The sequence below is a fragment of the Erigeron canadensis genome, chromosome 5 (assembly GCF_010389155.1).
Source record: "Erigeron canadensis isolate Cc75 chromosome 5, C_canadensis_v1, whole genome shotgun sequence".
NCBI lineage: Eukaryota > Viridiplantae > Streptophyta > Magnoliopsida > Asterales > Asteraceae > Erigeron > Erigeron canadensis.
In genome coordinates this window covers 4,481,521-4,553,609 of record NC_057765.1, presented here as the reverse complement: position 1 = coordinate 4,553,609, position 72,089 = coordinate 4,481,521, and the positions used below count along the sequence as shown (strand labels likewise).

Sequence of the window (72,089 nt, the reverse complement as noted above, 5' to 3'; positions counted from 1 at the left end):
CTTGCATATGCAATGCAATTGAGGACTTGAATTTCTCTTCCGGGTAACATTTAGTTATGCTACATTTGAGATAGTTATGTATGATTATCGATAAACACTCATATTTGTAGATGTATGATTATCGCAACTGAATTTCTACAAAAATGACTGTTGATTATGGTAACAAGTTTGTATAGCGGGAAATATTAGGAACCAATGTTGATGCAGTTGTAGTTAGTTAAGATGTTTACACTTTTAGTACAAGAAAAATAAAAATTATATATCTTTGCCCGCAATTAAGTTTATGTACCAATAGTACATTAGGTTACCGTTCAACCAAAACTTGATATAAAAGATGGCTTTTGCGTCATTTTGTATGTCCCCAATAAGATACACATACCCAAATTTTGTGCTATCCTTGTTAAATGGTACACAAAAGCGATAGTGGATCTAGAAAATTCAGTCGTAAAATCATACCGTCGTACATACAAAATTCCAGCAGAGAACCAAAACTGGATGGTAATCTTTCTTCGGCGGTGACACATCTCCATGATTTACATGTTGATCGGCCAGTGCAAAGAGTGTTTAGTGTAGATAAATTGTTTTAAACTTATGTATGAAAATTAGAGGTAGTATCAAAGTATATATTACAGGGACTAAATTGTTTAAAATCAAACTACTTGGACTGAAAAGTTTGAAATTAAATTACATGGACTAAGCTGTCAGAACTATTTTGCATTATAATTGGTGAATTAGATTAAAGATAAAACAAAAATGTAATCTTGATATGACTTTTGTTGTTTTCTTAAGATAATGTACTACTCTTGCTACATAGATTACAAATCAAATAGTAAAACACTGCATTGGCTTTATTTGTGACAAGGGAAGATGAGTATTAATGTTTGTTTTTGTATCTCTCTCTCTTTTTTTTTTTTTTTTTTTAATTTTTTTTTAATTTTTTTTGATACAAGAGGGCTCCATGGTTTCCATTTCTGAACTATATTTGTCTTACTCTTGGTATCCTGTGCAACTCATAATGTACCAATTACAATGTCTTCAAAATTGTTGGACTTCTGCATTCTCATATATTTTGATTTTGATTGAGGTCAGTTCATGTTTGTAGGTGTAAGAATTTAGTGTCGGTTCAACTCATTTGTTGATGATTTAGTTTAAGGTCAGTTTGATTATAAGCGAGTCATTTTAGTGTTGTATTTCGTAGCATCTTGCTAGTGTCGTCATTCTAGCTGCGGATTATTTCACACTTTGTAAGGTGATGTTCTTTTTCCTAAGATATCCGGCTTCTTGGCGTATTATTAGAATTTTAATAAAACTTGATGTTCAAAAGAATGTATATTGAATGTACAAGACCATTGTATCCTCAAATCTAATGATTTATTTTTTCAAGTGATTCATTATTATTGGTAAATGGTAATGTTTTAATTGTTGCAACCTAACTCAACTAAATATCAATATTAATATGTAAATCATTTAAATAAGAGTTGGATACTTCCATGTGATAGTATTATAAGTTTCTTTGTTGTCATCTTATTGATCAACTACATAGAGTAATTGACTGCTTTTAGCCAAACACGAGTTTAAGTAAAATGTGTCGGTGTGAGTTTCCTTATATGCATACACTAAATTGCACCGTTATCTATTTGATCTTCCTTCAGTCATTGATATTGGATTCTTACTAGCTAAATTATTGAACTTCAATCATTATCTCATTTGCAACAAGTCCTTGTCTTTGGAGACGGGATTGAATTTGAGTGTTATTTTAATCATTTTCTCATATCCCTCTCAACGGAAAGGATATGGCAGGTCATATTGTGGTTCCAACTTCCAAGTATAGTTAGTTACTTTTTTTTACCGACAAGTGTGAGATTTTATTGGTCCGAACCCCTGCAGTGACATCTAAAGTGGGTAGTATACTGGAAGTTGGAACTTGCGCAGTACTCTTGCAGAACATGACTGATAACACGTATGTTCACATGCTAAAGAGGTAAATATCTGAAACTACAAGGAATCTAGATTCGACCCCGAGCCTCCAAGCCAACATCTCCTCTGCCTGTTTCTTAAAGAGAGCCCCAGCTGGCGAGACCAAGTGGTTAAATATAGTTAGTTACTCTTGTTCCTTACTTCCTTTTCCTTGATAGGGCTTAAACAACAGCGATTTTATAATTTACTGTTTAGGACCTATATTTTTTACCAACCATCATAGATGGAATTGTGTTTTTGTAAAATTTGATCCTTAAAGAATTTGAGTTTAAATTTTATGAGCAAATTCCTCTTGGAATTGAAGATAGGGCTTTCTTAAAACGAATTTTTTTTAAAATTGAAGTTGAATATAGGGATGATAACTGACGAGAAAAAAAATAACCCGCAGATAACCATCCGTTATGGACGGTTAACTTCAAAAAAAAAAAAAACCTTGAATACATAACGGATATAAATATGTATCCGTTTACAGGAACTGATGCATTAATGGATTTATCATATCCATCATGGATATATCCGAATCCGTCATACCCATAAGTAAGGCCCACAAATATATTCATAATATAACCCATCAAACCCACAGATTATTTATTTATAATTATAAATATTGGTAAACTTTGTCCCTTCTAAAAGTTTGTTCCATTTATTATGTTAAGGATACATTTTTTCCAATTAGATTTATAATGAAAACCGTGGATCTACCTGCAAGCTTGTATAACCGCGGATGATGAACATAGATTAAATCCGTTTGTGAATACCCGTGAATTGGCTGGATAAGAAAAACCCGCAGGGATGATAATTAGAATAGGATATCTACACCCTTTACTCACGGATGTCATCCTTATTTGGGTATATAAATAAACAATAATGTTGCTGAATCCAGGTTTATAATATCTTTTAACATTAAACTCATGTTAATGATAAGTTTGGTAATATGGTACTAAAATAATTTATGTAAGTGAAAGAGAAAAATTAATAATCATAATTGCAAATATGAGACATGGTTTTAAATATCACACTTTTTTGTAAATGGCCCATTTGATATTCAATGGACTTAATGATTGGGTAGGTACATCTTATGTTCTTTTAAACGAGTAAAACGTATGTAATAGGAGTTTCAAACTTTTGATCATTTATTAACCTAAGAAACTTTTTTTATTTGAAAGGCTACCTAAGAAAAATGTTTAACATTCACAAGTTATAGACAATTGAAAAGATTGATGTGATTAAGGAAAGACTTAAGGCGGCCCAAGATCGACAAAAATCCTATGCGAACAAACAAAGAAGACCGATTGAGTTCGATGTGGGAGATCGTGTTTTGTTGAAAGTGTCTCCATGGAAAGGCGTCCTACGATTTCAAAAACGTGGAAAGTTGAGTCCCCGTTTTATCGGACCTTTCAAGATTCTTGCTAGAGTTGGCAAAGTTGCATATCGTTTAAAATTGCCCGATAAGCTTTCGGGAATTCATCCCACTTTTCATGTCTCACACCTTAGAAATTTCTCGCTGACGATGCATCATATGTACCTTTGGAGGAGATTGAAGTGGACAACAAATTGAATTATGTGGAAGAGCCTATCGCCATTGTGGAAGAAGAACTTAGGAGAGTTCAAAACAAGACGGTGAGAACATACAAGATTTTATGGAAGCATGGAAGGATGTCCGATTGTACATGGGAATCCGAACATGATGTTTTAGTGTACTATCCGTCTTTGCATATGGCTTGGATCACGAGGTCGTGATCCGTTTCAAGTGGGGGAGAGTTGTAACACCCCGATAATTTTAAGGTAATAAATTAACCCTTTTTGTAGTTTTTACATTAAAATAAGTTCCTAGTATTTTGTTTTTGAAAAGGGGGTTAATTTAGTTGGAACTTTGGCAAATAGCGGGTAAAATTTTTACCCAAAAGGAGGTATGGGGCGTGGCATCACCCAAGGATGCCAACCATTTTGTTTGTTGACTCACCTTATTCCATTACCACCCTTTTTCTCTTTTCTAAATGCATTCCATCAAAAATCAAATTTGTAATGTTTAATCCAAAGCTAAAATCAAAAATAATAATCATCAAGAACAATTTATCCCTTCATATTTCAAGATTAAAAAGTTAGGGTTTGGGTTAATTGGTTGTGGTGGTGGTCGATTTCATCAAGGGAAAAAGGGAAAGAAGAACTTAGTAATTTCAAGTATTAAATTTGTTTCGCATTCCTTGAGGTAATTAGTCCCTAACTTAATTTCTTTTTCTTACTAGAAATTAGGGTTCTTGAAAATAAGAATTGGGGGGTTTTTTTGCTAGTGTTGAGCCCAAGTATGAATTTTTCCCAAGTTATTGGGTATTATAAGTTAGTAATTGAGTTGCTTATGTTAATTTTGATTTAAATGAGAATGTTGGTAGAAAAGCTCCAACTATGAAAAATGGTGATTTTACTAGTAATTGAAATAATGATGATGATGATGAAATCTTGGAATTGATATGAAAAGATTTGTTAAATAAGCAACTCAATGACTTAGTGAAATGGGTTCTAGGTTAGAATGCTAGTGAAAGGTTTAATTTGCTATGTGAAATAGCAAGAAAAGTGAATGTTGCCTTATGTGTGCATTATGATATGTGATAGGTTGAAGGCTTGATTTGTGCCATTGTGGTTATCTTTGTTTATTGTTGTTTCGCGAAGGAGGTGAGTAAACTTGTATATATTGTATATTCGTCGGGTCAATTACCATTCATGTTGAGTGAGTCCATGGTGGTAATTGATTTGGCGTTAAGTCCCATGTTTATGGTTGAGTTTGATTACAGGCCTAATTGGTGGCCATAGGCTCATGTGGAGCATTTGTTATTGTTATATTTGATTGTGATTGTAATCATTTGCTTATATGGATCCATGTAATACCTAGCCCAAGGGTGAGTATTATGGATATGACACGACGGTGTCATAGTCCATATGCAACAGTCCCTTGAGCATTGCGCTCCTTCGTTTATATGATTATATGCAAGCATATTCACTAAGCATTTGCTTACCTTTCAGATGTTTACCATTTGATTATAGGTGGTTCCGGAAGAAGGAACTAGGTTTGCTTGTCTAGAAGAATAGAGATTAAAGTTGCTAGTGATTGTAGATACTTGGAAGGTATTTTGGCTATTCTCGGAAGAATGACATATTTTGGTTCGAAACCTAGTTGTCCCTCTTGACTTTGGCTCATGGTACATTTTGGTTGTTAGTTGTCATGTTTTGGTACATTTTGTAAATGGTCATGTTTATGTCTTTTGGGAGTTGACAAAGATGGTTGTTTGGTTGTAAAATGTCAAAATGGGTAATCGACCCATATGGCTGTGTAGTTGATCGTGGATCAAACGAATTTGACAAATATGAATATTTTCAGGTTAACTCTCTTGTTTTCAATTCTGGAATGTAATTTGCCTATTATTTGGTTTGAGGTTTGAAGGTTTTGGTTTAATCTTAAAGTGGGCAAATTTTGATGTTGCTGAACATTGGGCCACTGCGGCGCAGTGGAGGTGGTTTTTCCCACTGCGGTGCAGTGGAAACCCACGGCCAGGTTTTCTTTTCCTCCCATTGCGGTGCAGTGGGAGTGTGTCAAACCCACTGCGGCGCAGTGGGGTTCTTCCAGTCTTGGTCCGAGGTTTCCCACTGCGGCGCAATGGGAGTACTCGACCTCACTGCGACGCAGTGATGGCATATATATATAAAAACAACTTTCGTGTTTTCGAGTAAATCGAGTGATGTCGTTTCAAGTGGTATCAGAGCCAAGGTTTAACGGATTTAGGTATTCCCTCGCGTAGAGAGTGCCTAGACTTAAACCTTAGTTGAGATTCGACCTTAAGTGTTAGAAATTTTATATGGGACCCGAAATGTGTTTGATGATGTTAGCTTATAAAATTGCAAGTATTAAAGCACAATAAGAAGCCGGCCTTATTGTGATTGAAGTACTAACAAATTTATAAACCAACCGCATCAAACTTTGGAACGGTCTAGTATAAAGTTATAGGTTTTGGCTTATGACTCGTAGAAAGAGATAGGTTGTGTATTTAAATTGATTTATTTAATCTTATTATAGAATGACGGATCAACATCATGAAGAGGAAGAACACCATTGACACGACGAGGAGGAAGTTACCTTCCCGGAAAATAGCATGGATATTTCCGACCAAATTAGAAGGGCGTTGGAAAAATACACTCCACTTTTACTTAAAAAGCTAACCCAAACGATGGAAGGGGCTATGAATGATCATATAGCCCAAATGATTAGAGAGGAGGTGGCTTTAAATGTTCAACGGGAATTTGAAAAGAGAAATGGAAAGGGGAAGGGTAAGAAGGACAATGAAGAGGAGGAGGTGGAAGTAAAGGGAGAGAAGTTCCACAAGAAGAAGTTTTCTTTTAAGGATTTCGATGTGTGTCACCCTCCTGAATATCATGGTGACCGTAACCCCATTGTTTGTACTAGATGGGTGTCGGAGATTGAAAGGTCTTTTCGCACTAGTCAATGCCCTGAAGAACTTAAAGTGGTGTTTGTCGTGAGCATGTTGAGGGATAAAGCAAGGAGATGGTGGGAAAATTTATTGATGGTGAAGAAGGGAGCACTTGATAACGTGGATTGGTCTGAGTTCAAGGCCATGTTTTATAAAGAATTTAGATCAGAGGCGGAGGTGAATAGGTTAAGGAGTGAATTCCTCAATGATTCCCAAGGAACCCTTAGTTTGACGGAGTTTCGTGCCCAATTTCTTGATAAGGCACAATTCTATCCCGAGTTCTTAGAGAATGAGCAATTGACTAAGGAGCAGTTTTATATGAAGTTGAAGAAGAGTTTGAGGGAGAGGATTAGTTTACGTCAAATGGAGTCTTTCTCCATGTTGTGTGATGTGGCTTGAGATTATGAGATCGAGCAAACTAGAGTTGATGAGAATGAGGTGAAGAGAAAGTATGATAGGGATAATTCACCGAATAAAAGATTTAAACAAGATGGTGCTTCCGGTAGTAATGCCATTAGAAGAAATGCTCCCTTTTGCAAAACTTGCAAAAGAAATCATCATGGCTCGTGTAGGGAGAAAGCTTGTTACAACTGTGGGAAGACGGGCCATGTGAGTCGAGATTGTAAGTCAAAATCCCATAAGCCCCTCATTTGCTTCAAGTGTTTTGAAGAAGGACATATGAAGAGCTCGTGTCCTAAACTAACCGAAGAAGAGAGACAAGAAGAGCGGAGGAGAGAAGCAGAAAGAAGGAATGCATTGGCACATGGTAATCAACGGGGAAGGTCCTTTCAACTTACCGTGGAGCAAGCTAAGAACGCTGATGACGTTGTTACAGGTACCTTTCTTATGTATAATGTGCCTATGCGAATTCTTTTTGACTCCGGAGCGAATAGATCATTTGTTGCAACTAGGATGGTTCATGTTATTCCTATGTCTAAATCGAGTCTAGATTATATCTTAAAAGTTGAGGTCGGGAACGGGAGGACGAATATAGTAAGAGATGTGTATAAAAATTGTGAAATCAAAATTGTTACAAAATTTTTTCAAGCTAACTTAATTCCCTTCCCAATGGGAGAATTTGATGTAATTTTGGGAATGGATTGGTTGAGCTCTTGTAATGCCAAGATAGCGTGTGACGAAAAGCCGGTTTATTTGAAAACCTCTAAGGGTGAAGACTTGATAGTACATGGTGATAGAAATGGGTGTCCTATACCCATTTGTACTTTTGCTCGTGCCCAACGTTATTTGTCCCATGGATGTCATGCATATCTTGCTCACATCGTTGATGTCGAGAAGAAATCTCTATCTATTGAAGACATCCCTATAGTTCATGATTTTACCGATGTTTTTCCCGAAGACTTGCCGGGTATCCCTCCCGAACGACAAGTTGAGTTTTCTATTGAACTTATTCTGGGGGCTACCCCCATTGCTAAATCTCCTTATCGTTTGGCTCCAACAGAGATGCAAGAAATGATGAAGCAACTTCAAGAATTACTTGAAAAGGGGTTCATTCGCCCTAGTAATTCTCCTTGGGGTGCACCGGTTCTATTTGTTAAAAAGAAAGACGGAAGCATGCGCATGTGTATCGAAAACCGGGAGTTAAACAAGGTGACCATCAAGAATAAATATCCATTGCCAAGAATCGATGACTTATTTGATCAACTTCAAGGAGCTTCGTATTTTTCCAAAATAGATCTTCGTTCGGGTTATCATCAACTCAAGGTACGTGATGAAGATATACCGAAGACCACTTTTCGTACTCGTTATGGCCATTTTGAATTCGTGGTCATGCCTTTTGGTCTTACAAATGCTCCCGCGGCATTCATGTATCTCATGAACCGTGTCTGTCGTCCCATGCTTGATAAATTATTATTGTTTTCGTTGATGATATCCTTATCTATTCTAAGAGTCCATCAGAACATGAAATCCATTTGAGAGAGGTGTTGGAAACCTTGCGAAAAGAAAGACTCTATGCCAAGTTCTCCAAATGTGAATTTTGGCTAAGGGAGGTACAATTCCTTGGTCATATCGTTAGTAATGAAGGAATTATGGTGGATCCGGCCAAGATAAATGCGGTGATGAAGTGGGAACAACCAAAGAACCCATCGAAGATTAGAAGCTTTCTTGGTTTAGCGGGTTACTATCGCCGATTTACACAAGACTTCTCCAAAATAGCCTCGCCATTGACGAAGTTGACCCGAAAGAACATTAAATTTGAATGGGGAAGTGATCAAGAAGTTGCTTTTCAACAATTACGAGAGAAGTTGAGTCAAGCCCAGTACTTCTTCTACCCGATGGTATGGAGGATATGACGGTGTATTGTGATGCATCATCAAATGGGCTTGGGTGCGTGCTGATGCAAAGAGGAAAGGTCATTGCCTATGCCTCAAGGCAATTGAAGAAGCATGAGAAGCGTTAACCTACTCATGATTTGGAGTTGGCGGCGGTTGTTTTCGCTCTGAAGATTTGGCGCCATTATCTTTATGGAGTCAAATTTACCATCTATTCCGATCACAAAAGTCTTAAGTACTTCTTCGAACAAAGAGCCCTCAATAATCGACAACGAAGATGGCTTGATCTTTTGAAAGATTATGATTGTGAAATTTTGTATCATCCCAGAAAGGCAAATGTTGTGGCGGATGCTCTAAGCTGGAAAAGTTCACATCATTCTATCATCATCTCCCCATTATGGGTCTTAATTACTAATGATTTTATGGAGCAAATAAAAACGGCTCAAGAAAAGGCTTTACAACGGGATCCTAAGAAGGAAAGAATTCAAGGTCAAACGCAATATTTCACCAAGGATTCGCGTGGTCTTACCCTACGCTTTGGAAGAATTTGGATTCCTTTCTCTTGTAAGTTAAAACAAGTTTTACTTAATGAAGCTCACAAGTCCAAATATTCTATTCACCCCGGTGCGACCAAGATGTATCATGATCTAAAGGTTGATTATTGGTGGCCCAGAATGAAGAGGGATGTGGTGAAATGTGTTGAAGGGTGTCTAACTTGTGCTCAAGTCAAAGCGGAGCATCAGAAGCCATATGGTATGATGCAACCATTAGAAATCCCTAAGTGGAAATGGGAGGATTTCACCATGGATTTTGTCACCAAATTGCCCAAAACGCCTAGAAATCAATTCGACACGATTTGGGTGATTGTTGATAGGTTGAAGAAAAGTGCCTTGTTCCTCCCCATTCGCGAAGCATCATCATCCGAGGTTTTGGCAAAGATATATGTTAAAGTAGTGGCAAGGCATGGAGTTCCAATCTCCATTGTGTCGGATAGGGATACTCGTTTCACTTCTCACTTTTGGCGGAAATTTCAAGAAGAAATGGGAACAACTCTAAAGTTTAGTACCGCTTATCATCCCCAAACCGATGGCCAAAGTGAGAGAACTATCAAAACTCTTGAAGAGATGCTCCGGGCGTGCATCATCGACTTTGGTGGGACTTGGGATCTTTACTTACCATTGGTGGAGTTCTCCTACAACAATAGTTACCACTCAAGTATACAAATACCACCATATGAGATGTTGTATGATACGAAGTGTAGGTCTCCTATTTGTTGGGGAGAGGTGGGGCAAAGAGAAATTGGTGGTACGGAAGTGGTCTTGAAGACAATTGAAAAGATTGATGTGATTAAGGAAAGACTTAAACGCGGCCCGAGATCGAAAAAATCCTATGCGGACAAACAAAGAAGACCGATTGAGTTCTATGTGGGAGATCGTGTTTTGTTGAAAGTGTCTCCATGGAAAGGCGTCCTGCGATTTTGAAAACGTGGAAAGTTGAGTCCCCGTTTTATCGGACCTTTCAAGATTCTTGCTAGAGTTGGCAAAGTTGCATATCGTTTAGAATTGCCCGATGAGCTTTCGGGAATTCATCCCACTTTTCATGTCTCACACCTTAGAAAGTGTCTCGCCGATGATGCATCATATGTATCTTTGGAGGAGATTGAAGTGGACAACAAATTGAATTATGTGGAAGAGCCTATCGCCATTGTGGAAGAAGAACTTAGGAGAGTTCAAAACAAGACGGTGAGAACATACAAGATTTTTTGGAAGCATGGAAGGATGTCCGATTGTACATGGGAATCCGAACATGATGTTTTAGTGTACTATCCGTCTTTGCATATGGCTTGGATCACGAGGTTGTGATCTGTTCCAAGTGGGGGAGAGTTGTAACACCCCGATAATTTTAAGGTAATAAATTAACCCTTTTTGTAGTTTGACATTAAAATAAGTTCCTAGTATTTTGTTTTTGAAAAGGGGGTTAATTTGGTTGGAACTTTGGCGGATAGCGGGTAAATTTTACCCAAAAGGAGGTATGGGGCGTGGCATCACCCAATGATGCCAGCCATTTTGTTTGTTGACTCACCTTATTCCACTACCACCCTTATTCTCTTTTCTACATGCATTCCATCAAAAATCAAATTTGTAATGTTTAATCCAAAGCTAAAATCAAAAATAATAATCATCAAGAACAATTTATCCCTCCATCTTTCAAGATTAAAAAGTTAGGGTTTGGGTTATTTGGTTGTGGTGGTGGTCGATTTCATCAAGGGAAAAAGGGAAAGAAGAACTTAGTGATTTCAAGTATTAAATTTGTTTCGCATTCCTTGAGGTAATTATTCCCTAACTTAATTTCCTTTTCTTACTAGAAATTAGGGAAAAAGGGAAAGAAGAACTTAGTGATTTCAAGTGGAGGTTGTTTTTCCCACTGCGTCGCAGTGGAAACCCACGACCAGGTTTTCTTTTCCTCCCACTGCGGCGCAGTGGGAGTGTGTCAAACCCACTGCGGCGCAGTGGGGTTCTTCCAGTCTTGGTCCGAGGTTTCCCATTGCGGCGCAGTGGGAGTACTCGACCTCACTGCGGCGCAGTGGGGGCATATAAAAAAAAATTTCGTGTTTCGAGTAAATCGAGTGATGTCGTTTCATGAAGCCTTAGAAGACACAAAACCAGATGATATATTTGATGATGTTTGGAAGACGATGTAGAAGAAGTCTTCAAGTACAATCAGGTTTGCACTTGCTCCCGAAATTTAGTATAGTGTTTTGTTAGAGAACACACCGAAGGGTATTTGGGATAAGCTTGCGGAAATCTATGCTTCAAAGTCGTTGACGAATCGGCTATTTCTGAAGATGGATCTATATTCATTGAAACTCGAAGAGGGAGGTAATCTGCATGATCATATAAATTGTTTTAATCAGTTGGTTTGTCAGATGTTTAATGTCGATGAGGTGATGAAGGAGGAAGAGCAAGCCTTGTTATTATTGTCATCATTGCCGAAATCCTATAAGTCGTTTGTGCAGACTATGTTGACAGGGAGGACCACTTTGACACTTGAGGATGTGTTGAAAGCTTTACGGGATAACGAAAGAATGAGTAGAAGTGATAGTTTCTCAGGTGGAGAGAAAATATTAGTTATAGATGATCCCGATAGAGGAAGAAGTTCTAACCATGGTAGTTCAAGAGGGCGTTCAAAGTTTCGAGTGTGAGGAGATCGAGACATGAGTGCTATAGAGTGCTACTATTGTGGGGAGAAAAGCCATATGCAAATTTGTTGTCCTCAATTTCGTGAAGACTTGAAGAGTTTACGAGATTCAAAGGTAAAGAAAAAGGACAATGAAGAGGCGATTATGGTTGATGATTGTGATAGTGAGTTTATGTTGGCAGAAAACTCGGGTGGGGGAATATTGAAGGATGAAATACCAAAGTGGGTGTTTGATAATGCAACGTCAGTACACATGTGTAATGATCGGGCTATGTTCGATACATTTAACGGGAAAAAGCAGTTTGGTGATATCAAAGTGGGTAATAAGCAAAAGATGAAGGTTGAAGGTGTTGGGAGTGTACGCTTCAAACTTCATAATGGAGTTGTGAAGACCACTTTGAATGTGAAGTATGCTCCGGGTGCGTCGACGAATATACTTTCACTTGGAGTTTTGACATCCCGTGGGTACCGTTATGTTGGAAGAAGAAATACTTTGAAGGTATACATGAGAGATAGACTAGTTCTTTGAGGATGGAGACATTCGAAGAATCTATGCTACTTGGATGGCGAATCCCTATTAAGGAGGACTTGTTTCGAGAACAAGAAGATGAAGAAGACTGAGAGAAGAGTGCATTTCTCGAATAAAGATGAGATATTGGGGAATTTGGGTCAAGGGAGGAATTGATGGTATTTGACCCAAAGTCTTTGTCCTACATTAGTATGGAAAGAAAAATACCTTGGTAGGTTGCCTATATAAATAGGAGTTATTAGTTAAGTTTTAAGGACTTAATTCTTGTGTGAGAAATTCTTGGGAGGTGAGTTTCTTGTAAGAGTGAACTTTTGTGAGGGTTTATAGATTGTTGAGAGTGAGCGTCTCCATTCTTGTAATCCAACGTTTGTAGTATTATTTGTGGTAGTGGATTAGACTCTTTGAGTCGAACCAAGTAAATATTGTGTCGTTTTGCTTTTTCTTGTTTACTTTATTATTGGTTATTTGCATGTTGATTTCTTCGTTTGTGGTGATCGATCCCAACAATGCCTAGCATCAGCCTCCCTTGGAGAGTTTGAGTTTTTACTATGAGCACCGGGACTTGGAGTATTCTATCTACCAATCTGCCATGCGAATCAATTAGACTTAGATGGTCTCAAGTAGTTATTGATAGATTTATCTATTGGGTTGCTTTTGATATGCTTCTTGATTCCAAAGATGATCGATCTCAATCACCTTTTCTGATCATCTCATTTGATTTGATTGCCAAAGAATTTAAAGAGATAAATCTCGCAGATAGTTTAACCAACCGGCTTTGTAGTATTCAGTCTATATCTAAGCTACAAAAGTCTCTTGTTTTGCTTGAATACCATACAGAGTTTGAGGAAGGCGTACCAGTTTGTTGTCTATGGATGATGGAGGATCAAGGTGATAATAGATCCTTTACAAAGATATATAACATCAACGTGCCACATGCCACAGTAAAGACATTACTAGCTAGGATTTACGAAGATTGATGAACTTATACTAGTAACACAAAAACAAAAAGAATCTGCCAACCTTAAAATTTACGACCCCTTCTTAGAATCCGGTGATGATCTCGATGATCATTTTGATTTTTTTGGTGGAGACGATTATTCCTTCTTTGTATGTTCTTATATGGAAACGCTACTTTTGCTGGATCACTTGGATGGTTTTATATATTCGATATCTAATCCCAAATAATGGATCTTAATAAAAGATGTGGATGGATCAACCAAGTGATGTACCTACTACACCGAGGGAGCGCTTGTCATTAGTTCAGGTAGAATAAATTATTCTCGTCTTGTATAAGTGATTTCATTATTCACTTCATATTTTAGACTTGCTTAAAAGTTCTCATTTTGCATATGCTTGAATTATTAACACTTCGTTTCGTTCTGTTGGATGATCCAAAATGATTCCTTATGCTTCAAAAATTTGATGTGCCCGAATGACAGTTGTAGTGTTTTCCGTTTTGTGTGTGGGAACAGATAACTTTAGTTTCTTTGTGTGTAGTTTTATGATTTGATCAGGTTTTGTTGGTTGGTTTGCAAGCAAATGAAGTTTTGGAATGAAATATTGTTTACCTTACTGACGAACCACATGAGTGAAGTTAAAATGCAAAAAATCATCTTGTTTCACCTGTTTTTTTTAGAATATTCATACACATTAGTTGAAGTAGATGTTCTACTACCATGAATTATTAAAGGTGTAATATAGTACCCTAGACTTGGTTAACAAGGTTTTCTACTACCCTAGACTCACTAATACATCTTTTAAAGTTTTGTATGAATTAATTAACTAATATATGATGTTAAAATATATTTGACAAACCATAAGTAACTAAAGATACTAAAGTATATGTTATCTTTAACACGATTATAAAATTTTAAAGTACCGACTTTGAAAAAAATATACTTAAAAATTCTACAATAAATAGACATTAAAAGTATATTATTATTAAAACCCTGAAATTAAAAAAAAAAACGTAATTACTTTATTAATAAATAGGTAGTTCGTTACAATAAAATATTTGTACAAATTTATGTATAAACTAGTGGTCAGGCCTGTCCAATGGACGGGTAGTTTCAAAATATATTAATCAAAGCTAAAAAAATTGGAATTCAAATATATTAAATAGATATACCGAAATCAACTTGAAAATTTGCTAGCTGAATAGTCACTCCATCGGTCAAAATATTCCAAAAATTATCCGCCCAACGAAGAAACATACGAAAATTAACTCCATATAAATATTGATTTCAGTTTACCCCTTTTTTTTCAACTTTAGTTAAATAAAAAATTTACAGTTTCTTATATTTTAAAAGGCTAAATTATATATATAAAAGTATAATTAAATATAAATTAGGTTAAAGTGTAAATTGGTGATGGAAAATCAAAAAGTGTAAGTTAATTATTTTAAATTGAGTTAAAGTGTAAATTGATGATGAGAAACTAAAAAGTGTAAATTAATTGTTTTAGATTGGGGTTAAAGTGTAAATTGGTGATGGAAAACCAAAAAGTGTAAATTAATTTAGATTAATATTAAAAAAATTAGAGGATTAATAAGGAGAGAAGATTAGACTCAAGGAGGTGGATTAGGGGTGCCAAGTGTACCCCCAACCCCTTCTTTTAGTTATATTATAGATAATAATCTTCTTATTAAAATTTTTATTAATTTGTTTATAAAATAAAAATGAGTTAATAATGTGATTAATAAAGTTATAAAAAATTAACCTATAAAATACAATAATATGTTCTATATTTATTTCAAATTGTGATATAAATATTTAGTTTTAAAAATATTTGTTATGATAGTGTCAACATTTCTAATGTAATTATTTTTAAAATTACAAATTTGTACTTGAAAGTATTTTTTTTTTAAAATACCAATGTATATATTAACAACATAAATTAGATTAGTAATTGATGTTATATCTTTAAAAGATTAATTAGTGAGTATATGGTAGTAGAAAACCTTCTTAACCAAGTCTAGAGTACTATATTACACCTTAATAATTTAGGGTAGGGTATTAGAGCACCTAGTTTTGATGTCTGAAACTTCCTGGGTTAAGTGTATGAACGTGACAGTATCAGAAGCAAAATCAGTTATTGGGTCTTCACAATTATCCGGAGTATTTATATGTTGCTTTCAGGGGCGTTATCAGAGCTTACATGGCCTGATATCCTCAACAAGCAACATCTTTTTAGGTTTTCTTTTTATATCATATGAATTAGGAACAAATTCAAATCTGAGTTTTATCTTAGACCAATGTCTTGTACAATCAAATAAAAACACCATAAAAACAATACTTCATGGAATAAAGAAAACTACTCTGTTTATTAAACGTTGAATGAGGGATCTCTCCCTTAGACGACAGACAATGAGTATAACAATGAAAGAGAATCACTTTGTACATTAAAAGTTTCTTGGACATAAATATTAACAGTTGTAATTAATTAGCTTTTAACATTAGTGATGACTCGATTGCCCGACCCATAAAGCTCAATAATAGCAGTGTCACCATGCTTAAAATCAGTAGTTCCATTACCTTTCAGCATACTTAGGATCTTCAACTATGAGAGTGAGTGCCCTTCGAAGAGGTCTTACTCCTATCAAAACCTCGTTGGGTCACGGACAGGTTGGGTAACGATGTCAAAACAAATGGTTCTTTTTCTATGGGTCAAAAAGGGCCAAGTTGTTCATCTTTACAAGAACCATCGAAATATGGATGGAAAGTAACTCAATCAAAAGTCTTTATAAACTCCAGTTGAGTAACTCGTTACGGGTAAAAGGTTGTTGGGGGGAGTGTTGATATCTAAGTAAATAACCTGATGAAAAATTATGTAAACTGATGAAACTAACTGGCCAAATCTTTTAATGCCACTTAGTTGTTTTTGGTTGCTCGTAATGAGATGCCAATTAGCTCTGTTCTAGTATGCAGGGAAACCCGAAACTGAGGCAACAGTCTTTAACGAGCCCACTCCAACCTATTTTCCTCCCATTGCCGCAATATATATACTATCATAGAATTGATCAAACAGATTAAACTAAATCTGTGTCGAATCGATCAAACACAAAAACATAAAAAACTAACAAAATCTTGATAGGATTGGCTGGACAAATAAGAAAAGAAAACTGGAAGAAAGATGGCCAGCTGCATATGGAAAAGAATATTAAAACATGATGAATATCATGTAATAACTCAGACAAAACTCTATACCTGCGCTCTCAAGTGAACTGGACCCATCATTCCAACCTGGTATACGCTTGACCTCGTTGACTTTCCAATTATCCTTGAAGCCATTCAGTTTATCTAAGTATGAAACTTATTTTTATGAAATACTACTATCACTAGCTGTAAGCGTTTTCGCATCCCTCCTCTTGAATAGCTGGACCTAGAACCGTAAAAAAAATGAGAACAAGAAGTGATTCTTTCTAGACAACAGAATTCACGAGCCAACAACCCACCATTCCTGCCACTGCTCCATCCTCTTTTCCTCCCATTGCCGCAATATAACTATCAAAAAATCACGAACCAAAACCAGATCAAAGTGTTGGAACCACGTTAGTGTGACCGTCACTGATCATGTATCATTCCTGATATGATAATTGACGATAATGAAATCCCTATGTCTAGGTAAATATATGATGAGCGTATTTACTCTTAGAGATGTAGAATAAGGTTTCCCATTAGGTGATTGTAAATAAGAGGACTGATGGTATACACATTAAACACCACAGGGGTTGAATGTGTAATTACTAAAGGGTGATAAGTGTAATTACTCTCATTATAAACAGAGGGTAATTAACCCTAAGTTAAGGTTAATCACACACATATAATCCCACAAAAATTCGTGTGTTTACTCCTCTCTAATTCGTGCATAACATCACAGCCGAATTACCCATTTCATCCTAACTCAATCACCTTGTTTTAGGAACCCGAGATCAATGGCAAACATGTTTAATGCCTTTACAGGTTCCACAGGATCATCTGGTGAGTATTTTCCTTGAATCAAACCATGTTTATTCCAACATGTGGTATCAGAGCCGCGTTACGAAGTCCTGTTATGTTTTTGGTTCGTTTCGAGGGTTTTACGCGAACTTAAAAGCTGCAGAATGAAGAAACTCGTGCTGACATCATCACGAATTCGTGCTGACGTCATCACGAACTCAAAACTACTTTGTGCTGACGTCATCATAGTTTCTGCACCACTTTCGCGCTCATGTCTTCGCACGAAGTCAACTATCTTCACACGAACTCATTACTACTTCGTGCTGACGTCATTACACGAACCATACTGTCTTCATGCTGACGTCATCACGAACTTTGTGTAGACTTATGACTTCTTCATGCTGATGTCATTACACGAACCAGATTATCTTCACGCTGATGTCATCACGAACTTCGTGTAGACTTATGACTTCTTCGTGCTGACGTCATCACACGAACATCATGTTGACTTATGTTACCTTCGTGCTTACATCATCATGAACCTATGGTCTACTTCGTTCTTACTTATTCACGAGTTATAACTTATGTTCGTATTAAACTAAAGATGATTTTAGCTGATAAATGAACTCGTGCTTACTAATTTTACCTTATAATTTTGTGGCTAAATTTGTCTCTTATTTGTCTCTTATCCCAGCCAGGGGCTCTGCCCCTTGGACCCCGCTCCCAGGGGCGCTGCCCCCGGAACCCCGTAATGTGTGGGGGCTTCGCACTAAAGTACATGGTTTCATCATTTGTGCCCAAAGGTCAAATATGATTCTCATGGTGCGTTCTTTTCCTTTTGGATAATGAACACTAAGTATATTGATTCTGCCTAAAGGTGATTTAATACACTTTGTGTGCTAAAAGGAATATTTTTCATGCATAAGATACACGATTCTTAATTTTGTTCCCAAAGGTCAAAAGATAAGCGTTGTGCCGCATGACCTTAATGCTCATGTGTACTTAAATATTAGTTACTTCTGCCCAAAGGTGATGTAAATCTAAGTAGAGCCTTATGTCAACTTATTGTTTTGGTGTTTACAATAGGTTACCTATCACTGGCTTCATTAGTATAATGGTCTTAGTCTCATTACTTTTAGGAACATTACTTTAGCCTCTTACGCATTTAGGCATTACGTTAGTTCCATTACTTTTAGAGACATTACTTAATAAGCCTTGGATATCTAATTATGTTATTATAAGGAACATTATTATTAGCCCTTAGTTAAGTTTAGGCATTACTTTAGTTCCATTAGTTTTATAGATATTGCTTAGTCTGCTTTAGATAGCTAATTATGTCACTATAATCTAATTGCCCTTAGTTTTAGGCATTACTTTATTAATCTTCTATTACTTGTATCCTAAATCTATATCCTCCTTATTTCCACTGTAGCACCTACTCTTGGCATTCAGCCACTTACCGGTGCAAACTACACTGCTTGGAAAGATCAATTAGATCTTACTCTGGGGTACCTTGACCTTGACTATGCCATTCGTAATGATGAACCCGCTGCTATTACTGCGAACTCTACTGCATAACAGAAAACAGCATTTGAGAAGTGGGACAAGGCGAATCGGTTATCACTTATGACGGTCAAGAACTCTATTCCCCTTGGTCTTCGAGGAGCTATCCCTGAGTCTGACAAAGTCAAAGATTACCTCAAATCTGTTGAGGATTACTTCAAGGGATCTTCTGAAGCGCATGCAAGCAGCTTAATGCTAAAGATGCTTACTCTGAAATATGATGGAAGTAGCGGTGTCCGTGAACACATAATGAAAATGACTGACATGGCGAACAAGCTTAAGACTCTCGAAATGGAAGTCTCTGATAATTTTCTTGTGCATTTCATAATGACATCATTGCCTGCTCAATTTGATGCCTTCAAAATTAACTATAATGCTCAGATAGATAAATGGAAGATGAGTGAACTGATTGCAATGTGTCAACAAGAAGAGGATCGCCTTAAGCTCGAGAAACCTGAAGCTGTTCACTTTAGTACCACTGCTAATTCTAACAACAGTAACAAGACTGGAAAGAAAGCTTCAAAGATCAGTCCTGGTGCAGTTGCCTCTAGCTCTAATGTCTTGAACATCAAATGTAAGTTCTATCGTACTCAAGGGCATGTTCAGAAAGATTGCCCTAAGTTCAATACATGGTGGGGTGACTCTGGTTCTATGGTTCATGTGACTAACTCAATGCAGGGATTCCATACAATCCAGAAGCTACCAAAGGGCCAAAGAAAACTTAGAGTTGGAAGTGGTGATCTTTTAGATGTCGAAGCCATAGGAACTTATATTTTACATATGAGCACTGGAAAATGTATTAGACTAGTAGATACCTTATATGTACCGAGAATTACTCGGAACCTCGTATCTATTTCTAGACTAGACATTGAAGGTTTTGTAATAATTCATGGTTTCGGCAAGATTACTATTACTCTTAATAATGAATTGCTTGGTCATGGTTTCTTGGATGGATTGCTGTATAAATTAGAACTAGATCATAATTTCTCACAATCTTTGTTATCTTTTAATGTTGATGATATAACTAAAACAAGGACAAAATCACTTAAGCAACAAGAGAATTCCTCCATGTTGTGGCATAAACGTCTTAGTCATGTCTCACGAGATCACATGACACGACTTGTAAAGGATGGAATCTTACCATCTCTTGACTTCAGTGATTTTGAAACATGTATTCAATGCCTCAAAGGCAAAATGTCTAAAGGGAATAAGAAAGGAGCCACCAGAAGTTCCAACTTGTTGGAAATAATTCATACTGATATAAGTGGTCCCTATCCCGCTTCCATTATAGGACATACTTCATTTATTACATTTATTGATGATTATTCACGTTATATGCACCTTTATTTGATTAAGGAAAAGTCTGAATCCTTGCAAACTTTTATTGATTTTAAAACTTTGGTTGAAAACCAACTTGAACGTAAAATAAAAGTTGTAAGATCAGATAGAGGAGGTGAGTATTATGGTAGACATACTGACGTTGGTCAAGCCGCTGGTCCTTTCCATGACTTTTGTAAGGATCATGGCATAATTAAACAATACACTATGCCTGGTTCTCCTCAACAAAACGGTGTTGCTGAAAGAAGAAATAGAACCCTAATGGACATGGTGAGAAGTATGCTTGCTAACACTAACTTACCTACTTTCCTTTGGACTGAGGCCTTAAAAACAGCCATTCATATACTCAATAGAGTTCCTTCTAAATCTGTCCCTAAAACTCCTCATGAGATTTGGACAGGGAAGAAACCGAGCCTTAGATATATGAAAGTATGGGGTTGTCCTGCCGAAGCTAAATTCTATAACCCTAACTTAAAGAAACTTGATCCTAAGACTATTACATGTTTCTTTGTCGGTTATCCAGATAACTCAAAAGGTTATCGGTTTTACTGTCCTTCCCACACTACTCGCATCAGTGATACACAGCATGCCACGTTCCTAGAGAACTCAGAGATCAGTGGGAGCACGACAAATCATAACTTCGATTTGCAAGAAGTACAAGAAGCGGGGGGAAACGATTCGTCGGTTATTATTACTCCTTCGATAACTCCTCTTGTACAGAACGCTGCTCCGAATGTCACTGATCCAACTCCTCCTAATGTTAATCATGAGACCACTAATGCTGAAGGATCTTCCGAAAATCCCGAAAATCAACTCAGGAGATCATCGAGGTCACGTAGGGCCACTAATTTTGATGACTTCATTACTTATCTCACTGAAGTTGAGGATGTTGGAAAGCTTATTGATCCTACCTCTTATAAAGAAGCCATTAATAGTGATCAGGCCACTCAGTGGAATGAAGTCATGATTGAAGAGCTTAATTCCATGCAGCATAATGACATTTGGGAATTGGTTGAACTTCCTAAAGGATCCAAAACTGTTGGTTGCAAATGGGTCTTCAAAACCAAATTAGACCCGAAAGGAAACGTCGAACGCTATAAGGCCAGATTGGTTGCGAAAGGCTATACTCATAAGGCTGGAGTCGATTATCAAGAGACCTTTTCTCCCGTGTCTCGTAAAGACTCTTTAAGGATCGTTATGGCACTAGTAGCTCACTTTGATCTTGAGTTACATCAGATGGATGTCAAAACAGCTTTCTCAAATGGAGACTTGGAAGAAGACATATACATGTGGCAACCTGAAGGATTCATTCCAAAAGGTAAAGAGCACATGGTCTGCAAGTTAAAGAAATCCATATATGGGTTGAAGCAAGCATTGAGACAGTGGTACCTTAAGTTTGATGAAGTTATTAAAGAACAAGACCTCATAAAGAATCAAGTGGATCAATGCACCTATCTCAAGATCAGTGGGAGTAACTTTATAATCCTTGTTTTGTATGTAGACGATATTCTACTAGCAAGTAATAACTTGGATATGTTGCATGAGTCGAAGCGGATGCTTTCGCAGAAATTCGACATGAAAGATCTCGGTGATGCCTCTTATGTTATAGGTATTGAAATACATCGGGATAGGCATAATGGTATTTTAGGTCTTTCTCAAAGGGCCTATATTGAGCGGATTTTAGAACGCTATAACATGCAACATTGCGCACCCACTGTAGCTCCAGTAGTTAAAGGAGATGTATTCGGTACTTTCCAAAGTCCGAGCACTGAGATTGAAAAGGAGCAAATGAGGATGATACCTTACTCATCAGTAGTTGGGAGCATTATGTATGCTCAGGTCTGTACTCGTCCAGATATCGCTTATATTGCCGGTATGCTAGGGCGTTACTTATCTAATCCTGGATTAGCACACTGGAAAGCGGCTAAGAAAGTTCTACGATATCTGCAAGGGACCAAAGACTACAAACTAACGTATAAAAGAAGTACCAATCTAGAAGTAGTAGGCTATTCCGATTCCGACTTTGCCAAAAGCAAGGAAGATAAGAAATCTACTTCTGGGTATATTTTCATGTTAGCTGGCGGACCTATCTCTTGGCGGAGTCATAAGCAGAAACTGACTGCAACGTCCACCATGATGGCTGAATACATTGCCGTTTATAATGCTACTTGCCATGGGATGTTAATTAGGAATCTGGTCAGTGGACTCAAAGTCGTCAACTCCATTTCTAGACCATTGAAGCTTTACTGTGATAACTCAGCTACCGTAACTTTCTCAAACAGTAACAGTTCAACTGGCGTTGGGCTGTATCTCGATACAAAGTATCTATTTGTACGCGAACGGGTCGAGGAAAATGTTCTTTGTATTGAGTACATAAGTACAAATGACATGCTAGCGGATCCGATGACCAAAGGTCTTCCTCCTAATATCTTCCTAGGACACGTGTTGAAGATGGGGCTTACTAAAGACTTAGTTTAATTTAATAGCATATTGTACTTATTTGGTCATTAGTATTATTGTTTAAAACTTTTCCTCCTTATTCAGATTTTGTTTGTCTATTAATTACACTTTGAGTACTCATATTGGTGTATTGACATTATTGTGACAAAATTTGTCTTAGTTAATTGATCATTGTTTATTAGTTTTAAATTTGAGTCATAGTTTGACTAGTGGGGGTCCTGAGTTGATATTCTTCTCTACGACTATACTTATTGGCTATGATTTCAGTTTAAAACAAAATGAGTATTATTCCGGAACTTATTTAAATACTCATAGATAAATGATCGCTCGGTCAAGTGGGAGAATGTTGGAACCACGTTAGTGTGACCGTCACTGATCATGTATCATTCCTGATATGATAATTGACGATAATGAAATCCCTATGTCTAGGTAAATATATGATGAGCGTATTTACTCTTAGAGACGTAGAATAGGGTTTTCCATTAGGTGATTGTAAATAAGAGGACTGATGGTATACACATTAAACACCACAGGGGTTGAATGTGTAATTACTAAAGGGTGGTAAGTGTAATTACTCTCATTATAAATAGAGGGTAATTAACCCTAAGTTAAGGTTAATCACACACATATAATCCCACACAAATTCGTGTGTTTACTCCTCTCTAATTCGTGCATAACATCACAGCCGAATTACCCATCTCATCCTAACTCAATCACCTTGTTTTGGGAACCCGAGATCAATGGCAAACATGTTTAATGCCTTTACAGGTTCCACAAGATCATCTGGTGAGTATTTTCCTTGAATCAAACCATGTTTATTCCAACACAAAGCACAAACTGAATTAGTGGCGATCAATCAAACACTAAAACCTAGGAAACTAAGAAAGTCGTAATATGGGTTTGGCTGGACTAAGAAAATCATTAAAGGTCGAGTCGAGTCGGGTCTTTTCAATGCTACCAAATCTCTATTACTTTTGATATGTTACCCATTTATTTAAACCATAAATATTCAAAATCTATTACATTTTGCCTAAATATTTGCCTTCTTCACCCCCTTATTCATAATTTTCACCCAAAAAAAAAAAAAAAAAAACTATAATAAAACAATCTCACAATTGATCGGGCCTAAATACTCTAAATGGACTATAATTAATACATGTAGGCTTTTATATATCCATTCAAGGACCTTTAATTAGGTTAATTGTCTGTCTAATTACGTGTAAGTAACGAAATCTCATCTTCTTTGATATTTATATAAACACACCGGTCCCTAAAACCTTCAAAAACCCTTTTCATTCGTATAGTAATATCAAGTTATCAAAATAATAATGTTGTCGGAATTTATACTACCTATAGATAAATATATAGATATTCTAGCGGAAATCTTGAAAAGGCTTCCTTTAAAGTCATTGATTCAATTCCGGTCAGTCTCAAAGCCATGGAAGTGTTTGATCGACAGCCGCTATTTCGTCGCTCTTTATGGCGTTCGTGACCCTCAGTCCGATCGTTTGATTTTAAGGTACGAAAATAATCATATTCCTAATCATATGACACCATTTAACAATTTTGTTGATGGAGATTCTAGTTGGTCCATACGTGGTTTTATTGGAAGTATTCCTGACCTCCTTTCATGTTGCGAAGGTTATCCTTTTGTAGTTGGTAGCTCTCACGGTTTGCTGTGCTTTAAGAAACTTAGCTACAATTATCACACAGATTGTTATGATTCTGAGATGGTTGTTCTTTGGAATCCTTCGATAAGGAAATACGTTTGTATTCCAGTGCCTGATTCCCCGTATTATAACTTTCATAATGATCTGGTTGATGATGATGTTATTGGTTTTGGGGTTTGTCCCATCACTTTTGATCCTACTATTCTCAAGATTAAGCGTGTTGATCATAAATCGAAAACGAAAGATATTAGCCTCCCTTGGAGTGTTTGAGTTTTTACTTTGAGTACTAAGACTTGGAGTATTCTATCTACCAATATGCCACGAGAATCAATTAGACTTAGAGGGTCTCAAGTTGTTATTGATAGGTTTATCTATTGGATTGGTTTTGATATACTTTTTGATTCTGAAGATGATCGATCTCAATCACCTTTTCTGATCGTGTCATTTGATTTAATTGACAAAGAATTTAAAGAGATAAATCTCACAGATAGTTTAACTAACAGGCTTTGTAGTATTCAGTCTATACCTAAGCTACACGAGTCTCTTGTTTTGCTTGAATACCATAGAGACTTTGAGGAAGGCGTACCAATTTGTTGTCTATGGATGATGGAGGAGCAAGGCGTTACCAGAAGGTTTACAAAGCTATATTGATAAGAATAGAACTAGAGAAACAAAAAGGATTAACAATAAAAGGGAATGGATTGTATTATTATAATGACTGAAATAACAATAGAGAAATCAGAAGAAGCACCAGCCGTATGGTAACTTCTCTGACCAAGCTAATAGCCGACTACCCAAACTAATATTTTTCAATGCCCATTAGGGATATATATAATAGTCTTTTTCTTCGGGCCTAAGAAAGGCCTTACAGCTAATATACATATTTACCCTACATGTGTGCTAGTCTGGAACTTCTTCCTTCTATAAACTTGCCAGACTTTAGGCCCGTTGGGCTGCGGGTCCAGATCCATAACAGTTTCTTTATCAATACCGGCCTCATTAAGAGCAGACTTGTCCTCAAGTCTGAAATCTGGAAACTCACTTTGGATAGCATAAGCATCTTCCCAGGTAGCATCTTCAACACTCCCTTGCTGCCATTGAATCAACCATTGGGGTAATTTCTCACCATTCTTGAACACTTCACGAGTAGCTAAACACTTATCAGGAAGTAGAGGAAGTGTAGAATCAGTTTCAAGACCTGGGGGTAAGGATTTTTCAACTAGACTAGAGCCTACAGCTTTTTTGAGGAGTGAAACATGGAACACCGGATGGATTTTCGAACCCTCTGGAAGCTGGAGTTTGTAAGCCACTTCTCCAATTCGAGCGATAATGAGTGGCCGTAGAATCGGGCTGCAAGCTTTTGGTTAATCCGACGAACTACTGATTGTTTGCCGATGAGGACGAAGCTTGAGAAACACCCAATCGCCCTGCAAACTCAACATCCCGACGATGCTTATTAGCTGTTTTTCATATGCTCCTGGGCTAGGGTAAGATGGTATTTTAGTTGCTTAAGTGCCTCGTCCCGGTCCAACAGATCACGCATAACGGCTTCGCAACGTACTTCACCCGGAACAAATTGGAGTACTGTTAGAGGTGGCCTTCCATAGACAATTTCGAAGGGGGTGGTGTTGGTGGAGACATGATAAGAAGTGTTATGCTAGAATTCAGCCCATGGCAGCCAAAAAGACCATGTTTTGGGCTGGTCAGCCGCAAAGCAACGCAAATATGTCTTTAAACTCCGATTGACAACTTCTGTTTGTCCGTCTGTCTCAGGATGGTATGCTGATATAAGTTTAAGAGTGGTGCCTTGAAGAGAAAAAACTTCTTTCCAGAATTTGCACAAGAATAACGGGTCTCTGTCACTTAAGATGGATTTCGGCATTCCATGTAGCCGAATAACCTCTCGCAAGAAAATTTCAGCCAACGAACGAGCAGTGAAAGGGTGTTTAAGAGGGATGAAATGACAATACTTAGAAAGGTGGTCAACCACCACAAGTACAGCTTCAAATCCCTTGGATTGGTAATCCGGTGATAAAATCAAGCGAGATATACTCCCAAACAAATGATGGAATAGGTAGTGGTTGCAGGAGGCCCCCCGGGGCAAGGGTGGAGGATTTGTATCGTTGACAAGTATCACAAGCCTGAACATATTGTTTTACAGTTTTGGTCATGCCTAACCAATAGATACAAGAAGCCAAACGACGATAAGTCCTATAGAATCCTGAATGACCTCCACTCGGGCTGCCATGAAATTCAGCCAAAAGCTTTGAGACCCACGGAGAATTTGCTGGAATGACTAAATGACCCTTGTGATATAATTTCCCTCAATGACAGAGAAATCTGGACGAGCTTGTGGGTCTTTGGATAAATCCTGAATGATTTTCTGAAGTTGTGGATCAGATTCTGTACCTTCTGATAACTTTATACCATCGAGCCACTGAGGATACGAAACCATAGTGCATAGTCCCGTCTCACGTCTCACCAGAGATGCGACAAGGCATCAGCCGCGAGGTGTCACTCCCAGGCTTATAACAAATTGAGAGTTATACCCCATAAGTTTAGCAATCCAATTCCTTGATCTACAGTGGTACCGTTGCTCCAGCAAGTGTTTAAGGCTCTTCTGTCTTGTATAGACAGTGAAACTCCGCCCCAATAATACGGTCTCCAATGTTGGATGGCAAGACTAAAGCCATCACTTCTTTCTCATAAGCGGATTTTAAGTTTGAGATCTGACAATGCTTTGCTGAAATAACAATAGGCTTTCGGGATGCATAAGTACAGCCCCACACCGTAACCAGAAGCATCACATTTGATTTCAAACTGTTGAGAAAATTAGGTAGGCAAGTACAGGAGCCGTTGTCATAGCTTGTTTAAGATTATCGAAGGCACTTTGAGCTAAGGCTCCCCAATGGAAGTTGTCTTTCTTAGTTAGATCTGTGGGGGCGCAATCTTTCCATAGCCGCTAATAAACTTTCGATAATATCCAATAAGACCTAGGAAACCCCGAAAAGCTTTTACATTTTTAGGAACCGGCCAGTTCAAGATCGAGGTGATTTTAGTAGGGTCCATAGAGTCTCCCATGCCATCAATAATATGACCAAGATATTCAATTGAGTACTGGCCAAATTTACTCTTCTTCTTATTCACTACTAACTCATGAGCTCGTAGGAGGCATAATACCTCCATCAACAGGTTCAAATGCAATTCCCAAGTACTGCTGTAAACTATATCGTCAAAGAAAACCAGCACTCCTTTACGAAGTAATGGTCGAAAAATTTCATTCATAAGGGCCTGAAAAGTAGCCGGGGCGTTAGTCAAGCCAAAAGGCATTACAAGAAATTCGTAATGACCATTATGGGTACGGAATGTTATTTTTTCAGTATCAGAGTCCCTAACACGAACTTGGTAAAAACCCGACTTTAAATCAATTTTAGAAAAATATTGGGAACCATGTAGTTCATCGAGTAACTCTTCAACTACTGGTATTGGGTAAAAATATTGGGTACTTATCAGGGACCGTGACTCGATTTAGGGCCCTGTAATCAATGCATAAACGCTAGGAGGAATCTTTCTTCTTTACTCGAATTACGGGACTGGAATAAGTACTTTGACTGACCCGAATGATCCCAGCATTCAACATCTCTGTAACTTGCCTTTGAATCTCATCCTTATGTAAATGTGGGTAACGATAGGGGCGAACACAAATAGGTCCCTCCGATTATAGAGATTCCCATGTGACGAGATTCCCTCCGACTATAGAGAAATATCCTGATGTTGATCTTCTGTTTCCTTTATCTCCAGCCCAATCAGCATCTGTATATATATGAATATTAAGATGACCATTTGCTTTAAACATAACTCCATGACCAGCAGTTCCTTTGAGATATCTGATAATTCTTAGAACTGCATCCATGTGTTCTTCTTGAGGTTGGTGCATGAACTGACTTACCACTCCAACAGCATATGCAATATCTGGATGAGTATGAGCAAGATAAATCAGTTTTCCCACCATTCGCTGGTACCTGCTTTTATCAGCAAGTTTTCCATCTAACTTCATGAACAACTTCTGATTGATAACCATGGGAGTGTCTGCCGGTTTACAATCAACCATCCCTGTTTCTGCCAAACAATCTAGTATATATTTCTTCTGACAGATGAATATCCCTTGTTGTGATCTTAACACTTCAATACCAAGAAAATATCTCAGGTTCCCCAAGTCCTTCATTTCAAAATCTGCACACAAACTTTCTTTTAACTTTTCGATTTCATCTTTATCATTTCCAGTGATAATCATGTCATCCACATATATAATCAGACATGTTATGCGATCTCCTTTATGTCTAAGAAACAAAGTATGATCAGAATTACTTTGTTTATATCCATACTTTTTCACTGCAACTGTGAACCTGCCAAACCATGCTCTGGGAGATTGCTTCAATCCATACAAAGATCTTTTCAACTTACAGACTTCTCCATCTTTGAAATTCTGAGAAAATCCTGGCGGTGGATCCATATATACCTCTTCTTTTAACTCTCCGTGTAAGAAAGCATTTTTTACATCAAACTGATAAAGAGGTCATCCTTAATTTGCTGCTACTGTAAATAAAACCCTTATTGTATCCAACTTTGCAACTGGCGAAAAGGTTTCAGAGTAATCTATCACATATGTCTGAGTGTACCCTTTGGCAACTAATCGAGCTTTATATCTTTCTACTTCCCCATCTGGTCTGTATTTGATTGTATAGATCCACCGACATCCGACTGGATTCTTCCCGTGGAGTAGTGTGCACTTATCCCATGTTTCATTCTTCTCCAATGCTTCCATCTCAACCTTCATAGCATCCTTCCATTTAGCTATTTTTAATGCGTGCTCTGTATTTCATGGAATCTCTTCTGTATATAATTTTGCTGTGAAAGCCTTTGCTTCTTTAGAAAAATATCCTTCTGCTATGTTAGCCATTGGATACTTGGAGCTTCGGGAGACTCTTTCTGTAGAATATCTCTTTGCAGGTATTCCTCGAGTTGACCTGGGCGGTAAAACATACTTTTCTGGAACTGTATTTCCTTCTTCTACATTTTCCTGTATATTCATGTCTATAGAACCTGGCATATTTTGATCATCCGCATTTTCGGAATCCAAAGAAATAGCAGGTGAATCCACAGAATTACTTACCTCAGATATCAGGCTCGGGTTTATATTGTCGGTAGCACTTTGTAGAGAGGACTGTACTTGTTCTTCATCTTCATTAGGAGCTTTGTTCTGGGGCACTTCTGTTGACATATACTGTAACCAATTCAGTGTGTCACTTTGAACCTCCCCCTGACCACTGACTTGTGAAGAGTAGAAATATTTTGTTTCAAAAAAATCACAATCCATTGTGGTATACATTTGACGGGTTGTAGGATTATAACACCTATATCCCTTTTGGTTTACTCCATAGCCCAAGAAAACACACCTTTCAGTACACGGATCGAGTTTATTACGATTTGAACAAACACAGTACACCCAAAGACTTTGGGTGGAAGGATAAGGGTTTGTGGAGCTGTATGGTATTCAGTAAGTGTTTTCAAAGGGGTTTTCATGTCAAGGATTTTTGTAGGAAGTCGGTTAATGAGGTAAGTATCAGTAGCTAGAGCTTCAGGCCAAAAACTTTTAGGAATAGAAGATTCAATAAGTAATGCCCTAGTCATTTCCAATAATAGTCTGTTCTTCCGTTCAGCCACACCATTTTGTTTTGGGGTATAAGGACAGGTGGTTTGATGAATTATTCCTGTAGATTGAAAGAACTCACTCATTCTTGAGTTTATATATTCCCCACCATTATCTGATCTAACAATTTCGATAGATTTTTGAAATCGATTTTGAATCATATTATAAAAAACAACAAATCTATCATATACGTCAGCTTTGTTTTTCAAAAAATAAATCCAAGTCATCCTGGTGCAATCATCGATAAAAATCACATAATAACGGAAATTTTGTCCCCCAATAACTGGAGCAGGGCCCCACACATCTGAATTAACTAAAGAAAACGGAGTTTGAACTCTAGTATTATGAGGTTTATAGATTTGTCTATGACTTTTAGCCAAAATGCACGTTTCACATGAAATTGACTTATTTAAAGGAAAAATTTTAGGAAACAAAGCATGCAGATAACTAACTGATGGGTGTCCCAATCTTCTATGCCATAACCAAGCTTCTCTTTCTTTTGTTCCATGGGCTAGCATCACATTCCCAACTTGAGTAACTTCATCTACATAATACAGTCCATCTCTTTCAGTGTCACGCCCAATAATCTGTCCCGTCCTGATATCCTGTAAAAGACAAAAACTTGGATGCATGAGAACCGAGCAATTGAGTTCCTTTGTCACATGACTAATTGATAAAAGTTTATGTGACAAGGAGGGAACATAAAGAGAATTTGGTAACTTAATATTTTGAGACACTTTGACTGTTCCTCCATTTTTTACATCCAATTTTGCGTCATTTGCCACTTCAACATGAGTTTTTCTGGGTTTCGAAAATTCTGAAAAATCAGACAATTCGTAGGTCATCGTGTCTGTAGCCCCGCAATCAAAAATCCATGACCCATTCTTACCTTTTTTATGAACTAAATGGGCTGCTCCCTTTAAAAAGTTTTGATTTGATTTCGGCCCATTATTTCTAAGCCCATCACCACAAGCCCTATTATATCTATATCTATTATTCGTATATATATACTTATAAGGAAAGTTGGAAAAACATTTTATTTGGGAATTAGGGTAAATCAATCGGCCCCCCTTCTTCCCTTTTACCTGCCACCGAAAACCTTGCCCTCTCCTTCTCCACCTCCGGCCGCCGCTACTCCACCGAATCCGGTTTCTTTTTTCCGGTCATCATTGTCACTGGAGCTAGTATTGGTGGTAGGGGGTTTATCTTTTTCAGTTTTGGCATACCAATTGCCCTTCTTATTTTCTATCCACCACGCTGGGTAACCCACTTTGCGGAAGCATTGATCCTTGGTATGCCGTTTCATACCACACTCATCACAATGAAGCTTATCTTTGTCATCTTGGATAACCGATTTTGGTTTATAATCATAGCGGCGGTACCCTTTTGTGGCTAAACCCTTGCCTTCGGTTTCTCTGGCGATGAAGCCGGCGGCGATTCCCTGTGGTTCAGAAGAGGTTGCTCCCAGAATATTCTGGTGAGAGGCCTCTTTACGGACGGTTGCATAGGCTTCTTCAGCCGATGGAAGCGGGTCAATTCGAAGTATTTCATGTTTGATGGCATCAAACTTCCGATCTAAACCATGTAAAAATTGAAACAATTTATGTTCAGATCGGATGCGGGCATAAGCTTTGATATCTTCTGCACATTTCATCGGATTCGGATCTATCCGATCTATTTCTCCCCATACTCCTTGAAGGGAAATCCAGAAATCCTCCAACGATTTTTCCGATTGTTTAAGCTCGTTTGCTTTAACATGGAGGTTGAAGGTTTGAAGCTTATCTTTACCGCTACTGTAAGTGGTTACGAGGGCATCCCATAACTCTTTCGCGGTGGAGTATCCGGTAAGATTTCCGGCTAAAACTGGTTCAATGTTTTGAATGAGCCAAGAAAACACCTTCAGGTCTTCTTGTTCCTATATTTCATATTTTTCTGATGTGGTTTTTGTTGGTGGTGATTCGGTTAAATGATTCAATAAGGTTTTTGATTTTCCGCCTATAGCAACTTAAATCATTCGAGTCCATAGTGCGTAATTCTGGTTGTTTAACTTGAGATTGATTTGTAGGTTATCGGAAAGTTTCGGAATTTGAGGTTGTTGGTTAGTGTTATTTTGCAAGAAATCTGCTAATTGTAATGCCAAATCTGATCCAGAGCCGCCGGTAGCATCTGCCATGATGGCTTCGGTTTGGTTTTAGGTGATACAATGGTGAGACTACTAGGCAGATGATGAGATTATTGGTTCTGATGCCATGATAAGAAACATAAATTAAAAGATGATAATTGTATTGATTTTGTGATGATTTTGATTACATCGTCTGCCTCTATTTATACTATGACTTTGATACATAATTAAAGAAATAAAATCAGAGCTTTGATTTGTATCATGGAGCCGAAGTTGATATCTTCTTATTTTGGAAATGATGATTTGATCTGATCCAAAATCTTAATTCTAACACGTTCTTCGTATTATATTCCCCAAGTACAGTAAAATTAATTAAACTAAAAATGTCGTTGGAATATATACCAATGGAAATTGTGGCGAATATGGAAGTGTTTGATCGACACTTCCATATTTGTTTTCATTGCTTTTACAAAAAGAAACTTTGCCCGTTTAAAAACTCGAAAACCGGTTTTACTTCTTTGTTCTTCACTAATACCGATTTTTGTTCAAATACCGATATTTGTTTCTTAAAACCCAAAACAAATTAATTCATTTTTCAAAACTGATTACCTTTCAAAAAGAAAAGACACACTAGTTGCTTGAACAAACCTTCTTCAACACGTCCTACTTCATTCGTGGATGTGTATTGTGTTTCCCTCTGTCAAATGACTTGAACCTTGGCTGTGTTTGATGTTTTGGTAACATTTTTTTAACTGTTATTCGCCTGTCTTGAGTTTCAAAGAATAAAGAACCAGAAAGAGAAAAAGATTAAGAGATGTTTTTGTGAGTGAGAGAAAGTGAGTGTGAGGTTTGTAAATCTTGAGTGGTGTATACATCGAATATAGTGGTATTCTCGACTCACAGCCGGACGTTTTAGTGTTGTATTCTAACATAGATCTCGAGATATCAAAGCGTGTTGTCAGTGTGGTCTCCGCGTGCCAGGATGTTAACGTGTATAGGGTGTTCTGTTTGATAGAGTCACGCGTGTTCTCTAGTCTGTTTAGTTTCTCTAACTTTTTATTTATTTTTATTGTGTTGTCCAAGTGTGATTGGCTAATATTGATAATAAAAATATATTTGAGTGCTTTCTTAGCTGTCAACAATTCGTGAGTTGTGTGTTGGCTTCATAATTTAAATTTGTTTTTCACGTCAGTTTTTGTTTTAGAAGCATTGGACTTAAGTTTTAGTTGGGCTAATATTTGTTATTTGGACTAGTATTATCTGCTGGGCTTATATCTTTAATTCTGTTGGGCTAAAAGTTTGTTTTTGGTCAAGAATTAATTTGAGTCAGTATCTTTTGGGCTCAAATTTTATTCGGCTAATGTTTAAGATCTTGTGTTGAGTTGTGTTGGGCTATCAACAAATTTTTTATAACAAATCTTTATTTGGGCTGCAATTTGGTATTCTTAGTTTCAAGTTTCTTTATTAATTGGGCCGAAGCATCAAGTTGGGCTGAATTATTTGGGCTAGATAATATTAATTGTTTGGCCTAGATTTCTTTTAAACTAAGGCTGAATATTTGGACTGAATTTTAGTCAAGATGTCGACTCCTTCAGACATTTTCTCAGATGATCCCATTTTGAAAGAGTTATTTTCGAACATGACAACAGAACCTACTTGGGATCAAGAGTATCGTCATAAAAATAGGGTGTGCACATGTTATCAAACTACTTCCGTACAACCTCATACTTTTCCTTGTGCTATAAAGATTTATTCTACAAAATTTTATGCTTTTAACAAGTTTTATGGGATCAAGACTGAGAATGATAAACTTAAAGAAGAGAATGACAAAATCAAATTATCAAATGATCTTTTCAAGAAAGAGAATGACAAACTCGAAGAAGATTTAGACAAACTCAAATTATCGAATAATCTCAGTCTGGAAAGCATTGAATATCTTGAAAAGGAAAATGATCATTGGTATTCAAAGGTTTGGAGTTTAACAAACAAATTGGAAGATTCTGACACAAAGCTCAAAGAAAGCATCTCATCTTTGGAATCTAGTCTTGCAGAAAATACCACTCTTGTTTCAAAAATATAATCTCTTGAAGACAAGCTTGCAAAACTTCTGAAACAGTCAAGTGAATCTTCTGTTCCAAAGATCGAGAAACCCCAAAGCTCTCTGAAACCAACACCATCCAAACCAAAAGTCAATATTCCAAAACTCCTTGAAAGAAAATTTTCTCAATTCACCAATTATTCCTTGCAAAAGGATAGAAGGTATTCTCCGAAACCAAATTTTGATGGAATCAAGACTCCTATATCTTTCGTTTCATTTGAAGATAATTCACTGTTTATCTCCCGAGCAAAATCTTATTTGATAAAGTCAAAATGGAAACCTATTCACAATCCCAAGTCATCTAAGTCAAAGTCATTCAAATATTCGTTTTCGAAGCTGTTTGACCTTGCACCAAAACCAGTGCAAAAAGTGAATGACTTTGTTTCACCACTGCTTCCACGAAAACTCTTCTCATATTCAATTCCGAGTTTTCATCCTCCATGGAATGCATATTCTATTCGTCGAATCGATGAAACTTTTCTCTGGACTGTCAAGACAAAAACCGTTGGGCCGAAAGTCAAATGGGTCCCAAAGGTTGTTTGTATGTGATTCGATGAAAATGGCTTATACATAAATCAATGTATAACCCGAGCTGCAGCTATTTATGTAAGACATCAACTTCATAATCAACCTATCCTTGTTTTCGACTTATCATTACACATGATGAACATGTTAGTCACACATTCATCATGAGGGGGGAGAAAAACCATATAAAGTCGAAAAAGCTTAACTGAATGCTTATCTAAGGGGGAGCAAGAACATTACCCTCAAGTGAAACCCCCACAAAAGTTTGTTTGATCGCATATACTTTTGGGTGGTATAATACCAAGCTTGTTATTGCCAATGTGGTGGGTTAGCCACTGGTACTCCACTGTTTAGAATAGTGAGAAAGACTTTTTAAAATTTGATCAAATCGATCAGACGGGGACAAATCCAATCCCTTAATTCTTTGATCCCAATTCAATACACCCTATATATAAGTGTTGGTGATACAAAGAAGGTCATTTGTTTGAGGGGGAGCTAGAATTAAAGACGATCTGTTGAAGATCATTCATTTAGTTGATAAGTCGCTCCAAGATAGAAATGTTTGTTTGAGGGGGAGCAAGAATAAGTTGATCAAAGAATCAAATGCCCAAAGATGATTGTTATCCAAAGACAAGTTAGAAATGAAGTTTCATAGTCAAACCAAATTTCCAATTTCCAAAGCCAGGCTTCCGCAATGCCAAAAGAATTCAAAGATATCTAAGCTTCCAAAGTGCCAAAAGAAATTCAAAACCAAACCAAGTTTTCGCACCTCTTACCAAGCTTCTGCATTCCACAAGACACTTAAATTTTCGCCTTCACAAATTTCTTCAAAGAGAAAACTACAAAGTCTACTACTCAACAAAGATTCTCAACAAAAAGGACTCGCCTAAAGCAAAAGACGATGCATCATTTACAATTCAACACCAAAGGGGAAATTGTTAGCTTTATATTTTATGGTGTTTAATTGTAAAATTATATTAGTGGAAGGGGTGTTAATGTTAATTAGTGGAATATATAAATATCTCCTTCCACCCCCATTTGTATTTGAGGCTTTCATATATAATAAAATCTTTCTTATTCCTAAATACCGGTTTTTTCTCCTTTCACAGACACTATATGAAAACTCACAATTTCATCATTAATCCTCAAAATTAAGCCTAAATCTACCTTTTACAGCTTGATCACTTGAATGGTTTTATATATTCAATAAGTAACTAATCACAAATAGATGATCACATTATGAGATGTGAGTGGATAGACCACTTGTCATTAGTTAAGGTAGAGTACATTACTTTCATCTTGTATAAGTGATGTCATTATTCACTACAAATTTCAGACTTGCTTAAAGGTTTTCATTTTTTGCAAATGCTTGAATTATTAACACTTAATGTCTTATTGTTGGATGTTCCAAAATGGTTCTATATGCATGCTTGAATTTGATGTGCCCGAATGACGGTTGGAGTGTTTTCTGTTTTATTTGTGGGAATAAGTAATTTTAGTTTCTGGTTTGATCAGGTTTTTTAAAGCCTAATAAAACACACCACCGGTCATTTTTATACTTATTTTTTAAAGCCTAATAAAATTTTATACTTATTTTCTAACTAAGTCATTTTTTTTAAAGCCCCATGTCTACTTTTGTGGGCTTTTATATATACACGTATCATTCAAGGCCCTTTAATTAGCTACGAAATCTCATCTCAATATTTATTTAAACACACCACCGGTCCCCTAATAAAACCCTCAAAAACCCTATTCGTTGGTATTAAGTAAAACAATAATGTTACGTTCAAAAAAACAAAAAGCAATAAGATCGTTGGAACATATACCTGCAGAGATCCTGGCTGAAATCTTGAAGTGGCTTCCGTTAATCTCATTACTCCAATTCCGAACAGTCTCAAAAACATGGAAGCGTTTGATCGACAGCCCCTGTTTCATTGCTTTTTATGGCGTTCGTCACCCTCTGCCCCGTCGTTTGATTTTAAGAATCGACGATCTTTATGCTATTAATGAGCATAAATTCTACTGTTATGTTGATGATGAAGATCATCAAGATAGGTTCTACCAAGATAGCATCTCCTCTCCCGACATCCTTGCAGATTATCAAGGTTGTCCTTGTGGAGTGGGTAGCTCCCACGGTTTGGTGTGCTTTAAGATACCTACTAACTATAAGAGACATTATTTTCATTCCGAGATGGTTGTTCTTTGGAATCTTTCGATAAGGAAATACGTTCGTATTCCAGTGCCTGGCTCCCGAAATCGGGATGATGTTATTGGTTTTGGGGTTTGTCCTGTCACTTTTGATCCTACTATTCTCTCGATTAAACGTAAGTCGATTAAACGAAAGTGGAAAATCGAAGATATGCCTCGCATTAGCCTCTTTTGGAATGTTCTCTCAAAACGTAAGTCGAATAAACCTAAGTGGAAAACCGAAGATAGGCCTGGCATTAGCCTCCTTTGGAATGTCCGAGTTTTCACTTTAAGCACCGGGACTTGGAGTACTCTGTCTACCAATATGCCTCGCGAATCAATTAGACTCAAAGGGTCTCAAGTTGTTATCCATAGGTTTATTTATTGGGCTGCTTTTGATCAGCTTGAGTCCGAAGATGGTCGATCTCAATCACTGATCGTGTCTTTTGATTTGATTGCCAAAGAATTTAAAGAGATAAATCTCACCGGTAATTTAACCAACCCGCTTTGTAGTATTCATTCCATTTCTAAGCTACGGGAATCTCTTGTTTTGCTTGAATACCATAGAGAGTTTGAAGAACGCCTACCAATTTGTTGTCTATGGATGATGGAGGAGCAAGGTGTTGATAGATCATTTACAAAGTTATATAACATCAACGTGCCACATGCCACATTAAAGACATTACTAGGATTTACGAAGTTCGGTGACCTTTTACTGGTAACGCAAGAACAAGAAGAAGGTGACTATGCCCACCTTAAAATTTATTATCCCGACACAGAAGAGATTTATGACCTTGAGGATGGAAACGATTATTCCTTCTTTATGTGGTCTTATACGGAAACACTGCTTTTGCTTGATCACGCTAATGGTTTTAAATATTCGATACGTAACTAGTCACAAATAGATTATTGCATTGAGAGATGTGGGTGAATCGACCACTTGTCATTAGTTGAGGTAAAGTAAATTACTTTCGTCTTGTATAAGTGATGTCATTATGCACTTCAAATTTCAGACTTGCTTGAAAGTTTTCATTTTGCAAATGCTTGAATTATTAACACTTCATATCTTAGTGTTGGATTTTCCAAAATGGTTCTATATGCTCCAAGTTTGACGTGCCCGAATGACGGCTGGAGTGTTTCCCGTTTTATGTGTGGTTTTCAGATTTGATTCTTATCCGTCTCCGCGGAGATCTCCAGATCGTAAGACATTATCGCCTTCGCGGCACTGGACTATATTTCTGTCATTTCCGGAAAGTGCACGGACAGGCGCCCTTTCCCCTTTTCACAATGTTCGTGCAGTTCCTCATGAATTCAAGTTTGAATGCCCCTTCGAAAAGGTTTGCTGGTTAAATTGCAAGCAATTTTGGAATGAAATATTTTTTTTGGTCACTGTTCTGAATCAGAGGGAAGGTTTCAAAAGAACTTAATAACAAAATTGTACGAGTTTCGTGATTAGGTTTTATTTGTATGATGATAATCAATATCTGTTTCTTATGTGGTTTAGTGATTTTGCAAAAAAACAAAGAAAAAAAAATATAAAAAAATTGTTATGTTATCAAACATGAAGTCATGAACCGACAAATATCTATCGGGATTGTGCCTTGACCTTGTAGTTGACCATTTGTACTTGTAACTATCGGAATGTCGTGGATTCCATCTTACCTCTCTTTTCTGTCAGCATATGATATATCCATCCATCCTCATGCCGGCACAAAATCGGAGGGCTCATGTTGAACCGGAGGTCGTTTGTTTGCTACCACAATGGATGGTGATTGTCCAATGTCCAAACAAACATCCATCCTGTTCACTTGAAAAAGTATGGTAATTAAATTTTAACCTTAGCCTCTTAGGTAATATTTTAAAGACTGAACAAACTCATATGTGTTTAAACAAAAACTGAAAAACTTGCAGTTACGGAATAATTCATGACATGCATGGTCAAACACAACTTTTGGGTCAAAGTCTTATTGATTTCTTGTCAACATTAAGTCGTAAGACTTCTCTGTACTTACAACAGGAAAATACTCAGGCTCGCTCAATCTGATATATGATTCTTCAAGTCAAGAAATCGAAGCCGTTGAAGTAGCTAATGCAAATTCAATTACTTTATGTTTTTTTAAAAGATACTTGTTTTGAGGTAGAAAGAGATCATTTACTAGAATTACACTTGTTTCATTTGTGCTTTCGGTTAAGGTGCTAACTTTGAATAAACTAACGTAAAACGCTATCCATGCTCATAAAAAGCTAACGTGCTAACTTTGAATTAACAAAAACGGATTACAGATTTTATCTAGAAAATTGATCTTGAATATTTATAATTGACCCTTTTTGATCGATTCAACTTCAACCCGATCTCTTTCTAGTTAAACCGTTGAACTTAGCCCACTTGACCCATTGGAGGCAAGAAATAAATCAAAATGACCCATTTATAAGTAAATAGGTCAAAATTGTCGCATCTAAGGCTCCAAACAATATATTTAGGCAACACTATACCATAACGCCCGAAGTTGTATAAACTACAACTTCCTGAGAATTTAAACCTATCTCAATTAAACAAAACCCACTACATCTACCAGGGAATTTATTTAATTAAAATGGAGTGTCTTGACAAAGAGGTAGCTAAAGTTAAACCTGTCATAATCCTCAAGGTACCTCAAACTTCAATCTTGTCACTAGCAAGGATTGGAACCAACTCAACACATCTTTTCTCGGCTACACCATTTAATGGCTCAGTTGCACCTTTCTTCAATTGTGAGGTGTTTCTGGAGGGCGAAGAGACGGCAGTGAGAAGAAGAACTTTAGGAGGTCCTTGCTCTTGTGTGCGTGTGGGCATGTCATGATCATGAATTCCTTTGTATGTTAGTATTACTTCAGATGAACCATCAACGGCCATTTCAATGTGTTTCCTAACAGGACATCCTGTAGAAGTGCACTTGTAGTAGTTCCTGAAACATACAAGAATAGTGACTTTAGGAAAATGTAAAAAAAAAAAAAAAAAGTCAATGGCACAAAGAAATCAGAATTATGGATTGGGCAAAATTGAGCAGCTTTCCCCATTCTTCTATAAGCAAATTCAATATTCATCTTTCCATACACAATGAAGTTACCTTGATGAAATTACATTGTACTTTCCAAAAAGACTACTAATTATATCTGAAAGTAAACTATATAAGTAGAACCACACATTTGGATAATGGCCAGGAAGGCCAGGCATGTTGGGCATGTTTAAAATGCTAAATATGGGTGCTACATAGCCTGAAATGGAGAGGGTCTTACGCTAGATCAAAATCAATCCATTTAAATGATCCAAAAGGTTGACCCAAGGTCAACTCATTAGGCAGATCTATACCTGCGTTGATCCATTCTAGACGATCCGTTCTAATAATGTATGTGGAAGCCACCCAAGTATTCATATTTTGTCTTTGAGGCCCACTTATCTATTAAAATGTTCATATAGGCCGCCTAACTATGTAACGTGGGTTACTTATACCAATATCGATCACAAAACATGTTCAATGACATAAATGCCCTTGAATTTATCCGAATAAAAAGACAACTTTAACATATACTAAGCTCGCACCCCATAAAATGCATGTTGTATTTTTTTATAGATCTTTAAGGTTATTTTTGTCATTCTACATGTTTTTGGTCGAAACGACAAAATATACATACTTGGTCAACCTATATAAATGTTTTAACAAATGGAAGGCCCTAATGAACAACATTAAATTTATATACTTGGGTTGCCCCAATGAACAACATTATATACTTGGGTGGCCTCCGCATACAGTAGCCCAACTTCATCAGGCCGCCCATCTATTAAAACGAAAGTCAACCTAGGTATATTTCTTATGTCAATTATACCAACTTCAACCAAATTCAAGCCACATTACTAAGTTTTTCAAAAATCAACTTCAACATAAAGGTGTCTCATCAAAAATACATTCGCCTTTGATACTCATGATCATAACCATCATATGATTTTTTTTGGTAAAAATTGGTATGAAAGACAAGATTTTACTTGAGTAGCATCAATGATATTTCTAATGGGAAGTGATAATCGTACCACATTTTTTGATGCATTTACCACACTGTACATGTTTTATAGCATACCGTACAATTAAGTAATGCACCACAATGGTAAATTAATCAAGTTCTGTGGTACAAATATCACCTCTCATTTCTAATACAGTGGCCTTGACAAAAAAAAAATGGAAAACTCGACTTGTCCCACATTCATAACCACAAGTTCTATCAAAAGGCAAAAATTTCAACATATAATAAGTCAATGTCCCGTCAAATATACTTTGTTTATTGATAAACTTAAAATCATCTCCATTTCGTGTGTTTTTTGGTCAAAATTGGTAAATAAGACAAGATACCACTTGAGAGGCATGTATGACACTATTTTAATACATTGGTGTAGGCATGAACACGGGCTTAAAACCGAACCGGCCCGACGCGACCCAGTCAAACCCAAAAATGCACAAAATCAAAACCCATGGACCGGACCGATAGGCACTTGGGCAGGCTGGGTCAGACCGGTATCGAGCGGGTCTAAGTCGGGCTTCGGATTTCCGGTTCATCATCCCTACATTGGTGGCTTTAAGGGAAAATTTGATTGCAAGGCGTCCAGATATATGAGCCTTTCAAAAAAATTGCATGTGGTAGCTTCCACAAACCATCCTTTACTTTAAAACATGTTTAGTTACATGCCCATGCTAAATATGGCTTGTTTACCGTGCCAAATATTCTGAAGCATGTCTATCGATAATCAAAATTGAAAACAAAGATAATACGAGTAATAGATAAATGAAGCTTCAATAAACAAACCGAAAATATAAAAAAGAAATATAGAGAAACTAGAAAAACGAAGAGAGAAAGACTCTAGACCAAAAGAAGGGAGGGTGGGGTAAGAACTCATCAATGTGGATTAGTTAGATCATATTTCAATAACATGGTCCATAGGTGAGATCAAGGCCCATTAGGTAATGGGTCAAATCATGAACCACTATATTGAACCGCACCGCGGGTCAGATCAAATCATCAATCACTCCTATCCAACTCTGACTCGATTACACTTGTCAACCATAGCACACAAGCAAATATACACACGCGTATATTTGTACGCACACATGCTTCTACATCTAGAAACATGTTCTAAAAAGGAAAGCAAGAAAAGAGACACAGCAAAGAAACATCGTTAGATAGTTTAAATGTAGGCCAATAATATGCTATTTTTCAAGTTGACTAAGTCATACACTCATACTTCATTTTGATGAGAGTAGATCAATAGAGCTGACCAATAATATGCTATTTTTCTGTAACTCTACTCTCTAACATTGGTCTTATTTATAACAATTCATAGGAGAGGTTAAATGTAAAATAAAGACCTTCTTAATGTGTGTTTTCACACCAACAAAAAGGTAAATAGAATGTGGTATGACTTTCTGATCTTTTATCATCTTCTTGTTTTCAAACAATGTTAGAAATTAAAGCTTTAGATGGTCTTAACCTTAATGCAGCCATGTAATAACTGTCAACTACGTACCCAGGCGGCCAAGCCATTATACAGCCTACATGTCAAACATAAGTTAGATAGAACGAGTGGGCCGGACAAGCTAGCTAACCATCAAAATGAGTAAACTTTTTACAGAGGCTAAAATGGCATGAGTCGGGGTCAGGTTCAATATACCCAAGAAATTGTGAAAAAAGGGATATGCATTATACGTATAAAAACTATTTGTGTTAAATATGATTGCATCGATAAATAATACACTTATGGAGATTTTCGACCCAATTTCTCTAAAGGTAACCTTTTTTATTTGCCTGAATGAAGATACAAAGGCCATCAAATCGAAATGAACAAACTGACATAGTAGTAGAAATTTTAAATGAACAGGATATGCACCTGGGATGGGGATTTCCCTTAACCATCTTTTGTCCATACTTCCGCCATCTATAACCATCTGCTGAGATCCCAACATCACTTGCCGCATGTATGACAAACTTAGGCTTTTTTGGAGGTTTCAGAACAGAACCAGGACTTGTCGAGCTGGTTTTCTTTACTACTCTGGAGTTTCATGAGCAAGTAACATAAAAATTAAGAGCATATCATAAAGATTCTGATTTAGCATAACATTATAGACAAATTTCTTTTTATTATTGACCAACTTTTTACATGCCAAAAAAAAACCATCACTTATAAATAAGTCAATTTGAGGTAATCCATCCATGTTAACCTGCTGAAAAATTATGACAGGGGGGTAATTTTGACCATGTTAACATTTTACATTAAATTAGATAGAACTTTTTGAAACATTGATGAATTTCTTCTGGATTAAAGTTAGTTACTTAGAATATGACAAAGAAAATCACTTTTTTCTGCAATTTGCCAATAAATACACAAAAAGTCAGCAACTTGCCTCCGTTTTGGTGGTGGTAGGTCCATCTCCTCAACTAAAATCTGACCATTACTGATAGGGGAAATCGACTTATGTTGCATAGATCTAGGTGTAGACATCGTATTCCGTTCCTGTTCTCTAGAAGAAGCCGAAAAAGACTTGCCTCTTTTGGCAAACACTTTCTTAGGTGGATCATGTTTGTGCTGACCTTTATAAACTATTTTAATGATAGAATTGTACTGATCACAAGACTCGATCTTTTTAGCATCACATTCACTGTAAGTGCACTTAAAATAGCTCCGAGAACCTTGAGGACTCTTCACTTGTTTCTGCCCGTATTTTCTCCAATTGTATCCATCAACGGGTGTCTTGACAGCGCGTGAAGTAGATACTGTTTTAAAATTGGATGTAAGCTTCTGTTCGGCTTCTGTTATGAAAAGGTTATCAGGAGTCTCTTCCACTGAGGGTATCTCTTCTTGTGAATTTAATCTAGGAGGAATCGAAATAGGAGGTGATAATTCAGAAGATGAAGATGGAACCCCGGGTAATTGAATCTCATTTCCCGCATGTGCATGAGCTTGAGCAGCCTGAGCTATAACAATTGCCAAGGCTTCTTGATGACTTCCTTGAAGCTGACTCTAAAGGTCAAAATGGTAAGTAAATATAATATGTATCGGATCCTAAATATGAACAAAGATTGGTACATATAAACCCAATGTATTCATAGAATATACCAGCTGAAATGAAACCACAAATTGCTGAACGTGCAACCTCATGAGTAGGTTGCAAGATGTAAACGACTAGTGTTGGAATACATGCATTCTAATATAGTATATATTATTGCAATTAGTTTCAAGTATTAAGATTACAAAGATGTTAAAGAATCTGATCTATCAGAAATTCAGAGCTCAGCCATAACTTTTTTTGCTAATAGCCGATTAAAGTAAACTGGTCAATTTTAATAATCATCCCTAAAGCAGTATTATGCAGTTCTGGATATAATAATCCATCCTCCCTTTTGGTAAAAGTGGAAATTTCAACCCTAATAATCAGGGAAGTGTTGATGGGTTATGTGTTAACTTATATGAGTCAAATTAACTAGAGTAGCAAAGAAGAGAATCGGTCAAATGGGTTGAACAGATTCGTATGTTTAAGGTCAGGGATTTAAACCAGAATCTGGTTACCAGATATAGCATGTATCATGACCATGCTTGTAAACACATAGACATAAGCAAGTTAGTCCACAAGATAATGTGAATCTTACTAGAGAACTGGCAAAGAATACTCATGACAAACTGTTTGTGTATAAACCTGAATACTAAACTTGAGAGTTCATTTTTTTTGTCAACCAAGTATGATTAAGTTTTAGTGCTAAAGTTTGTTAATCTCATCTAGATTCGGTTCTAGTACACATGTGCAGTCAAAATATTATGAACAAACCTCGTACAGTCTTACATGTCAATAAGTGAAGACATTAATGTTGTACCTAAATAGAATAGTTAAAAGCAAAGGAGAAAAATGTGGATCTTATTTATATAGGGCCATAGGGGTATTTCCATAATGTATAATTCTGGTTGCTTTTAAACTAATTAGACAAATCAGAAAGTGGTATCTTGTAATGACTAATGAGAAGCATATTTCAATATGAAGTTCTTGGCTTCTGAAGGTTCTTGTGGCCTTATAGATCACTAACATAACTTTCGTATGCAAACTTATAATAACCACTCCTAAATACAATACACTAGCAAAGGCCTTCCTCCTAGCCCATATGTTGGAATACAACCTAGTCTGTATTCTGCAACAACGTATTTTCCTAGTGAACTTCACCGCACGCTTACATATGGCGTCAAACAGAACAAATAAAAAGCTCTCTACCAGTCTTGTAAATTAAAATGCCTTGCAGATATAATACCTAGCCATCGTTCATAAATTACAAAATACCCCTACAGAACTATGGGGAAAATTATTTAAGTTCCTTGACTTGTGTTGGTTCATCAAAATTCACCAAACATGGATAACTGGGTTGAATGTGGAAAAAATTTCCCTACCAGTCTTGCAAAATGAAATTGCCTTATAGATGAAATGGTATTTCCAATATCAACACAACCCAAAAATCTGAGGGGAATAAAAAGGTGGTAAATGGGTGGCAACCCTCTGGTCCCATGTACCATCTTGGTGCCCGTTGACTCACCATTCAATAAATCTGATTTATATCACGTTTCTATCTACTTCTCCACTTCTAGTTTGTTAAAACTCTTCCGTTCACTGAGAAGTCAAAAGGTGCAAAAAATTCTTGTTATCAATAGCAAGCCACATATTGAATGCCTAATAAGTCTTGTCATCTTCATACAAAGTAACAACCGTGCAGTCCATGATTAGATGACCAATCACAAACAATTTTAAAAAATTCAATAAGCATCAAAAGCTTTTCCACTAAGCAGACAGTCATAAGAAAATAGCAAAACGGGTCAGTGGGTTAATAAATTATAAGCATCTGTTAAAGAGTTATTGATTACCTGATCATATCTTTCATACATAGTGATCAAAGTCCCAAACAACTTATCAGAAGCCCAAAACAAAATTCAATCACATCATAAGATTCCTATTTATGAAAAAAGATAGACTATTACTCCCTTTTTCCCAATTAAGACTAAAATTTTAGGTTGGTTTTGAAGCTTAAACTTGCTACGGATTCTAAACCTCTATGGAAAAAGTGACAACCAGATCAAACTTAGTGAAAATCACTACCGAAATGAAGATCAGAACTGTGTATTACTATACTATTATATTAAACATTAATCTTATGAGTCCATCCAAATGTTAAGTCTGTTGGGCGTGAAGTCTTTGTTTGGGCCTGTTTTTTAATTCGGGCCGACTGGCTTTTAATTAGGCCTTAATAAGGCTGGTTCTAATTAGGTTTCTTGGGGACCAAGTTTATAAACCCTAGCTGTTCTCCTATATATACTGGCCTATTTTCATTGTAATTCTGTGTCATTGAGCTTAATAAAATCCCTAGTTGCAGCCGTGGGTTAGTTCACACACATTGTGTGAGATACACGTTATATTCTCGTGTTCTTCTTTATTTATGTTCTGTTTTTGCTTCCGCTGTGCAACCTACTGTTCCTAACTAGGCTGCTTTGATTCTGTTTGTGGCTGCTGAATTCGCGATTAAGGGACTGTTCTCTGCCCCTTTGTTCGCTGATCTTGTTCTGCTACTAATCAGATCTGTTTCTGAGATCAGTTTGATTGAAATTCGGTCGTGGCTGCTGCTGTTCGAATTATTTTAATTCGTTTGCTGCTGCTACTGTTCGGTTTTGATCTGTTCTGGTTCTGTTCCTGCTGTTTGCTGCTTATTAAGCTGCTGTTCTGCTGCTGTTTGCAGTTTTTCTGCTGCTGCTGGAACTGCTGCTTTCTTCCTGTCAGATCTATTTGAAGCTGGTTTGCAGCTGTTGCTGCTGTTCCGCTGCTATACATCACCAAAAATCGTCACTGTTTGCAGCCGACTGCTGCTGTTGGATCTCAGGTTTAGGGTTCCTGTTTTGGGGTTTTTTAGGTTGTTGACTGATCTTTTGGAAGACAAGGTTGCTGTAATTGTTTTTTTGTTTGATTCTTGTTGACGGGTGTTAATCAACTAAGTTGACGCCAGGTAACTTTAGTTATTTAATTTTCGTTTGTCATTATGGCTGAAGACGGGAAGTTTGTAATTGAAAAGTTTGACGGCTCGGATTTTAGTTGGTGGAAGATGCAAATTGAAGCTTTACTTGGTCAAAAGGATCTGGACATTGTTCTTGGTAAAAAACCGGAGAAGATGAATGAAGAACAGGCAGCTCTTTGGGATACGAAGGATAAGAAAGCAAGAGGGGTTATTACACTGAGTTTGACGAGAAACGTGGCTTACAACATCATGTCTGAAACTACTGCAAGAGAAACGTGGCTTACAACATCATGTCTGAAACTACTGCCAGTGGTATGATGTCGACGTTGTCAAATATGTATGAGAAACCGTCTGCTGCTAATAAGGAATTCCTGATGAGAGAGTTGTTTACCATGAGAATGAAAGAAGGGAGCTCAGTGACCAAGTACATAACAAATTGAACTCAATCTTGTCCAGATTGTGTGTCTCCTGTTAAGATATAGTTTGATGATGAGACCAAGGTTGTACTATTGCTATCTTCATTGCCTGATAGTTAGTCCGGGACGGTGACAGCTGTTACTAGCTCGGTAGGAACCGATCATATGACATTTGAAAAGATTCGGAATTTGGTATTGGGCGAAGACATTCGCCGGAGAGGTACTCAGTCGGGATCTTCTGAGATGTTACATGTTGGCAAGAAAGGGAATAGCAGGAATAGTGGCAGGAGTCTATCTAGAACTCGGCCGAGTGTGCGTTGTTGGGACTGCAACGAGACAGGGCATCTTAGGAGTTCGTGTCCTAATAAGAACTCCGACGAAGGTTTGAATTCTGCTATTAAGAGTGCTTCTGATTCAGATGATGGTGATGCACTGGTACTTAGTAGTGTGGAACCTTGGGTCATGGATTCTGGTACATCAGTTCATGCGACCCACAGTGCTAATTGCATGTAGGATGTTAAAAAAGTCAATTTTGGCAAGGTTAGGCTTGGAAACGGTAAGGTTCTTGATGTGACTGGCATAGGTAATGTTGTCTTGGATACTTCTTTCGGTACTACCTGGACTTTGCTAAACGTGAGGGTTGTTCTAGAGCTCAAAACAAGTTTAATCTCTGTTGGGCAATTGGATTATCAGGGTTTTGATGTGAAGTTTGGTGGAGGAAAGTGGACTGTGTTCAAGAAACATCGAGTTATTGCTAGGGGTTTCAAGAAAAGTTCGTTGTATCTTGTGCCTGTTCCGTCTGGGGTAATGACCACCCCTCTTAAGACGAACGCCAAAATTGGGCTCGCTGATTCGGTAGTTAGACGAGTTCGGTCGACGGTAAAGAACTCCGGGACTCCAGGTAATCTGCTTGAGCGTATTCGGAAGTCTGAACGTGTACGGGAATTTCGTGACAGTGGGAGTAGCTCGACACAGTCAGGGAATCTACGTTGGGTTCAAAAGACTAGGGATTCGAATGAAATCTCTCCTGAGAAGTTACCATCATTGGAGAGTGTTCCTCTGAGAAGTCCTGAATCTACTTTGTGGGAGTCAGATGGGAAGCTGAGGTCTGCTAAGACCGTGTTGGGGCCATCTGAGGCTCCAACGGGGCCTTCTGTTAAACAAGTGGGGGTCCATTGCAACTAGGTGTGCTATGGTTTGAAGTTTGGTTTGTTCGTTGAGCTAGACCTGTTCTTTTGTTCCATGTGTTTTGAAATTACTGTTTTGACCAGGATATTGTTTGCTTGAAAGGCGGGCTGAAGTTTTTCGCAAGGTCTTCAAGTGGGAGATTGTTGGGCGTGAAGTCCTTCTTTGGGTCTCTTTTTTAATTCGGGTCGGCTAGCATTTAATTAGGTCTTAATAAGGTTGGTTCTAATTAGGTTTCTTGGGGACCAAGATTATAAACCCTAGTTGTTCTCCTATATATACTAGTCTATTTTCATTGTAATTCTGTGTCATTGAGCTCAATAAAATCCCTAGTTGCAGCCGTGGATTAGTTCACACACATTGTGTGAGATACCACGTTATATTCTCGTAGACTTCTTTATTTATTTTCTGTTTTTGCGTCCGTTGTGCAACCTACTGTTCCTAACAAAGTCAATGATCTTAAACTAGAGAAGAGATGATGCGAGCCCTTCGATCATCATCCCTAATCTACTCAGCCGTACACCTTGTATCCTCATAACCAAACGCAACCTTAGATTTTATCTTTTTTCCATACTATAGAAACAAATAAAATGCACAATCCACATTGGACACCTTAAAAAACACGCGCTCCACATTTTACTCTTAACACTTCCGCCACCTTGCACATACAAAGGTAGTTGATAAAATAAAGAAACGCTTGGCTAATTTCAAATGTATGTCACTTTATACGATAAGAATAGCCGAAAGTTTGATACTTACAATAGCAAGTTTTTAAAGTAGCATACATACAATAGATTTTCTCAGTTGCCCTGGTTGTGAGGCGTCCTACATTCCTCCCAAAACGTCAATTTGTCACAAGAGATATAAAGCTTGAATCTTTCTATATAAATACCTTGGAAGTGACGCTCACAAACGGTCACGGGCTACCCAAGATAAGCCAAGTACATCTTAGTCAGAAACTCGACCTTCCCGGGTAACCTCATCTATTTACCATTTGGGTAAACGTAGATACACTTAAAAACACTTGTTACCCAATAAAAAATCAAACATCAATTCAGTCAATTATATACTTATTTTCCAACTAAACAATTTTAATTTATTTTTTTCAAAGCCCCAGTAACAATATTAGCAAAATTAAAAAAATGTACATATATATATATATATGTGTGTGTGTGTGTGTGTGAAACAAAAATGTACCTTCAAATGCTCCAATTCATCCTGTCTCATTTCATATTGTATCGGCACCTCTGCTAAACCTATTACACAACACATCACTCAAATTACAAATACACACACACACACATATATATATATACATTCATATATATATATGATCATATAGATACCAGAAGTTAGGGTTTCAGATTGAAAAGGTGTGGAAAAATCATCGATTTCCATATGGGGAGGTGTTGTCGTATCGAAGTCATTAGTAAAGTCTGTCTGATTATTATCATCATCAAATTCTTCATTATTGAAATGATGGAATTGTTGTTGGTTTCTTGAAAGAATTTGAAAATGAGTTGCTTCTGAGCTTCGATCACTGTCTTCTTCGTCCATTTCGATTTTATTTTTTTCTCTAAATAATTAGTGTATGTGTGTGTGTTTTGTTTTTGTGAGTGTTGAAAATATTGGGTTTAATTTTATTTATTATTTTTTGGATGGATGGATGAGTGAAAGTGTGTTTGTTAAGGTGGACAAAAAGTCTTTTCAGAATACAGGGTCATAAAGTACATTGTAAGATGAAACGTATAATACTACTTTACGTTGGACCGAAATATACGAACGATACGGGAACGGGGATGACAAAATTGAAAAATCATGGATATGGGTATGGCAATAAAAATATATACAAATATAAATTATATCAATTTTTTATAGAGAAATACTTAAGACTTGAGAGATTATGTATAATTGCATAATACATGTTTGATCAGTGATCACTCATTGAATGTTTAGTGTTTAATAATTGGTTTTGAAATAAAAAAAATTTAATGTTGATCAAATTGTATATAATATAACTTGTCTAGGTTTAGGGAATAAAAAAAGTCCATTAAAAAATTTATATTAATTAACCGTATGGAAACTTCGAAAAAACGTTTCGGTATATATAGAAAATTCAAAGGAACGTTTCATATGTGTTTCGTATGCGGAAACATTTCCATGGAGTTTCGGAAACGAATACAGCTACCTGTTGGGAGTTTCGGTGCATCATAATTACTACTTGGTACTCGCATAATGAGACGATGTAATTACAATGATGATGTTGTTGTCTCGACAACGAATGATAATGTCAGCAACTAATGATGGTGATGGCAGTGGAGTAAATATAACTAATGAGAACATACTGGTCATTCGTAATGGTTTTCGTAACTTTTTCTTGCTTTCGTCACTTGTCATTCAGGTGACAGTGAAAATATTTTAAAAGATAAAATCATAAAGTGTAAATTAGTATAAATAAGAGTTTAGGGTATATGTTGTTCATTAAAGGCAAATTGGGTAACTTTTAATAACTCTTTCATAACAAGAAGTTCATTAAGAGCAATCAGTCATTTTCAAATTAAATACCTTGTAACATTTTCCAAAACAAGGGAGGGTTAGAATATTTATAAAGGGGTAAAAAAATTAGAGACATATAATTTAGGGGAAGGTTTTCGATTGGATTTTCTTAAATTGTACCAACTTGTTTCGTTTAGTTGACACGTCGTCAACAATTAATTAAGAATCAAATATTATGTTTGAATTTTGACCATTGATTTAAATCTAATGATTGAAATTGTCTCAACCTGATTTAAAACAACTTGACAGGATCTTTATCTAACGATTTTTTTTATATAGAATACGATATATTTTCCTAACTAATACTCCTAAAAACTCTCCTAAATACAACATCATGAAATGCAGCAAAATCAAGAAATGAGATTAGAAAATAGAGTTTTTGGAATCATATGTCATGTTTTGATAGTTTTGGGAGGATCTTTAAGACGATTAATCATTTCATGTTTTTATATCTTTACAATGATGTACAACTTATACAGCACATAATACAAGTTATTAATGTAATAGTATGGTAGATCTATCGCAAAATCTGTGCAGATATCAAATCTCATTTTCTAACGACAACTTTTAAACGGCAATTTAGTTGTTAGCGATCCGGTATCCATTGATATTCAACTGGTTCGTATGCAACACTCGTTCCATCGTTGCCACCTCCAATAGAAACCCATATGGTCTTCCCAACCCTTGTATCGTGAGCTCATCCTTGAAAAAAGGTTGGCAGCACTGTATTCTTAGCCTCGTTGTGGTTTAGACAAGGACGATGTAAAAAGGGAGTATGTAGAACATGATTAACTTTAGCATGGGGTCAATATGGACAACCACCCTGGTACAACAAAAAACATTTTATTTTAAATATATATATTTGAAATTCTGGGCTTCTGGCTACTTCAAAAATTAAAAGATAAGTAATACATATTGATGGGTATGACATATTAGCTTTTCAAATCTCATTTTTCAGATTATCTTTGCCTACTTACCTTATTATATATAATTTAAGATCATCAATTAACCTTTTCTTCTTCTTTGTTAGTGCAATTAAAACGGAGACTTACAAATATTGAATGTTTAAACTCATTTTATATCTTTGTTTGTTGATCTTGTCATCTTGATACAAAATACGCAAATTACTATTAGGGTTTGGTATTTTCTTTTTGAGTTTTATGGCTCGACTTGGATGGTAAAAATGTGAAATTTTTAGATGTATCAGTTGTATAAATTTTTGTATGAATATTCTCTTTTGTATTTTAAAGGAGTAAAGTGATTGTAAATGGATTTTGCAAAGTAGATAAAAGAAACAAGGCTTTTCTTATGTATTTTTGCTTTTAGGAATCTCGTAACCCACACACTATATAGCTAAAGAGGGAAGATTTGGATATATCAATTGTATTAATGTTTGTAGTTGTATTTGTATTCTCTTTTGTATTTGTATTCCCTTATATATCAGTTGCTCATAAGATAAATATAAGTAACTATTTATTGCACTTGATTTGCTAAGTTATATATATCGAAAATACATTAAAACTTGTACCTCGTCATTTTTTGCATTAATATATTCAGATCGTGTGATGGTTAAAGAAATTGTTGGTTTCATTTTTTTTTGTGAATACTTTTACTTTCATCCAAAAATTGACTTCAGTTGTTTAGTCTGTTCTCTTTGCAAAATAATACTCTTAGTTTTATGCACATCCTTCTGATTCTTGAAATTCAAATTGAAATAAATTAGAATTCTCAATTCTCTACGACGTCTAGACGATAAAATCTTTTGAGGAATACGATTTCATTGTAGTTGGATCGTTAAGTCCTGTTTTGGGTCTACAACTTGGTTATAATTGAATGGTTATGTTTTTTTTGCTAGTCTTTGAGCTTGTTTGGATTAAATCGTTTTGTAAAAATTTGTTTTCTAATTAGTGGTTTAACTTTGCCCCTTTCAATAAAAGTATTGGCTCTATCCTTGAAGTCTGGCCAAAATAGGTTTGACCCAATCTTATATTGCTTTATCTATACCATGATAATGGTTAACTTATACATAAAGATTTTGGTGAAAAAGAAAAATAAATCTTTTTAATCACAAAATGAGGGATATGTTATGGAAATTTTAGGGCCAAAGTTCCGGTGGTTCCAAACGATTGTATTATTATAAATTTTTAATATATTTTTAAAAGTTTATATATTATTTTCTTACAACGAAGTTAAATTTTATGTTTTTGTTACCCACAAGAGAAGAGGTTATTTGAAACTCTTAAAAAAAAAGAATTCAAAAACCCCTCTCCACCTTTAGATAAAAAAAAATGGATGGATTAGATTAAAAAGAAAAAACTCTTCCCAACACTAGAGGGGTATTTTTGTCACTCTCACTTATTGTATTAAGTTAATAGAATTTTATCTAATTCACTAAAAAAAATTTATCTCACAAACCGTAAATTGTTAAACGAAAAGAAAAACATGGGTAGTCTTAGAATTTCGTTCTCTTTCATTAGAGATGCTTTCGACATACTTTTGACGACTTTTTAAGTTTCGGTTTTTTTCCATCACGATCATCTTACACATGTGTAAGTTACTATTCTTTGATGTCCTACACATGTGTAGAATGAACCTTTTAATGGTTTCCACTTGTCTTACACATGTGTAGGATTAATGAACATATGTACACAACAATGAAGGTTAAGGGCGGAGCCCGTCAATCCATGGCGGAGTCATGGTAGCCAAGGGCGGAACCCATCAGTCCATGTCGGAGCCATAGCGGCTAAGGACGGAGCCCGTTAGGTAGATCACCCATCACCGGTCACCCCCTATGACCTATCATCCTGTATGACCTATCACCCTCAATGACCTATCACCCCCACTAGCTTTGGTTTATGAATATCCTTAAGGACGAAGCCCGTTCCGAATCATAATTTTTTTTCAACATACACATGTGTAGGATGAACATACACACATGCGTAGGATGAACCCTTTAATGGTTTTTACTTATCCTTGCACATGTGTATGATGAGCCTACACATGTGTAGCATGAACGTGATGTGAAAAAAAAATCGAAATTTAAAAAGTCTTCAAAAGTATATTGAATTGCATCTCTAATGAAAGAGGACGAAATTTCAAAACTAGCCATGCTTTTTTTTCCGTCTAACGATGTACGGTTTGTGAGATAAAAGTTTTTTAATGAATTAGATATTTTTATTAATTTAATAAGAAGAGAGAGATGTTGACTTTTTCATAATGACAATCATGTCCTTCTTGATCTTGATGAATGGAGGGCTGAGATTGGTTATCGCGTTCTTTATTTTTTAGTGGTTCTCAAAATAACTTACCCCTTACCCTCAATGTATTCAAGTTTATTAGTTATGCTAATATATCAAATGATGAGAAGATTTGAAACAACTAATCACAAGATTATAACACGTAAAAGTATCAAAAGATTGGATGGAATTCATATAGTTAACACCTTTTGAAAGAGAAGCAAAGCCTTACCGCCAAAAGAAACTTCCTTCTGTGCATGTGTTTTTATCCATCTCTAAAATGTTTTAGTTTGATTTACCGAATCTATTCATACAATACTATCGTCCCAATTTAATCTTCTATTTTGATTTTGGAAATCTTCCTTTCGCAATCTTTTTAAACGTTTTAGTTTGATTTGTTGAATCTATTCATATATATATTTTAAAAAATGATAGTAAGTACCTGCACGTTGCAGCGGTGACATGGTGGGGGTGATAGCTAGGTCATAGAGTGTGATATGTTATAAAGTGTGATAGGTCATAGAAATTGATATGTCATAGAGTATGATAGTCAAATGCCTTGGCCGTACGGGATCCGCCTCGGATTTAAAAATTCGTCGAAAGTATATCAAATGACATCTCTAATGAAAGAGCATGAAATTTTAAGAACACCCATATAATTTTTATAATTTATCGATATATGGTTTTTGAGATAAAAGATTTTGAATGAATTGGAAGAATAAATGATTTATGGAGGAGAGAGAAAAAAAATGATTGATTGAGATTTGAGGAGAGAGAAAGGGTATTATAGTTATTTTAGGTAAATATAAAATAGATATGAGAGATATTTTGAAAAAGTACTTAAAATCAATATTGAAAATTTAAGTTTAATGTTAAAAATCTAGAGGCTTTTTATTTTATAATATAATACAGATATATTATATAAAAAAAATTAAAAATTGATGATCACAATTACAAAAGAAATATTTTAAAAATCAAAATAAGATATTTAAATTAGCACGACGACGACATGAATATTAAGTTGGGAGTTCACGTAGTCAAAATAGTGAATTGCGTTTGGTTGGCAAAATTTATTGATTAATTTAAATAAAAAATAAAAAATATAAATATAAATACGTATGAACATGAATGAATGAATGATAGCCAACCCAGTCGCCGGAGATACACACATCTAACCAACAACTCCTGCCGACAATCGGATGCATCAACCATTTCTTCAACAAGGTTTCTCTTTTCTTTCTCTTGTATCATTTCATCTCTTCTGCTTAATATCTTAAATCGCAAATTCTTAACCACACACATATACATATAGTTTTATTATTATTATTATTATTATTATTCTCTTGTCAGTAATTCTTGTGAGTAGTTACTATTTATTTCTTTTTTGGTAATTTATTTATATTTTATCTTTCAGTGTATATGAGTCACCATTTTACTGTTTTCTACTGCTTGTGTTTGCAATTGCAATTGATACTAAAAAATGGGTGCACACAAAGTAGTACTATGGGTTTGAGACTGGTTAGTGTAAATGCTTTGTGGGCCCACTATGGAGTACTTTGCTAGAAAATGTTACTGTACATAGGTCATAGGGTAATACCCAAAGACACCTCGATATTGCCTCGTGCCTTCGAGTAAGGGTCTCTTAGGTCAAAAGGATGACGGGGTTAAGGTTTTGTTGTCGTTCTAAATCTTTTGCTAGAATTTTACATGAAATTTTTCCTACAGTAACGGAATGTTATAAATTTGCCAAATTTGTTAAACCTATTGTGTTATTAATTTTGTAAGTATTGGTTAATTTTATGTCATGGGTATTCATGTATTTTAGGGATAGGAATGGAAGAAACGGAGGATGCACCGCCTAAATCAATTCATGACAAAATAACCGATTGCAAGAATATGGTTTTTGAGGCATACAAGAGTAAGCCTATATCACATTGGGTTCTTTTACTTCTAAGTAGCGCAGGGATGCTTATAGCTTTCCCTGCTTCTAGTCTTCTTTCAAGGCTCTACTTTTCGAACGGTGGCAAAAGTAAATGGATCATTTCATGGGTATCGGTTGCAGGGTGGCCTATCCCTCTTCTCATCTTACTTCCTATGTATTTCTTCACCAAAGCCACCCCGACTCCTTTAAACCTAAAACTCGCTTTATCTTATATCGGTTTGGGGTTCTTAAGTGCTGCTGATAATCTTATGTATGCATATGCCTATGCGTATCTCCCAGCATCGACTGCATCCCTTTTAGCCTCTACTGTCCTCATCTTTTCTGCAATTTTCGGGTATTTACTAGTCAAAAACAAAATCAATCTCTCGACTATAAACTCCATTGTGGTTATTACAGCAGCCATGGTTATCATTGCTTTGGACTCAGATTCTGATAGATTTGACTATATAACCGACACCCAATATGCACTTGGTTTTATGTGGGATATTTTAGGATCGGCTCTTCATGGTCTAATCTTTGCTCTTTCAGAACTTGTTTTTATAAAACTACTAGAAGGAAAAGCATTTCATGTGGTCTTGGAGCAACAAATAGCAGTTTCCTTTCTTGCCTTTGTCTTTACAACGATTGGAGTTGTGGTAAATAATGATTTTCAGGGGATGAATTCTGAAGCAAAAAGTTTTATAGGTGGGCAAGGTGATTACTATATGGTTATAATCTGGGGTATTGTAACTTTCCAGTTGGGTGTTTTGGGTTCAACTGCTGTGTTATATCTATCGTCCACTGTGTTGGCCGGTGTCCTTAACTCAATAAGGGTGCCTATCACTAGCATTGCTGCGGTTATACTTATGCATGATCCTATGAGTGGTTTCAAGATTTTATCGCTCATTGTTACCTTTTGGGGGTTTGCGTGCTATATATTTGCTAGTTACCCTGTAAGTCCTGTTTCGATAGCATCTTCTAGTTGTTAGTCTTTTTACCGTCAAGTCTCTGCAACCAAAGGGTTGGGGCTGTCATTCTTTGGAAAGATCCTTGTAAAATTCTGTCGTCAAGCAGAAAGTTCTTACTGTAAGGTTTGTATGTTCTCACCCTTTCTCATTCTATGTATATCAGAATGGATATGAACATTCTACATTATCATATATAGGTTTGTATGTTTATATACATATTAAATATAGATCTGAACATCTTATACTGCATCACACATTGTCTTCACTTGGTAACTAGTCTGCAAGATTTGAGTTGAGTTTACAATTATTGCAGATTGGATTATATCCCCATGTGTTATCTGTTAATTTGTGGACTATAGAAAGTGTATGTATCAAGATAGTGTATACATAACCTGTTCATTAAGGTTGAATGGAGCAAGCGAAACATTCTAGATAAGGTAGTTGCTCTTACCAGTACAGAAAATTAAGTCCCACACATACTTAATTCAACCTAAGAGCTTGTGGGGTGGTATGCCGTGAAACAACTAACCACGCCATGGCTGGTTCAGTGTGGTACACTAGCAGGTAAAAGGTAGTTTAGCATGGTTTCAATGTACGTTCTTTAGGGTGGTCCATGTGACCACACCGAGTGCTCCAGGTAATTAAGACTGATCCGGAGCTGGCCTTTTTGGTCTTACCAACTGTGACCAAGATATTAGTCATTTACCATACAGCTAAAGTCTCATTTTAATCATAAATAGGGCGCAGGTGAAATGTCACTACAATGTCTAATACCTTGTCTGAGTGTCTGATACTTTTGATGGAATTTTTATGCTCTTCCCTTGCGTCTTCTGTTCTTGGGTATTTTGCTTTTGTATAGTCACTGAAAGCTGCTGGATTAGCTTAGTTTTTGAAAGTCATGGGTATTGAATAAACAGAACATGTCATAAATTGATCATATTGATATTCAAGTTTATTGTCCTATGTTTAGTACATGGATCATTGCCCTATATATAACACACAAAGGTGTCACGAAACACCTCTAAACAAGACCATCTTTACAATACATACTGTTATGGGATAAGTCTTGGTTCAGTCATAAACATGGTGTTGGTATAATGTAACTATGATATCGTGTTTAATTCTTGCCGATGTCTTTGATGGAATTGATCTGCTCTTCTCCCATAGCAGACATAACACTAACCACAAGATCTTTCCCTTCGGCGAACCCATCTTTAATCTATGCGCATAAAAGATAGCATAGTTAAAAAGAAATGTGAGAAATCGTCTATAGAAATGATGCACAATATCCAATTTGACCCCACATTCTTTTCATTGCATTTGCAAATCCTTTTATTCATAGTGAATAAGGTAGAAGGAAATGCCCCAAATGCTTATACACAAGGTAGACAGAATGAATGTCAAACACTATATTGTTAATGATTGTTGCTAACTTATGAACTTTGTCCCAGTTTGCTATAAATGATTATATTTACCTGTGAGAGCAGATTTTCATCGGTGGGAAGCCTTAGATCATCTTTCGTATTCCCTGCTTCGGTTAGAAGACTCACCTGATAGTTGAAACATCATATTTGTAAGTCTGTAACTACAACACTCAAAAAAAACTTCACATCCATTATACATCCCTATGTTGGACGAGTACATGTCCAACAATTGATATACGGATAGTGTTATCAGTCATATATATATGTATATACATACATGCATATACACAAGTGAATATGTACAAGTAGACTTACAAAACCGTCTTCAGAGATGTCAATCAGTTGAAAATCTGTACGTGTGACGTGAGGAACCTGCAAAAGACGTCCGACGTATCAACACTACCTAATTGTTCCCATGAATAAACGCTAACTGCATACAACTTGGAGATTTGGGGGCCAAGGATGACTTGATTAACGGACGAAACAAGGGGAAAAAGTGAAAAATACACAACAGAAGTAATGAAGACATGTAATTGGAAGTTGAAAGAAGTATTTACATCACAGTTGTGGGAAGAAGGAACAATATCTTCAAGCTTCTTGCCAGTAAAAATGTCAATTCCCACAAAATGGCACTTTGCATGTCCATGCTTGCCTGTTTTCGAGGTGGAGACTTCAACAACCTGTATGCATACTAATATATGGATTATTATAGATTTATAGTACAAAAAACAAAGTATATAAAAAAAATAATGCAAATTTATTACGAGTACTTGCTAATAATTACTTGATAGATAGACGCGAAAATTCTCTTTATGGATTATATAGTTGAGAGAAGTTTTTAGTTATTTTCATGTATAACATTTTATAACATGTGAAGCCGTTAACAAATCATCAAAAGATCAGAACAAAAAATTCGATAATTATAATCCTTCAATAGATATGGGAGTAAAGATAAAAAAAAAATCCATATATATATTAAACGTACCTTGCATGGTCTGTTCTTGATGACTATATATCCATTTTTACGAATAGTACCAGCTTGTTGTGGGAACGTTTTCGATGCCCCAGAATCAGCCTTGGACTCAAAGTGAACTTCCCCGTCCGATGACATACTTTTTCTTATTTCGATTTTAGATTATTTTGATGAACTAAGCAACTAAGCAAGTTTGGTTTGTTGGTTTAATTGAGGGTGATTCTGAATTTTCTTTCTTTCTTTTTTTTTTTATTTTTTATTTTCTAAAAAAATATATAACTATAGGGATGATGATGAGACAATGGTTGATAAAGTAGTGTGATTAATTACTTCTCGAATTTTGCTTCCTTTTGTTGTTTCTGTCAATCACAGTGTCCCAAACACTTGGTAAATATCATCTAATCATCATCTTTAGCAGTGACGGATATTGAAAATTTTAGCCGTGGGGCCAAATTTTTTTTTTTTTTAACTTTATGTTTCGAGTATTATATTAAAGTCATGTAAGTTTTGGTTTAAAAATTATCCCAAGTGTTTAATAATATGACAAAAGAGTTTGAACACTTCGAAGTTTTGGTTTTATAAACAAACTCCCCCAAAAAATATGTATGATTTGAACAAATTATTTTACATGTAATGAATAATGATAGGTGTTTTTTCAATCTAGGTAAGCATTATAGAAATTGGCTATAACTATATAAAAATTTGCTTATGTAGTACTTTTGTACTTTCTTGTAGAACTCTCAATGGTGATGCATTTTCAAAATAGAAAAGAAGAAGATGATGATAATGATGATGATTAAGATATGTATTACATGTATTATTTATCTTTGATAAATTGTGATATTTAGGTCTAATTGTAACTCTTTCTCTTCCTATAAGTCTTCCTTGCAAAAAAAATCATTGGTGTTGTCCACGTTGATCGGAAAATCAATAATTAGTACAATTCTATACTGTATAATGAATTTTTATATATTGTAAATGTAAATTAGCTTGAGATCAAATGTTGACATGTTGTGTTAAATTTATTTAATTAATAGGAGTAACTTCGACTGCAAAATTTTTTAACATGTTGTGCAAATTAATCAACAAATTAAATGAAGAATGCATATATAGATTGATACACATATATTGCCACCATCATATCGTATTACAACTTTTCAGATATGATTCTAAATCTTCAGGAGAATAAATTTCTAACTTAGAGCGGTGACTGAGCCAGAACTTTTGTCAAAAATCACTACAAAGTTTTTATGATGCCAATAAACATAGATTTAAACTAAAAATTTAAAATACACTTGTATAGGATTGTCAATTATATTTAAACTTGATAACTACATAAAAATAATATTAGAAATATAAAATTTTCTTGAGCTTTTTCTTTTGTACTATAAAGACTCATTTTGTAATTCTAAACAAAGTAGAATTAGCAAAAGATTTTGTGTTAGTATTTTGTTATATTTTAGTTGAGTTGTTTTTTATACATATATACCATTATGTTAATGTGGTATATGATCAAAGACTCAAAGCTATGAGACATGTGGTGTAAGTCATAAATGTGTTTTATTTTGTGTTACCCGAACGTATATGATTATTGTTCTAGTTAAGTTTTGATGGCATTCAGTGTTTGAAGATAAAAATATGTCACGTTAACACGTCAATTGTCATGTATGTTGAATTATTTATTATTTTTATTTTATTATTCTATTTTTATAAAATTGAATATTATAATTTTTGTATTAAGATTGTAAAGTGCGTTAGTTTATTTAATATGTTTGGTAAACATGAAATGTTTTTTTTTACTCTAATTAATTTATTTTTATTTATGATGATAGGTGACTTAATGTTTTTTTTTTTCTTTTAAAGTATTTCAAATTCTTTTTAAACTAATTTTGAATAAAAAATGTTAATTAACAATATTATTATTTATTAAAGGTATTAATCACGGAATAACTAACGTACTTTTCAGTTTATGCATGGTTGTCCATTATATTTTTTTTATTGATATACATTACCCACAAACTTATAAAATTTGTACATAGTTGACTATTATCTTCAAATCTGTTTCTTTCTCATTTACATATTTTCAAATCTTCTTCTCTCTTAGGAAAAACTCCCAGAAAACCCAGTTTCTTTAAAAAAAAAAAAAAAGGAAATGATTAATCCTCCTAAACAAATAGTCTAATATTTCTCTTAAGTATAAGATAATGACATGTGAAAAAATTAGATTAGGAAAGAGAATTAAAAAATACCACATGTCACCTTCTTAATGTATTAAGAGGATTATTATTAGGCTATTTGATTTGAAGGATTTATCATTTTCCAAAAAAAATGTAGGTTAAGAAAGAGAAAATGATTAATCAACCTAACTTATCTATACTATATTATATGTATTACTACAGAAAGAGAGAGAAAAGACTGAGTCAACGGGCTGGAAAAATACAAAAATACCCTCACGTGGTTAACATGTGAGGGGCTTAACGGACTTGAGATAACGTCGGTTATCGAAAAGGATGAAATGTGAACATTATCCGCCTATAAAGGATTGTCTCTGAGGTTTTGAAAGTTAAAGGATGAAACCTGACTATTTGTACAAACCGCAAGGACGATTTGTGTCGATCACTCTTAAAAAAAGGGATAATTATATTTTTCGTCCCTAAACTTGGCGCATTTTTCACTTTTCATCCCTAAAGTGAAAAAATTACAATTTTGACCTTAAACTTGGAAGATTTTTGCAATCGACGTCCCTCGCCAAACGGTGTTAGGTTTCAGCCGTTAAGTCTCACACGCGCAAAACACGTGAGAGACTGAAAGTGCAAAACGTGACATGTTCAGGGACGAAAAATGAAATTTAATTTTCTGGTGTCATCATCTTCATCTTCTCCGGCTAACTTTCGTCGGAAAACTTAAAATACCGATATCTCACTCGTTTCTTCGAATTAGACCACGAAACCACCACCAAACTTCTCAAAATTAATTTCCGCACGAATCTTAACCAAAAGATTTGAGATTCAACACTTTCCGAAAAGCTCAAAATCTCGCCACCATGGAATACTCAGGTCCACAAAATAGTTTCAGTTGATAAATACGACCTTCATAAACAGTCTGACAAGCAACATCAATAACATTACATAAAATTAAGTTGAAGAGTTTAACATTACATAAAAAAAATACTAAATATGTGTTCGGATAAGTTACGAAGACATGGTAACAGTCTAAGAGATAACATAAAGCATGAATGTCTGACATGATAACAGAAAGAGATAACAGTCGAGGGGACATAGAAAGCCGAACGAGTGGTACTACGAGGTGGTCTCATGTTTTTAGGGATGGTTGTGAAGTGAAAACGTGAGTACATATGTATAAATTTATATAGTATGTGTATGAATATGAAGCTATGATACGTAATAAATATGGTGGTAAAAGGTTTCTACTTAACGTCTTAAATGAAGTGCACGTTGGACATTTATTGAAGCTAAGTGGCAATGGTTCTCAAAAAGAAAAAAAAAAGAAGAAGAAAATCAACAAAAATTGTTCATATCTTCTCAAATCGATCTGGAAATCACAAGGTTTTATTCTTGATAGAATTCTGAGCATGTTGATGTGATGATTTCTTCATTTCGTTGAGTTTGATTGACAGTTCGTTTTCCGGCGACATTTTGAGTTTTCCGGCAAGTGTTGAATCTGAAATTTTTTTGTTAGGATTCGTGCGGAAATTAATTTTGAGAAGTTTGGTGTTGGTTTTGTGGTCTAATTCGAAGAAACAAGTGAGATATCGACATTTTAAGTTTTCCGACGAAAGTTAGCCGGAGAAGATGAAGATGATGACTACAGAAAATTAAATTTCATTTTTCGTCCCTGGACATGTCACGTTTTGCACTTTCAGTCCCTCACGTGTGGGACTTAACGGCTGAAACCTAACACCGTTTGGCGAGGGACGTTGATTGCAAAAATCTGCCAAGTTAGGTTCAATATTATAATTTTTTAACTTTAGGGATGACAAGTGAAAAACACGCCAAGTTTAGGGACGAAAAATGTAATTTACTCAAAAAAAAATAATTAGAAACGCCAATATGTCAAATGTACCACTGTATGTCCGAGCAGATCTAATTGAACCCTTAGACTGTATTTCAACAACTCCACCGCAGATCCCAATCGCACATCCACCGCAGCCCCGCCTCTCAATCGTACATCTGTAGCAAGCATCTCCACCGCAAAATCGCACCTCTACACCGCAGCTCCACCACAGCTCCACCGCACAGAACTGCCAACATTAACAGTAAGAGTTGATTCAGTTAATTCTTAATTGTGTGTGTACGTTTGCTTATATATATATATTATATATATATATATTTGTGTATAAAATGAAACCTATATCTGTTTGGATGATTTATGGTTAAGTTTTGATTTAATTCCAAACGTCTGTTAGTATTCTATGTATCTCATGTTTCGGTTATACTTATAAGTAGTAAATTGATTTGATCTTGATAAGAGTTCTTCAAAAGTTCGGTTTTTTTTTTAAAAGAACCTGGGTTTTCCGGGTTTTTTCTTTATAAGTTTGTGGGTAATATATATTAATAAAAAAGTATAATGGGCAACCATGTACAAACCGAAAAGTACGTACGTTAGTCATCCTGTGATTAATCCCTTTATTTAAAATAGTAGTTTGGTTGGGTTGTAAATGAGAGTATAAAAAGTGGGTTTAGTTGGGTTGGATAAATATAAGAAATTAGTATTTTAATGAATAGTATTGTTGCGTTGGGTTATGAATTGGGAATCGCCTTAGGTCCATCGTAGCAGAGATGGTAAACTTATAACATTTGGGTTATTTTGTTGCAGTCAGTATTTTCAACCAACAAAAGCTCGCTCTGTTGAATTCTTGATGCCATGGAAGTTGGAGATGAACCTCCAAAAAAAATCAAAACCCACGAAACATTCGACCCAGAAAAAGAAGAAAAAGATAGGATTAGCTTATTACCCGATACTTTGATTATCAATGAAATTCTTTGTCGTTTAGAGTCCACAAAAGATGCAATCAGAACTGGTAGTCTTTCGAAACGATGGCGACATCTTTGGCCTTTAGTTCCTAGTCTTGTCTTTTACGATTGTAGACAGTTCCCCGATTTCTATTCGATTGTTGATAAAACCCTAACTCAATGCCAGTTAAACGAACTTTATAAATTCCGAGTCTGCACCAATTACGATAAACGGTATAAATCCCATGTCAAGAATTGGATCCATTTTGCTATTAGTAATAACGTCCAGCAACTTCATTTATATTTAAGGGACACCAAAGATGAAGTCGATGAGTTTGTATTGGAAGATGACGCTTTTTTCGTCAATTTTCATTTTACCCGTCTCCATTTATCGGGGTTTGTATTTAAACCTAGTGGGTCCATTAGTTGGAATAACCTTACCCATTTAACCGTTTCATATTGGAAGGTAGTTGAAGATTTGATTGCAATTATACTATCGGGAAGTCCTTTATTGGACACTTTGACATTAGACTATTGTTATGGTTATTCATTGCTCAATATTACTTCCAAGAGTGTTAAGAATTTGGTCCTGTGTGGATATAATGATTATATGGTCGATGCTATCCAAATCAATGCTCCTTATATTTCATCACTAACAATCATGGGTGATATTTTGTTATCTAAGATTTATTTGCAAGATGTGTCTTCTTTAGTGAAAGCTGAGTTAAATTATACCATCTTGAGTTATGACGCAACAGAGAGCGAAGTGATGCTTAAAAGTCTTTTACTGCGCCTTAAACATGTCAAAGAGCTCAAAATTGGGGTTTATTGTTCTAAGGTAAGTCTTTGTTTTCCTTTTTTGTATTATGTGTATTGAATGAATGTTTGTAAAGCTTATTTAGTTAGTTAGTATGGCAATCAAGTTGTTTCATGTATACGTAATTAAAGCCCAATAATATTTCTACTTTGAGAGAATATTAGAATAAGGTAATTAACTACTTAAAGCAAGAGATAATTTAAGCTTATCTCAATAAGCAGTTTCTTTTACAATAACTTGCCACGTATATAGAGTCACGGGATAGAGCCACACTTACGTGAGTGAGGTCAGTTGATCCCACTTAAAAGTTTCCACCCTTCAATTTTTTTTTTTGTTGATTGTTGTTGTAGCTTTGTAGGATGTCGGTTTCTTGAGTTTGCAAGAATATTTTATTTTTGTATACTGTTTGCTGTAATTCTTTTGGGTTATGTATTGATTGTGTAGCTTGCAGAAGCTTAGTAGAGGCCCTTTTTGTTGTTCTTATGTTATTTTTCTTGATATTATTACTGGAATTTTTTAAAGAATGTATATATTTCTTGGTTTAATATATTCTCATCTTGTAGTTGTGTCCACTCAAGTGTTGTATGTGTATGTTGACCACACTAGGAAAAGTGTCCAGGCATCTATGTCTAGAGTATGATTGTCTTTGTTTTTTCTTTTTCTCCATCAGTTTTGTTTGTGTAAATAGTTTAAATTAGAAATAAAAAAATATTGTGTGTCAACCTAACCCGTTCTTAGAATTGACCCAGTTCAATCGGAACTTATTCGAACATGTTACCCAACCCAGCCATCTTGCCATGTAATTCATATAGGCATCATACAATTCTTTTTCTGTTCTTTAATGTTCTCATTGACATTTTGGTCATTGGCAGGTTTTATCTCGTTTGGAAGCTAAAGGTTTCATTTTTCCATCCAACTTGAAGTTTGTACAAGCAGATTATTTTGTTTCTGATACTGAAACGACGGATTATTCTGATTCTGATACCGATTTGACGGAGCTAGGTGATTGCTCTGATAATGACTCATCTGATAGCTTCTTGCGACTTAAATCAGAGTAAATCAGAGTGTAGATTCGGTAGAACTAATGAATGATGATTGCATTGGTCCTTGAGCAGACGAGGACAGTTGATTATGAGCTCCTTGAAATCATTTTTAAACTAGGCATGGCACTTCGAATTCTGTTTAATTTCTAGGGCATTTTATGTAGTAGATTCCAAACTATGAAGCTCTTTGATATTTAATGTTATGTTGTTCGTTTGTGTCATATTCTTTACTAGCTTTCCGTTATCAAATTCCACTTCCATAAACTGATCTTCCCTTTACTTCTGTTGCTATCTCTTAATCCTTTTAGCTTTTTACACTCCACCATTTTTCTTTGATATATATACTCAATTTTGGATGTAGTAAAAAGTGACCGCTTAAGAAGGGACCCAATGGTATGTTGCATTTTTTTTCTATTGATTGCTAGGTGGAGATCAAGGTGGTAAAGTTTATCCCCAAGTTTTTCCCCACCTTATAGGTAGATGGCAAGGAATGGGTTTCAGCTGGGCAAAAGGTGGTGACCACGTTGTTCACCATGTCATTTCGAGGGGCCTTACAACCGATTTTGTTTTTGTAAATTTGTTGAAAATTAGGAAGGACGCCAAATGGTGTGCAGGTGAATCACTTATCGATCCACTTTATACCCTCGACACAGAAAATGCAGGTTTGTTTATTCTAACCACAAAGTACCTCAACCTTCTTTACTTCTGAAGTAGAAAATAATTGTATATATTCAATTTTTGTCACTCAAAAAAGAAAAGAAAAAAAAAAAAAACTCAAATAGGTCTCTTATTTTATTTATAATTTTAATTTTAATATTGATATATGCAATAACCTATTTTCAAAGCCCGTGATTTCTAGGCTCTCTGCCAACATAACTTGAAATCACGTTGAGTTTAGCTGATAAGAATATTTACGTAATGATTTTTTGTATTTGTTATTGTAGATATGAAGGTAATATTACCATATTGACTAAACGCTAAAGAATTGTCCACACGTTTTGGGTCTAGTTAGGTGCAATAGTTGGATGCATTCACCCCTGAACTTCAGCCTGAAGATGTATGGCATGCCAAATTCTGGGTAGCCAACCTAATGATCCCCTCTATAATGGCCAGGTAGTGTGTCGGTGGGATTCATAACATGTTCAATAGGTCCTGTACATAGTAGTTTTACAGCGAAGACTAACTTAACAAAGAACATAGATACTATGGTTTTACCGTAGTGACAAATAATGATGAAATTAAATTAAAGTGTTGTGTGTTTTACCTTGAGAAATCAAAAGAAGATATATGGCACAACTTCAGTCAATCATTGGACTAATGAAGGTGACATTTTTCTAAAAACCATGACAGGAATTCTATTTGTACCCAAAGGAAGAGATGAAGAATACACTTGCTAAACATATCAAACACGGCTTACTTTCTATAACCTTAAAACGTGGTTTTCAATTGGCTCATGGTGGCTATAGCCTAGAGATATAGAGATAATGTATATATTTGACACTGTCATTGCATCAACTATAAGAATATATATATATATATATATATATATTTTTTTTTTTGGTTTACTTGATCTTGATTGCAAAGTTGAAGGAGAAAATTGCTACTAGTTTAGCAAACTTTGCATATGAACGTTCTAATTATACTTTTCTATGCCAGGTTAGTGCGTTTATATTATTTACTTTGTAGTTTGTATATTCAATATTTAGGGTCTTGATGTCGACCATACTCAGCTATAAACAGCTTGAATGTTTTGAAACTTTTCCTCGACTGCATAACAAAACTAAATGAGAATCTCATTCAGTTCTGAAGGGATCTGCAATTCTTGTTTTGGTATCTTAAAGCTGTACTTACACATGTTTGTGTAGCTCTGTTAGGTGAAACTACTTTGGGAAGGTGCTATATATGGGTCAATACGTGTTGTATTCTTGTATTTGAATGATATGGATTAATGGGACAGGCTGGTTATATGTCAAAGCTCAAAGAGTAGCTGAAAAATTAACTGGCCTACTAGTTGAACTTGTTGAAAGTGGCATAACTTGTTTTATAAATGCTTGCATTCTAAGATGCTATATTTTAATATTATTAGTCATTTAAATAATTGGACAAAAGTGTTGGTGGGTCATTTTGATCCGCAGATAAAAGTTGCATGTCTTGACCCAGATCATTGACCCATTACCCGACCCACCGTTATGCCACCTCTATTCTATAGTTCTAACTGCAGAGGAAAGTATAGAATAATACAATCTGCACTGACCTTATTTATCTCTGCAGATCTTGCAAATGATCAAGTAATAACTAAATGTGATGGGATACCTCTTCTTATACAATATTTGTCAAGTGCTGTAAAAAATATGGTAAGAGTTAACAAACAAGATCAATTTCTATATTGTGATTTGTCCACTAAGATCTTTGCTTAATCAGTATGTATAGTTCATTGCTGTTATTTCACTAAGAAATCAGTTTCCATATCGTTTATCTATGTTGACTCATTTTGTATAGCTCATCCAGCCTTCTCCACCTTCTGCCCTCGTTAGAAGCTGAGCCTCCCCAGAATGTGATACCAGTAAAAAGATAACTCGAAAGGACTCTGTTTCCACACAAGTGGTGGAAGTTGACTTCTTTAGGCTAGACAGTTCTGTGTAGTTATGGACCATGTTTATAAGCGAGAAGACAGGGGGATTGGTTAGTACACTCAAAGTTAAATACCTCCTAACTAATTACGTTTCATCTTTGAATATGTTTTGAACTTTTACGTCGTTTTACATTTACAAACTCCATGTCGATCTACTTAACCAAACATATATCCCAGATATGGTTAATATGATTCAAAAAGGATGGGACACCCCCTTAGGTTTCTGGAAGCATTCTTTTCAAAATGCTTTAGCATATTGACTAAAATAATAAATTGCTTTTAGTTTTTCTAATTAAAAGATGTACAAAGTTTTGGTTCTGGTCGTTCAAAGTGATTATATAACTTTTAGGCAATATGCTGTCGATTAATCGAAGAAGACCAATAAATTGGATTATATGACAAATAGGTAAACAAAGTTCTACATATTCTCATGTAATCAGTTTTTTCCCATATTGAAATAAATGAAAAAATATACTGATGTTTTAGAAAAGGAAAACTATTAATGTATGTAGCTCGTCCTTGAGTTACTAGTTTACATATTAGAGGCGTTTTGTTCTATTTCAGTTCTTTAAATATCTTCTAATATGTATAGTTTGTTTGTAGATTGTTTTTTAGCTTGTTTTACATACATAAGCGGCTGTAGTATGTATGAGTTAGTATGGTATTCTGTCATTCTATGTATGAGTTAGTATGGTTTAGTCATGTTAGATTTTTCGTAGGTATGTAAATGAGCTGAGCCGAACCTGAGCTCACCTAAACTCAATTCAAACTCGTTTATTTTCAGAGAGCTCGACCCCGTTTGTTACATGTAGTCATGTAGTTGTTTTTCTAGGAGCAGGTAGAATAAAAACATTATTCTATATATACTCTTGAGTGGTTGATTTGATTGTGAGATCAATGTTTAAAGGCAATTATTGTTCTTATTCATTATCCCCCCCACCTAATGCACAATAATATTATAGTCAAACATTAATATTATTAAATTTTGATTCCCAAAAGTTGTTCATTCTTGAACTCAAGTTTCGTTTCAAGTTTTGCCCCTTTAACACTTCAAATCAGACCAACCCATCGTATTTTTCATTATCACAAATTTGGAAGACTATGTCAAGAATTTGACAACCTTCAATTATAATTTTTAAGATTAAACTAATTAAGAAAAAGCACAAAACAGGTGTAGTGTAGATCTTGACTCATACAACTCCACATTAAGGAAAAATTTGACCCATAACACTCACATGAAACCTATAGTAATGTTATCATAGGGTGTTACTTCAGAAATAGTTAATATATCAGAAAGAGTAGTCAAAACTAAAACCGGAAACTATAGACCGCCAATAAACTCTGGTCGAGTGGTACGTCTAAAAGAAAATTGAAAGGTTTTGTTTTCTGAAGGTCCAAAGTTTAAACATGATGAAATAACGTTTAATTATTAATTTGGAGATAAACTAACTATTAACGATTAATGTTTGCCCTTAAAAAAAAATTATAGACTATTTCGGTGTTGCAAAATGTGTTATTTAAAGTATATTCTTTTAAAATTACATTGTACAAATGGGACTAAAATACGTTATTTAATAAAAATGTTTTGAAATCTATCCTAGCTCACTGTTCAACCTAATTATGCTAGGAGCTAGCTATTGAAGTTTTTCTTGGCCTGATTCGTCGACTAGCCTTGTTTGTATCAACCATTACACGTGTATGTTTTTCTCAGAACTCTACATAATAGCGATTTAACTACTCGTACTAATTAAAACAACTTAAGAGTTCTTTAACGTACATCCAGTTAACATGCATAACTCTAATCAAATCAATGATTATCATGTAAACAACTGGCATAAAGTAATAGAAAATAAGTGTAAGGAAATAGAATAATTTAGGCAGAAAAATGAAGAAAATGCCACCAATTAGTCATAATTTAGGCAGAAAAATGCGGTATGGGAACAAAGGAAAAAAAAAATACAAACCTTTTTACTTTTATATTACAATGACAAGTCAAAATAAGGATATATGCTTCACAACCAAAAGTCCAAAACCATAAGTTTGTAAAGTACCTTAATATATTACTACTTAAAACCTTTTGTTTTGAAAAAGAGAAAACAATATATCTCGGTTTTAATCCAAACATTACTGAATTAGCCTTGGAGATAATTGCTACTCAATATTTATCATTATAAAAAAAAATTGTTCAGAACATGATATTAATGATTATCATTATGTACTTCTATTAGTAACCAACTATTTTTGTTGAACCATGTGCCAAACCATAAATTGATTTTAGTAAAACAAGTGTAAATTATTTTGTGCAAGTGAGTTAATTATTAAATCTCTATCATGGGTGTCATGATCATGTTCTTGTTGACCAATGATGTCAATTTGGAATCAAGGATTTTATAAATTTGTCATCTAAAACATAGCTTTCATATTCATCACTACTTTGATTATTCTTGACCTACATCATTTGATTTAATCTTATTTTGTCCTAGGAATCCATTCTTAAAAAACATAATTAATGACCATTAAAGAATTATTGCATTGTGAGGTTGTACTTCATGCAAGCATGATGTAACAACATATTAGAATAATCATTTTTTCTTTGTGAGATTGAGCTTTAGTTTGTTTATAGAATCAAGTTCTATAAATCACTAGTGAACGTTGAAGATATATTTGCATTTTATGTAGATTAGAGGAAGTACACATATATTTGAATTTTTGAAAATCCTCAAAAATCCATTTTCACAAACATAAAAAGTGAAAATCAAACTCGATGTATTATCTTAAGGTAAAAGACTTTATTAACGAGTCA

General features: G+C 35.6%; 6 protein-coding genes across 6 annotated transcripts in view; 4 read left to right on the top strand and 2 right to left on the bottom strand.

Moving 5' to 3' along the window:
* Positions 1-196, top strand: part of LOC122600372 (probable GMP synthase [glutamine-hydrolyzing]) — a 4,318-nt gene extending 4,122 nt beyond the window's left edge. Inside the window, exon 6 of the mRNA XM_043773078.1 lies at positions 1-196. This exon is cut by the window's left edge and continues 322 nt beyond it. Coding sequence (XP_043629013.1) covers positions 1-47 — 47 coding nt within the window. The 3' untranslated portion in view covers positions 48-196.
* Positions 197-36,673: 36,477 nt separating this feature from the next.
* Positions 36,674-37,978, top strand: LOC122601040. Its single transcript, XM_043773818.1, has one exon. The coding sequence runs from the start codon at positions 36,674-36,676 to the stop codon at positions 37,976-37,978; it is 1,305 nt and encodes a 434-aa protein (XP_043629753.1).
* Positions 37,979-39,491: 1,513 nt separating this feature from the next.
* LOC122600321 (probable WRKY transcription factor 32) lies at positions 39,492-50,347 on the bottom strand. The gene is made up of 5 exons (XM_043773027.1): positions 50,090-50,347; positions 49,941-49,999; positions 43,509-44,125; positions 42,995-43,156; positions 39,492-40,028 (listed from the first exon to the last, which is right to left on the bottom strand). The coding sequence occupies exons 1-5, from the start codon at positions 50,298-50,300 to the stop codon at positions 39,737-39,739; spliced, it is 1,341 nt and encodes a 446-aa protein (XP_043628962.1). The 5' UTR covers positions 50,301-50,347; the 3' UTR covers positions 39,492-39,736.
* A 5,270-nt stretch (positions 50,348-55,617) lies between these two features.
* LOC122600322 (probable purine permease 5) lies at positions 55,618-57,673 on the top strand. Its single transcript, XM_043773028.1, has 2 exons — positions 55,618-55,759; positions 56,361-57,673. Exons 1-2 carry the CDS (start codon positions 55,735-55,737, stop codon positions 57,443-57,445), a joined length of 1,110 nt encoding a protein of 369 aa, XP_043628963.1. The 5' UTR covers positions 55,618-55,734; the 3' UTR covers positions 57,446-57,673.
* Positions 57,674-58,371: 698 nt separating this feature from the next.
* LOC122600323 (eukaryotic translation initiation factor 5A-like) lies at positions 58,372-59,989 on the bottom strand. The gene is made up of 5 exons (XM_043773030.1): positions 59,834-59,989; positions 59,406-59,528; positions 59,164-59,220; positions 58,900-58,974; positions 58,372-58,643 (listed from the first exon to the last, which is right to left on the bottom strand). Exons 1-5 carry the CDS (start codon positions 59,957-59,959, stop codon positions 58,542-58,544), a joined length of 483 nt encoding a protein of 160 aa, XP_043628965.1. The 5' UTR covers positions 59,960-59,989; the 3' UTR covers positions 58,372-58,541.
* Positions 59,990-63,918: 3,929 nt separating this feature from the next.
* LOC122600059 (F-box/LRR-repeat protein 25-like) lies at positions 63,919-66,903 on the top strand. Its single transcript, XM_043772710.1, has 3 exons — positions 63,919-64,097; positions 64,658-65,632; positions 66,484-66,903. Exons 2-3 carry the CDS (start codon positions 64,706-64,708, stop codon positions 66,667-66,669), a joined length of 1,113 nt encoding a protein of 370 aa, XP_043628645.1. The 5' UTR covers positions 63,919-64,097; positions 64,658-64,705; the 3' UTR covers positions 66,670-66,903.
* Positions 66,904-72,089: the final 5,186 nt, after the last annotated feature.

Coding starts and splice junctions, on each gene's coding strand:
- LOC122601040 (XM_043773818.1), top strand. CDS start 36,674: ATGTTACGTTCAAAAAAACAAAAAGCAATAAGATCGTTGGAACATATA.
- LOC122600321 (XM_043773027.1), bottom strand. CDS start 50,300: ATGGACGAAGAAGACAGTGATCGAAGCTCAGAAGCAACTCATTTTCAA. Junction 50,000..50,089: donor ATCTGAAACCCTAACTTCTG/GTATCTATATGA, acceptor GTTGTGTAATAG/GTTTAGCAGAGGTGCCGATA. Junction 40,029..42,994: donor AAGGGAAATCCCCATCCCAG/GTGCATATCCTG, acceptor TGTATGTTTCAG/GAACTACTACAAGTGCACTT.
- LOC122600322 (XM_043773028.1), top strand. CDS start 55,735: ATGCATCAACCATTTCTTCAACAAG. Junction 55,760..56,360: donor TCAACCATTTCTTCAACAAG/GTTTCTCTTTTC, acceptor CATGTATTTTAG/GGATAGGAATGGAAGAAACG.
- LOC122600323 (XM_043773030.1), bottom strand. CDS start 59,959: ATGTCATCGGACGGGGAAGTTCACTTTGAGTCCAAGGCTGATTCTGGG. Junction 59,529..59,833: donor TCAAGAACAGACCATGCAAG/GTACGTTTAATA, acceptor GTATGCATACAG/GTTGTTGAAGTCTCCACCTC. Junction 59,221..59,405: donor CTTCTTCCCACAACTGTGAT/GTAAATACTTCT, acceptor CGTCTTTTGCAG/GTTCCTCACGTCACACGTAC.
- LOC122600059 (XM_043772710.1), top strand. CDS start 64,706: ATGGAAGTTGGAGATGAACCTCCAAAAAAAATCAAAACCCACGAAACA. Junction 65,633..66,483: donor TTGGGGTTTATTGTTCTAAG/GTAAGTCTTTGT, acceptor GGTCATTGGCAG/GTTTTATCTCGTTTGGAAGC.